The 63102-nt window shown below is 45.6% G+C and overlaps 15 non-coding genes across 15 annotated transcripts; 6 read left to right on the plus strand and 9 right to left on the minus strand.

The window, feature by feature from the left end:
* Positions 1 to 22940: 22940 nt before the first annotated feature.
* Positions 22941 to 23014, plus strand: trnan-guu (transfer RNA asparagine (anticodon GUU)). The gene has a single exon. It is a non-coding gene; the product is annotated as a tRNA-Asn (tRNA).
* A 1916-nt stretch (positions 23015 to 24930) lies between these two features.
* trnan-guu (transfer RNA asparagine (anticodon GUU)) lies at positions 24931 to 25004 on the plus strand. Its single transcript has one exon. It is a non-coding gene; the product is annotated as a tRNA-Asn (tRNA).
* A 1847-nt stretch (positions 25005 to 26851) lies between these two features.
* trnaf-aaa (transfer RNA phenylalanine (anticodon AAA)) lies at positions 26852 to 26934 on the minus strand. The gene has a single exon. It is a non-coding gene; the product is annotated as a tRNA-Phe (tRNA).
* A 1885-nt stretch (positions 26935 to 28819) lies between these two features.
* Positions 28820 to 28901, minus strand: trnaf-aaa (transfer RNA phenylalanine (anticodon AAA)). The gene has a single exon. It is a non-coding gene; the product is annotated as a tRNA-Phe (tRNA).
* Positions 28902 to 30806: 1905 nt separating this feature from the next.
* trnas-aga (transfer RNA serine (anticodon AGA)) lies at positions 30807 to 30889 on the minus strand. Its single transcript has one exon. It is a non-coding gene; the product is annotated as a tRNA-Ser (tRNA).
* A 128-nt stretch (positions 30890 to 31017) lies between these two features.
* On the plus strand, positions 31018 to 31091 carry trnan-guu (transfer RNA asparagine (anticodon GUU)). The gene has a single exon. It is a non-coding gene; the product is annotated as a tRNA-Asn (tRNA).
* A 1703-nt stretch (positions 31092 to 32794) lies between these two features.
* Positions 32795 to 32877, minus strand: trnas-aga (transfer RNA serine (anticodon AGA)). Its single transcript has one exon. It is a non-coding gene; the product is annotated as a tRNA-Ser (tRNA).
* Positions 32878 to 34781: 1904 nt separating this feature from the next.
* Positions 34782 to 34864, minus strand: trnas-aga (transfer RNA serine (anticodon AGA)). Its single transcript has one exon. It is a non-coding gene; the product is annotated as a tRNA-Ser (tRNA).
* A 128-nt stretch (positions 34865 to 34992) lies between these two features.
* Positions 34993 to 35066, plus strand: trnan-guu (transfer RNA asparagine (anticodon GUU)). Its single transcript has one exon. It is a non-coding gene; the product is annotated as a tRNA-Asn (tRNA).
* Positions 35067 to 36769: 1703 nt separating this feature from the next.
* trnas-aga (transfer RNA serine (anticodon AGA)) lies at positions 36770 to 36852 on the minus strand. Its single transcript has one exon. It is a non-coding gene; the product is annotated as a tRNA-Ser (tRNA).
* A 1904-nt stretch (positions 36853 to 38756) lies between these two features.
* trnas-aga (transfer RNA serine (anticodon AGA)) lies at positions 38757 to 38839 on the minus strand. The gene has a single exon. It is a non-coding gene; the product is annotated as a tRNA-Ser (tRNA).
* A 1906-nt stretch (positions 38840 to 40745) lies between these two features.
* trnas-aga (transfer RNA serine (anticodon AGA)) lies at positions 40746 to 40828 on the minus strand. The gene has a single exon. It is a non-coding gene; the product is annotated as a tRNA-Ser (tRNA).
* Positions 40829 to 40956: 128 nt separating this feature from the next.
* Positions 40957 to 41030, plus strand: trnan-guu (transfer RNA asparagine (anticodon GUU)). The gene has a single exon. It is a non-coding gene; the product is annotated as a tRNA-Asn (tRNA).
* A 1703-nt stretch (positions 41031 to 42733) lies between these two features.
* trnas-aga (transfer RNA serine (anticodon AGA)) lies at positions 42734 to 42816 on the minus strand. Its single transcript has one exon. It is a non-coding gene; the product is annotated as a tRNA-Ser (tRNA).
* Positions 42817 to 42944: 128 nt separating this feature from the next.
* Positions 42945 to 43018, plus strand: trnan-guu (transfer RNA asparagine (anticodon GUU)). The gene has a single exon. It is a non-coding gene; the product is annotated as a tRNA-Asn (tRNA).
* Positions 43019 to 63102: the final 20084 nt, after the last annotated feature.

The following is a 63102-nucleotide window of genomic DNA, read 5'->3' on the forward strand; positions in this document are numbered from 1 at the left end:
ACAACACCCAGCTCCAGCTCTCCACCATCTCCCTCCATCCTCCACTACTCCACATGTCTGCTGACAACACCCAGCTCCAGCTCTCCACCATCTCTCTCCACCCTCCACTACTCCACATGTCTACTGACAACGCCCAGCTCCAGCTCTCCACCATCTCTATCCATCCTACACTACTCCACATGTCTGCTGACAACACCAAGCTCCAGCTCTCCACCATCTCTCTCCACCCTCCACTACTCCACATGTCTGCTGACAACACCCAGCTCCAGCTCTCCACCATCTCTCTCCACCCTCCACTACTCCACATGTCTGCTGACAACACTCAGCTCCAGCTCTCCACCATCTCTCTCCACCCTCCACTACTCCACATGTCTGCTGACAACACCCAGCTCCAGCTCTCCACCATCTCTCTCCACCCTCCACTGCTCCACATATCTGCTGAGAACACCCAGCTCCAGCTCTCCACCATCTCTCTCCATCCTACACTACTCCACATGTCTGCTGACAACACCCAGCTCCAGCTCTCCACCATCTCCCTCCATCCTCCATTATGGATGGTGGAGGGCAAAGGGCATGATCAAGAGGGGCAAAATAGCTTACGAAAATAAGCTGGCGGAAAATATAAAAACTAACTCCAAAAGCTTTTATAAATATATCAAAAGGAAAAGACTGGTGAAAACCAAAGTTGGTCCATTGCAGTCAGATACGGGGGAATATATAATGGGAAATAAGGAAATGGCAGATCAACTAAATGCATACTTTGGGTCAGTCTTTACGAAGGAAGACACAAAAAACCTCCCTGGGATATCGGGAAAAATAGGGACATTGGCAAAGGAGGAACTGACGCAAATCAATATCTCTAAGGATATGGTGTTAAGGAAGCTAAAGGGATTGAAGGTGGACAAATCCCCAGGGCCTGATAACATGCATCCTAGGGTACTGAAGGAGGTGGCCCTAGAGATAGCGGATGCACTAAGGATGATTTTTCAGAATTCATTAGACTCGGGAACAGTGCCGATGGATTGGAGGGTAGCTAACGTTACCCCACTATTCAAAAAGGGGGGTAGGGAAAAAGCAGGTAATTACAGACCTGTAAGCCTTACATCAGTTGTGGGCAAAATGCTGGAGTCCATCATTAAGGATGAAATAGCGGAGCACTTAGCAAATGGGGACAGGATAGGACAGAGTCAACATGGATTTACAAAGGGTAAATCGTGCTTGACTAATCTATTGGAATTTTTTGAGGGAGTAACTGGTAGAATAGATGGGGGAGAGCCAGTAGATGTGGTGTACCTGGACTTCCAAAAGGCCTTCGATAAGGTCCCACATAAAAGATTAGCATGGAAAATTGAGGCTCATGGGATAAAGGGGAAAGTTTTGGCGTGGATAGGGAACTGGCTGTCAGATAGAAAACAGAGAGTTGGAATAAACGGCTCATTTTCTGAATGGCAGGCAGTAACAAGTGGGGTACCACAGGGATCTGTCCTGGGCCCCCAGCTGTTCACAATTTACATTAATGACCTGGATCAGGGAGTCGGATGCAGCATTTCCAAATTTGCAGACGACACTAAACTAGGAGGTGGGGTGGGCTCAGAGGAAGAGACCAGGAAGCTCCAGAGCGATTTGGACAGACTGGGCGATTGGGCGGATAAATGGCAGATGCACTATAATGTGGACAAGTGCGAAGTTATCCACCTTGGGTGCAGGAACGGGAGGGCAAATTATTATTTAAATGGCAATAGATTGGGAGAGGGGGAAGTACAGAGAGACCTGGGTGTTCTTGTACACCAGTCACTGAAGGCGAGCATGCAGGTGCAACAGGCGGTCAAGAAGGCAAACGGTATGCTGGCCTTCATAGCAAAAGGGTTAGAATACAGGAACAGGGATACCTTGCTGCAGCTGTACAGGGCACTGGTGAGACCACACCTCGAGTACTGTGTACAGTTTTGGTCGCCTCATCTGAGGAAGGATGTTCTTGCCATGGAGGGGGTGCAGCGGCGATTCACCAGGCTGATACCAGGAATGGCGGGAATGACCTATGAGGAGAGACTATGTAGTTTAGGGATGTACACACTGGAGTTTAGAAGATTGAGAGGGGACCTCATAGAAGTGTATAAAATTCTGACAGGTCTAGACAGACTGGATGCAGAAGGAATGTTTCCCTTGGCGGGTGAGAACAGAACTAGAGGACATAATTTAAGGATAAGGGCTAAACCATTTAGGACAGAGATGAGGGGGAATTTCTTCACTCAGAGAGTGGTGAACCTGTGGAACTCATTGCCACAGAGGGCAGTGTACGCCAACTCATTAAATATATTTAAGAGGGAATTAGATATATTTCTACGGGCAAAAGGGGTTAAGGGTTACGGAGAGAAGGCGGGGACGGGATACTGAATTAAAGGATCAGCCATGATCTCATTAAATGGCGGAGCAGGCACGAAGGGCCGAATGGCCTACTCCTGCTCCTATCTTCTATGTATCTATGTACTCCACATGTCTGCTGACAACACCCAGCTCCAGCTCTCCACCATCTCCCTCCATCCTCCATTACTCCACATGTCTGCTGACAACACCCAGCTCCAGCTCTCCACCATCTCTCGCCACCCTCCACTACTCCACATGTCTGCTGACAACACCCAGCTCCAGCTCTCCACCATCTCTCTCCACCCTCCACTACTCCACATGTCTGCTGACAACACCCAGCTCCAGCTCTCCAGCATCGCTCTCCACCCTCCACTACTCCACATGTCTGCTGACAACACCCAGCTCCAGCTCTCCACCATCTCTCTCCACCCTCCATACTCCACATGTCTGCTGACAACACCCAGCTCCAGCTCTCCACCATCGCTCTCCACCATACACTACTCCACATGCCTGCTGATAACACCCAGCTTCAGCTCTCCACCATCTCTCTCCACCCTCCACTACTCCACATGTCTGCTGACAACACCCTGCTCCAGCTCTCCACCATCTCTCTCCACCCTTCACTACTCCACATGTCTGCTGACAACACCCAGCTCCAGCTCTCCACCATCTCTCTCCACCCTCCACTACTCCACATGACTGCTGACAACACCCCGGTCCAGCTCTCCACCATCTCTCTCCACCGTTCACTACTCCACATGTCTGCTGACAACACCCAGCTCCAGCTCTCCACCATCTCTCCCCACCCTCCACTACTCCACATGTCTGCTGGCAACACCCAGCTCCAGCTCTCCACCATCTCTCTCCACCCTCCACTACTCCACATGTCTGCTGACAACACCCAGCTCCAGCTCTCCACCATCTCTCTCCACCCTCCACTACTCCACATGTCTGCTGACAACACCCAGCTCCAGCTCTCCACCATCTCTCTCCACCCTCCACTACTCCACATGTCTGCTGACAACACCCAGCTCCAGCTCTCCACCATCTCTCTCCACCCTCCACTACTCCGCATGTCTGCTGACAACACCCAGCTCCAGCTCTCCACCATCTCTCTCCACGCTCCACTACTCCACCTGTCTGCTGGCAACACCCAGCTCCAGCTCTCCACCATCTCTCTCCACCCTCCACTACTCCATATGTCTGCTGACAACACCCAGCTCCAGCTCTCCACCATCTCTCTCCACCCTTCACTCCCTCTGCATTATCAGACTCTTTTGCAGGGTCTGCTATTTTCTCCAATTAAACATTGGAAAGACCAAAGCCATTATCTTTTGCTACAACACAATCTCCATACGCAGGTCACCGATTCCATCCGCCTTTCTCGCTGTTTTCTCAGGCTGCATATTACGTTTGTGACCTCTGATCCCTATACGTAACTGACATGACAATCCTGCCTCATACCCTCTCCATCATATCTGGCCGTTCCTCCACCACCCTAATATCGCCGGCCTCTCTCAATACCTTTGCCCATCTGGCCCTCAAACCCTGAATCAGGCATTTACCAGCTGCAGACACAAGGTCCTCTCCTCCAATCAGTCGCCTCTTCATTCCTCTTGCATTGACCATTTGGTGGGACTTCCGCTTCTCGTATCCACGTTTACCTATCTGATTGGAGCCAGAGAATCTCCAGCAATGGCTTCTCTCCCCTCCCCCACCCTCCGAAGCACTATTCCCTGTGAAGAATCCCAAGGATCTATCCTAGCCCTCATTTATTCCTCTTCTACATGCCTCCCGTTGAAGCTTCCAGCGGCAGATATGGCACCAGCTCTTACATATACGTTAATGACACCAGATTCACCTGTCTGTTCCTTTCTGTCTGACTGTGTCTCCGTCTATCTGTCTGTGTCTCCGTCGAGGTTTTTTTCTTTGTTTCCATCTCTCTCTGTCTCTCTACTGCTGCCTGTCTCTCTGTTTTTTTCCCTGTCTGTATCTCTATCTGACTCTCTCTGTCTCTGTCTTTGTCACTCTCTCTCTGTCCTCACTTTCTCTCTCTCTGTCCTTCTGTGTCTGTATCTCTCCTTCTCCATCTACATCTGTCTCTGTCTCCGGATGCCTGTCTCGGTGTGTCTGTCTCTGGATGCATGTTTCCATGTGTCTGTCTCTTTATGTCTGACACTCTATGTCTCTTTGTTGTCTTTGTATGTCAGACTCTGTCTGTCCACCATAGTTTGTCTGTCTCTGTCTATCTATCTCCGTCTGTTTTTTTTCTCTGTCTGATTTTGTCTGTCTGTCTCTGTCTGGTATAGTTTGTCTGTATGACTCTGTCTCATTCAATCTGTTTTTCAATTACGCTCTCTGCCTCTCTCCCTCTGTCTCTATCTCTGTTTGTATGTCACTGTATGTCTGTTCATGTCTACCTGCTCTGTCTCTGTTTTTCTCTGTGTCCGTCTCACCCTGTCTGTCCCTCTGTCTCACCCTGTCTGTCTCTCTCTCTGTCTCACCCTGTCTGTCTCTCTCTATATCTCAACCTGTCTGTCTGTCTCTCTGTCTCACCCTGTCTGTCTCTCTCCCTGTCGCACTCTGTCTCTCTCCCTGTCTCACCCTGTCTCACCCTTTCTCACCCTGTCTCTCTCTGTGTCTTTCTGTCTCTCGCTGTGTCTCTCTGTGTCTCTCTCTGCCTCTTTCTGCCTCTCTCTGTCTCTCTCTGCCTCTCTCTGCCGCTCTATCTCTCTGGCTCTGGATTTCTGGCTCTCTGGCTCTGTCTCTCTGTCTATGTTTCTCTGGCTCTATCTCTCTGTCTCTCTGTCTTTGGCATTGTTTGTCTCCGACTGTCTCTATCCCTATATTCATCTATCTGTGTTTGTATATCGGTCTCTGTCTGTCTGACGTTGGCTGACTGTCTGTTTCTGTCTCTGGCTCCTGCCCCTCTTCTTCCCATCTTCTGCCCATCTGCTGTCGCTCGCTGTCTCTCTCTGACATTCTCTGGCCCTCTCTGGCCCTCTCTGGCCCTCGATGGCCCTCGTGGGCCCTCTCTGGCCCTCTCTAACTCTCTCTGGCTCTCTGACTCTCTCTCTGACTCTCTCTCCCTGTCTCACTCTCTGTCTCTCTCTCTCTGTCTCTCTCTCTCACTTTCTGTTGCTGACTGTGCCTCTGTCTGTCTTCGTCATTGTCTTGTCTGTAGGTCTTTGTCTGACTGTCTCTGACTCTCTGTCTACCTATGTCTGACACAGTCAGTCAGAGGATTTTTCTCCCTGGGTCTCTGTATATCTGATGTCTGTCTGTCTCTCTGTCTGCCTGTCTCTCTCTATGTCTGTCTATTTCCATCTGTATGTCTGTCTGATTATCGCTCTTTCTCTCTCTGCTGTCTCTGTCTCTGTGAGACTGTTTCTATCAGTCTCTTCTGTCTGAGTCTGACTCAATTTGTCTCTGTATGACTGTCTCTGTATGTCCTTGTCTGTCTGTCACACTCTGCATGTTCTGTCATTGTCAGTCTCAGTATTGCGTGTATGCCTCTGTCACTATCTGCCAGTCTGTCTCTATCTCTCTGTATATCTCTGTCTGATCTCCCTCTCAATGTCAACCTCTGACTGTTTCTCGGTCTGTCTCACTCTGTTTTTCTGTGTCTCTGTCTGCCTCTCCCTTTAAATCGCTGTTTGCCTCTCAGTCTGTCTTCCACACTTTGTGTGTCTGTCTTCCATCTGTGTGCCTATGTGTCTCTCTATGTCTGTCTCTCTCTCTCAGGCTGCTTCTTTCACTCTGTTTGTATTTGTCTCTAAGTGTGTCTGTTTCTGTTTCTGTCTGTCAGTCTGTAGGTTTCTAACTGTGTCTGTCTCTGTCTGTCAGCCTGATTTTGAATGACTGTCTGCCTGTCTCTCTGTCTGTTTGTTTATCTCTGTCTCCCTGTATCTGTCTCTCTATATCTGTGTCTCTGTGTCTCTGTTTTTCTCTGTTTCTCTCTGTCTCTCTGTCTCTGTCTGTCTCTGGCTGTCTGTGTCTCTGTGCCTGTCTCTGTCTGTATGTCTCTCTGTCTCTCCATCTCTCTGCCTCTGCATGTCTCTGCCTGCCTGTCTCTCTGTCTGCCTGTCTCTCTGTCTGTCTGCCTGTCTCTCTCTCTCTGCCTGTCTCTCTTTCTGCCTCTCTGCCTGCCTGTCTTACTAGCTCTCTGTCTCCGTCTTTCTTTGTCTCTCTTTCTTTCTCTCTGTCTGTATATCTCTGTCTGCCTGCCTCTGTCTGTCTGTTTGTCTGTCTGTATGTCGCTGTCTCTCTGTCTGCCTGTCTCTCTCTCTGTTTCTGTGTTTCTGTATTTCTGAGCCTCTGTGACTATGTGAATCTGTCTTTGTTTGTCTCTGACTGTCTGTCTGTCGGACTGTTGTCTGTCTCTGTAAGTTTGCCTCTTACACTTTGATTGTATCTGTCTCTAAGTTTGTGTGTCTGTCTCTGTCTACATGTCTGTCTCTCTCTCTCCTTTTCTCTCTCTCCATCTCTCTCTCTCCATCTCTCTCTCTGACCACCTCTCTCTCTCTCCATCTCTCTCTCTCTCTCTGTCTGTCTCTCTCTCTCTCTCAGTCTTCTCTGTCTCTCTCTGTCTCTCTCTGTTTCTCTCTGTCTCTGTCTTTCAGTCTCTCTGTCTGTCTCTGTCTATCTCTGTCTCTCTTCCTGTATCTCTCTATCTATCAGTCTCCTTCTCTCTGTCTCTGCCTTTGTGTATCTTCATGCCTGTCTCTGTCTGTCTCTGAAAGTCTGTCGGTCTCTGTATGTCAGCCTCTGCTTCTCTGGCTGCCACTTTCATTTGCTTGTACCGGTCCCTAGATTTGTCTGTCTCTGTCTGTGTCTCTCTATCTCTCTGTCTCTCTGTTTCTGCCTCTCTGTCTTGCTGTCTCTGTCTCTCTGTCTCTCTTCTGGCTATCGGCTGGCCATTTTCTGACGCTCTCTGGCTGTCACTCTCTTTCACTCTCTGTCACTCTCTGTCACTCTCTGTCTCCCTCTGTCTCCCTCTGTCGCGGTCTCTTTGTCCCTCTGGCTATCTGTCTCTGTCTCCTTCTCTCTGTCACTGTCTTTGTGTCACTGCATGCTTGTCATAGAAGCATAGAAACATAGAGGATAGGAGCAGGAGTGGGCCATTCGGCCCTTCGAGTCTGCTCCGCCATTCAATGAGATCATGGTTAATCATCCAAATTCAGTACCCTGTCCCTGCCTTCTCCCCATATCCCTTGATCCCTTTAGCCTCAAGAAATATATCCAAATCTATCTTGGATATATTTAATGAACTGGCCTCCACCGCCCTCTGTGGCAGAGAATTCCACAGGTTCACGACTCCCTGGGTGAAGAAATTCCTCCTCATTTCTGTCCTAAATGGCTTACCCCTTATCCTTAGACTATGACCCCCGGTGTGGAGATGCCGGAGTTGGAATTGGGTGGACAAATGTAAGAATTCACACAACACCAGGTTATAGTCCAACAGATTTATTTGAAATCACAAGCTTTCGGAGCACTGCTCCTTCGTCAGGTGAAGTGGAGAGATGCATAAAAACACAGCTTACACAACACGGAGAACCTTTACACAACAGGAAACACATTACTCAATATGGGATATCTTTACAAAGCAGACAACATCTCTAAACAACAGGGAAAACCTTTACACAACAGAGAACATCTTTAAACAAAAGGGAACAACTTTATATAACAGGGAACATCTTTACACAACCGGGAATTTCTTTACACAGCAGAAAGCACCTTCATGCAAGTCCCTCTTCATCTCAGTCCCCGTTTCCCTGTCTGCCTACCTCACTCTCTGTTTCTCTCGCAGTCTCGGTTTTCCCTCAGTCTCTGTCTCTCCCTCGTGTTATTCGGTCTGTCTGTCTCTCTCTCTCTCTCTGGTTTCTTCAGTGTCTTTCTCAGTCCCTCCCATTGTGTGGCCAGAAAGACCCTTGCTGGTTTGCTGTGTGTCATTTTGTGACTGTCCCATTGTCGGTGGAGTAATACTGAGTGTCCTTGTGACATTATGCAGCCATGTGAGCCTGCCAACACGGTGTGGCGGGGTCCGGGTCTCTGGGCTGTTTGACGGCTATGCTATATCTTACAACACAGCCTGGATGCTGAAATTTGTCTCGCTAACACACAGCACCGTGAGGCATCGGAACTTAAACACCAGCCGGGATCCTGCACCAGTCGACAGCCGAGCGGCACCGCGGAAGCGTGCTGGGCCCATAACCCAGAGGTCGATGGATCGAAATACATCCTCTGCTATTTGCATTCTTATTTACACCAACAATAAAAACCTCTATTGCTACACACAATCAAATCACACTTTGCTTACACCAACTTCCTGCTTGCAATACACAACAGGGATAAATTATGAATTAAATTTACAATGGGTGTGTTCCAACAAAGATCTATTTATTAGTGTTGCCCTGTGAACAGGTAGCTTCTTCTGATCTAGTGGGTTGCATCAGAAGAGAGTTGACGATCACGAATTTAATTTCCTTTTGTTTCCCCTTTTACTTACAAGACCAAGCCACATTTCAATCACCAGTCACTAGTTTCAGATTCCGCAGAGTAGTGATGTGGTAGCGTGGCCGTGGTCTAATGCCCTGGATTAAACGTCCAGTTTTTTCGGGATGCGAGGGTGCGAATCCCACCGCTGCCCGATATTGCAGCATTCGCAAATTTCGTCACTTGGACAACAGCCGTAAACCGTGCAGGGGTGTCGGTCTTGTTCAGTATTATGTCACCTTTGCCTTCAGTTGTTATTGGCAGACAGATCTGATTGCAGAATTTCCTCTGGTCCATAATTGGCCTGAACACCGTCCCGAACACTACAAACACCGCCACTCAATCAACTGAATTCAGCTCGTTCACTCACTCGTCTCCACACCTGCTGCCTCTCACTTATTCAGATATGCACCACTTTTACAATTTTGTTATTTCCATTTTTTGCAATCTGTCGACCGCGCCCCCCATTGCTGTCAATCTCGCACCCACCATCTCTCCGTCATTTCCCCGTTCGCCCTTCCAATCTTGCCGGTTCAACAGCCCCTCCCATTTGCTCCTGTGCTCCAATCCGATTAATGTAACACGAGTATCTTTTGTTCAATCTAACCTATCCAGACAGTGAAAGTTACATTAAGACATGGTTCAGAGAAGATCCATTCTGTAAAAAAAAGGGTGGGTGGGATCTGGACTCTGACTTCAGGATGTGAGTCAGATGTGTTTTTCATACCATTAGTCTGAGGAAGTTGTGATTCGCTGGGCAAACTTTTCCTATTGTTCTCTCCTCTTATAATTGTGATACATTTCAGGCTCAATGCGTCAGGTTTTATTGATCACACTTTACGCTTTACTTACAGCAACTTCCTTCTTCAGTAAACACAAGAACCTTCCACACAACTTTCAAATAACTTTATTCGCGACAATATTAGCTGCAAATGCTGCAAACTTGGAGCAGCCTTGGCCTTCCCCTTTCTCTCAACGCATTCCTGCAGCGCCGCCTCTCCAGCACCAGATGGTGCTCTTGGCCTTTACACAACAAGGAATACCTTCACACAAGACGGAACACCGTTGCACAACACGGAGAACCTTTACACAACAGGAAACACATTACTCAATATCGGACATCTTTACAAAGCAGACAACATCTCTAAACAACAGGGAAAACCTTTACACAACAGAGAACATCTTTACGCAACAGTGAACAACTTTATATAACGGGGAACATCTTTACACAACAGGGAATTTCTTTACACAGCAGAAAGCACCTTCATGCAAGTCTATCTCCTCATCTCAGTCCCCGTTTCCCTGTCTGTCTACAAACCCTCTCTGTTTCTCTCGAAGTCTCGGATTTCCCTCAGTCTCTGTCTCTCCCTTGTGTTATTCGGTCTGTCTCTCTCTCTCTCTCTCTCTCTTGTTTATTCAGTGTATTTCTCTATCCCTCCCTTTGTGTGGCGAGAAAGACCCTTGCTAGTTTTCTGTGTGTCATTTTGTGTCTGTCCCATTGTCGGTGGAGTAATACTGAGTGTCCTTGTGAAATTACGCAGCCATGTGAGCCTGCCAACACGGGTGCTGCGGGGTCCGGGTCTCTGGGCTGTTTGACGGCCATGCTGTAGCTTTCAACATCGCCTGGATGCTGAAATTTGTCTCGCTAACACACAGCACCGTGGGGCATCGGAAGCTAAGCACCAGCCGGCATTCTGCACCAGCCGATAGCAGAGTGGCGCAGCGGAAGCGTGCTGGGCTCGTAACGCAGAGTATTCGATGGATCAAAACCATCCTCTACGATCAGCATTCTTATTTACACCAACAATAAAAACCTCTTTTGCTACACACAATCAAATCGCACTGATTTTTACACATTTTACTTACAACAACTTCCTGCTTGCAATACACAACAGGGATAAATTATTAATTAAATTTACAAAGGGTGTTTTCCAACAAAGATCTATTTATCAGTGTTGCCCTGTGAACAGGTAGCTTCTTCTGATCTAGTGGGTTGCATCAGAAGAGAGTTTGCCGATCACGAATTTAATTTCCTTTTGTGTCCCCTTTTACTTAGAAGACCAAGCCATATTTCAATCACCAGTCACTAGTTTCAGATTCCACTGAGCATTGCTGTGGTAGCGTGGCCGAGCGGTCTAAGGTGCTGGATTAAAGCTCCAGTTTTTTCGGGGTGCGAGAATTCGAAACCCACCGCTGCCAGATATTGCGGAATTCGTAAATTTCGTCGCTTGCCCAACAGCCGTAAACCGTGACAGGCATGGCGGTTTTGTTCAGTATTATGTGACCTTTTCCTTCAGTTGTTATTGGCAGACAGATCTGATTGCAGAATTTCATCTGGTCCATAATTGCCCTGCTGTCAATGTCGCACCCACCATCTCTCCGTCGTTTCCCAGTTCGCTCTTCCAAACCTGCCGGTTGAACAGCAGCTCCCATTGGCTTCTGTGCTCCAATCAGATTAATATAACACGAAGATGTTTTTTCAATTTTGTACATTAAAAAAAGAACATGGGGGGATCTGGACTCTGTGTTCAGGATGTTAGTCGGATGTGTTTTTCATGCCATTAGTCTGAGGAATTTGTGATGAGGAGGGCAAATATTCCCTACTATTCTCTCCTCTTATAATTATGATAAATTTCAGGCTCAATGCGTATGGTTGCTTTACTTACAGCAACTTACTTCTTGCAATAAACACAAGAACCTGCAACACAACTTTCAAATCAGCTTATTCACACCAACATAAGCTGCAAATGATGCAAACTTGCAGCAGCCTTGGACTGTCCCTTTCTCTCAACGCATTCCTGCAGCGCCGCCTCTCCAGCACCAGATGGTGCTCTTGGCCTTTACACAACAGGGAATACCTTCACACAAGACGGAACACCGTTACACAACACGGAGAACCTTTACACAACAGGAAACACATTACTCAATATCGGACATCTTTACAAAGCAGACAAAATCTCTAAACAACAGGGAAAATCTTTACACAACAGAGAGCATCTTTACACAACAGGGAACAACTTTATATAATAGGGAACATCTTTACACAACCGGGAATTTCTTTACACAGCAGAAAGCACCTTCATGCAAGTCTCTCTCTTCATCTCAGTCTCCGTTTCCCTGTCTGTCTACAAACCCTCTCTGTTTCTCTCGCAGTCTCTGTTTTCCCTCCATCTCTGTCTCTCCCTCGTGTTATTCGGTCTGTCTGTCTCTCTCTCTATCTCTCTCTCTGGTTTCTTCATTGTCTTTCTCTGTCCCTCCCTTTGTGTGGCCAGAAAGACACTTGCTAGTTTGCTGTGTGTCACTCTGTGTCTGTCCCATTGTCGGTGGAGTAATACTGAGTGTCCTTGTGACATTATGCAGCCATGTGAGCCTGCCAACACGGGTGCTGCGGGGTCCCGGTCTCTGGGCTGTTTGAAGGCCATGCTGCAGCTTTGAACACAGCTTGGATGCTGAAATTTGTCTCGCTAACAGACAGCACCGTGCGGCATCTGAAACTAAACACCAGCCGGCAGTTTGCACCGGCCGACAGCAAAGCGGCGCAGCGGAAGCGTGCTGGGTCTATAACTCTAGCGGTCGATGACTCGAAACCATCTTCTACTATTTGCATTCTTACTTATACCAACAATAAAAAGCTCCATTGCTGCCCACAATCACATCGCACTTAATTTTTTACCACTGTTTACAATTGACTTACTCCAACGTCCTGCTTGTAATACACAACAGGGATAAATTATGAATTCAATTTACAATAGGTGTGTTTCACAAACATCTATTTATTAGTGTTGCCATGCGAACACGTAGCTTCTTCTGATCCAGTGGGTTGCATCAGAAGTGAGTTTGCCGTCCCGGAATATAATTTCCTTTTGTTTCCACTTTTTATTTTACAAAACCAAGCCACCTTTCAATCACCAGTTACGTGTTTCAGAAATCGCGGTGTGCTGTGGTAGCGGGGCTGAGCGGTCAACGGCGCTGGATTTATTCTCCAATTTCGCCGCGAGCTTGAAGTTCGAATCCCACCGCTGCCACATGTTGCAGCGCTCGTAAATTGCGTCGTAAACAGTGCAGGCTGGCTGGTTTTGTTCACTATCATATCACTTTTTCCTTCAGTTGTTATTGACAGGCAGATACGGTTTGCAGAATTTCGTCTGGTACATAATTGGCCGGAAACCAGCATTGGAAACTGCAACCATCGTTACCCAACCAACTGAATTCAGACCGTTCACTCACATCTCTCACTAATTGCTGCCTCTCACTTATTCAGATATACAGCACTTTTACATTTGTGTTTCTGCCATTTCTTGCAATCTATCGATCGCGCCCCCCATTGCTGTCACTCTCGCACCCACCATCTCTCCGTCGTTTCCCCGTTCGCCGTTCCAAACTTGCCGGTTCAACAGCATCTCCCATTTGCTCCTGTGCTCCAATCCAATTAATGTAACACGAGTATCTTTTGTTCAACCTAACCTATCCAGACAGCGAAAGTTACATTAATACATTGTTAAGAGAAGATCCATTCTGTAATGCAAAAAAAAACTTGGAGGTGATCTGGACTCTATGTTCAGGATGAGAGTCAGATGTGCTTTTCATACCATTAGTCTGAGGAAATGTGATTCGGAGGGCAAATATTTCCTATTATTCCCTCCTCTTATAATTATGGTAAATTTCAGGCTCATTGCGGCAGGTATTTTTATCGCACTTTCCGCTTCACTTACAGCAACTTCCTTCTTGCAATAAACACAAGAACCTGCAACAAAACTTTCAAAACACTTTTCTCGCACCAACATAAGCTGCAAATGCTGCAAACTTGGTGCAGCCTTGGCCTTCCCCTTTCTCTCAACGCATTCCTGCAGCGCCGCCTCTCCAGCACCAGATGGTGGCCTTGGCCTTCACACAACAAGGAATACCTTCACACAAGACGGAACACCATTGCACAACACGGAGATCCTTTACACAACAGGAAACACATTACTCAATATCGGACATCTTTACAAAGCAGAGAACATCTCTAAACAACAGGGAAGACCTTTACACAACAGAGAACATCTTCACACAATAGGGAACATCTTTACACAACAGGGAACATCTTTACCCTGCAGAAAGCTCCTTCATGCAAGTCTCTCTCTCTCTCTTCATCTCAGTCTCCGTTGTCCTGTCTGTCCACAAACCCTCTCTGTTTCTGTCGCTTGCTCGGTTTTCCCTCCGTCTCTATCTCTCCCTCGCTTTATTAGGCCTGTCTCTCTCTCTCTGGTTTCTTCAGTGTCTTTCTCTGTCCCTCCCTTTGTGTGGCCAGAAAGACCCTTGCTAGTTTTCTGTGTGGCATTCTGTGTCTGTCCCATTGTGGGTGGAGTAATACTGAGTGTCCTTGTGACATTGTTCAGCCATGTGAGCTTCCCAGCACGGGTGTTGCGGGGCCCGGGTCTCTGGGCTGTTTGAGGGCCATGCTGCAGTTTTCAACACAGCCTGGATGCTGAAATTGGTCTCGCTAACACACAGCACCCTGCGCCATCGGAACCGAAACACCAGCCGGGATTCGGCACCAACCGACAGCAGAGCGGCGCAGCGGAAGCGTGCTGGGCCCATAAACCGGAGGTCGATAAATCGAAGCCATCCTCTGCTATTAGCAGTCTTATTTACACCAACAATAAAAACCTCTATTGCTGCACACAATCTAATCGCACTTATTCTTATCACACTTTACTTACACCAACTTCCTGCTTGCAATACACAACACGGATAAATTATGAATTAAATTTATATTGGGAGTGTTCCAACAAAGATCTATTAATTAGTGTTGCCCTGTGAACAGGTAGCTTCTTCTGATCTGGTGGGTTGCATCAGAAGAGAGTTGCCGACCACGAATTTAATTTCCTTTTGTTTCCCCTTTTATTTAAAAGACCAAGCCTCATTTCATTCACCAGTTACTATTTTCAGATTCCTCAACCGATTGATGTGGTAGCGTGGCCGAGCGGTCTAAGGCGCTGGATTTAGGTTCCCGTTTCTTCGGAGGCGCGGTTCAGAATCCCACCGCTGCCAGTTATGGTTGAATTTATAAATTTCGTTTCACAGAAAGCGTTATACTATGCAGGCCAGACAGTTTTGCCAATATCTATATCACTTCTTAAACTTTCGATGTTATCATTTCTGTTCACGCACACGTCTCCACGTGCGCTGTATCTCACTTACTCAGATTCCACCACTTCTTACAATTTTGTTGCTCCTTGCTGCCACCATCTCACCGCCGATTCCCTGTTCGCCCATCTAAACTTCCCGGTTGAACAGCACCTCCCCTCTGCTCCTGCGCTCCATTCCGATTATTATATCACGAATATATTCTCAAGCTGACACAGAGGGAGAAATAGACTGGATTTTAGGCGGTTTTATTTTCCAGAGAGCAGTAATACGTTGCACTCCGGTGTTGTGGGAGCTGACTCTCTGATCGCCTTCAAGAAGGATGGGAAAAAACATGGCAGATGGAAGTTAACGCAGAGAAGTGTGACGTAATATATTTTGTTAGGACGAATGAGGAGAGGCAAAATCAACGAAATGGTAGAATTTCAGACGGGTGCATGAACAGAGAGACCCGGCGGTGTATGTGCACAAATCTTTGATGCTGGCAGGACACGGCTGTTAAAAAGCACATGGGAACCTTGGCTTTATCAATAGAGGAATAGAGAAGAAAACTAAAGAAGTTATGCTAAATCTTCCTAAAACACTGGTTACCCTCAGCGGGACTATTGTGTTCAATTATGGCATACACTTTGGGAAGGATGGCTCGGCCTTGGAGAGGGTGCAGGGCAGATTTCTAGAAAGGTACCAAGTTATGTGGAGAGATTGGAGAACCTGGGATTGTTCTCCTTAAAGCAGAAACGGTAGAGATTTTCAAAAACTTGAAGTGGTGTGATAGGTCAAGTAGGAAAACTATTTCCTCTGACAATTGGAAAGGTAACCAGAGATAATAGATGTAATATATACTGGCGCGCAGGCGCTTGTTAAGTGCTGGAACACATTACCTAAAATGGTAGTGGAGTCAGATTCAAAGCAACCTCAAAAGGCAATTGGAAATGTTTTTGAACTGCAATAATCTGCAGGCTTGTGGGAAAAACGCTGGGGTGTGGGATGAAATTTGACAGTTCTTTCGAAGAGCCGGCACAGGCATGACAGTCTATGACTTTAACTCCTCCATAATGTTAAAGGACTACATGCGCTCCACTCTCAGTCTACTATTTTTCCTATAGGGACGAGGCCAAATATTTCCAGAAGACGTCCTTCTCATTTCCCCTTCCACTGTTCCTGACGATGCCAGAATTCTTCTCTTCACCCACAGTTGCTTCAGGCGCTCCTTCTTCAGCACATACTGAGAAAACACAGGGAGATCAGAAAGAAGAGGCTGCCAGGTCTTCTGTACTGCATTACAATATGGTACTAGTTTTTGGGGATATAGCTCAGTGGTAGAGTGCATGCTTCGCATGTATGAACTTCTGGGTTCACTTCCCAGCATCTCCAAATGTTGTTTTCTGCAAAATGTTGTTTTAGGCGTTCCAGAATCTGAGGCCTCGGTTAAACATTTTTTCCAGTCCTTAAAATCTATCGACCGCGCCACTCATGCTGCCACTCTCGCAACCAGCATCTCACAGCCGCTTCCCCGTTTGCCCTGACAGACTTCCCTGTTGAAAAGCGCATCTCATCTGCTCCTGTGCTCCAATCCGTTTAATATAACAAGAATAACAAGAACCAGGGCAGCACGGTGGCATAGTGGTTAACACCTGTTACCTCACAGCGTCAAGTAATCCAGATTCGAATCCGGCTTCACGTGACTGTCTGTGTAGAGTTTGCACATTCTGCCCGTGTTTGTGTGGGTTTGCTCCGGTTTTCTCCCACAGTCCAAAACATGTGCGGGTTAGGTTGATTGACTATGATAAATTGACCCTTAATTTAGGGGGATTAAATACGTGGGGTTACAGGGACAGGGTGGGATATGTGTCGGTGCGGGCTCAATGGGCCGAAATGGCCTTTATCTGCAATGTGGGGTTTCTGTGATTCTCTGAATATATTATCAACCTGTCCAATATACACAGGGAACGTTACTTTAAGACAACGATAGGAGAAAATACACAGGTGGCGAGCTGGACTGTCTGTTCAGGGTGAGGGTTAGCTTTGTTTTTCATTCCATTAGTCTGAGGAACTTGTGATTGAGAGCAAATATTTCCTATTATCTATTGTATAAAAATGGAGTTCTTGTTTCCGTGAAATGGACAGTGGTGAGCATACTGCTGCTGCCTTCTTGCTTCCAATGGGAACAATCGCTTCAGCGATCAGTCTCATGCTTGGCACCCTGGATAATCTACTTCCCTTTTACCAATATTCCAAGTGCGGCTTTCTTGCCATTAAAATCCACCTGGAAAATCGGCCACAGTGGATAATCCATTCTGAAAACCCTTTTCTACACTTTCCTCAGGTTTACACATACATGGATTAGAATGGAAAGCTTGCAACTATTACAATTGCCAGAGAACTGCAGCTTCCTTGCATCGCTCTGCACCCTGATCACATGACAACAACCAACCAATCACATAGAGCGGCGCGAGAACACCCCCATTGAATGTGTCCAATCAGGGCCTGAGGATTGAACTGCTCTGTCACATGCAGTTCCAGTACGTTGGAGGACTCAGCTGTGAGCGGATGACTTGTTGCTGTCGCTAGCGCCGCGGCCGAGAAGCGAGCAGCCCCTGCAATCTCTTGTTTTCAGCCAAATGCTAGAGGTATGAATTTCTAATGACAAAATCTTTGACGCTAACTGATTTGGTTGCTGTATTTGAATGCGGTTTAGTGCCTCGCACGGGCCTTGTGATTTTCTTTTTGCGTACGGTTTGCAGTGTGTGATCGCTTAACATTTTGCGACTGAAGTTAAATGCAATATCTGATTCAAATTGTTGCTTCATATGGCGTTCGGTCAAATTGAGGAAATTCGACACTGCGAACGGGATTCAAATCGCCTTTTCTCTTGTGTGCTGCTTTTGTCCCTTTGTATGGCCGCATGCCTCAGGGAAAGTGGTTGGAGAATACATCTTTGGCTGCATTGTTTTTCCTGCTGGTTGTCCATCCAGCTAAACATAGTTTTCTGTGGTGAAATGAATTCAGCAGACGCTACGAAGGAAGAACATATAAATTCTTTCATGGCTTGACTGGGCGGATTCTGAGAGGTTGTTTACCCTGGCTGTGGAGCCCGAACTAGAGGTCAAAGTTTCAGAATAAGGGGCCGGCCATTTAAGATTGAGATGAGGAGAAATTGCTTCATTGTAAGGGTTGTGTATCTTTGGAGTTTTCTAACGCAGAGGGCTGTGGTGGTTCAATCGTTGAGTACATTCCTAACTGAGATGGATATGTACATTATGGAAATCAAGGTATATGGGGCTAGGTCGGTAATTTTCAGTTGAGGTAGAGGATCAGCCATGATCTTATTGAATGGCGGAGCATGATCGAGGGCCGCATGGCCAAATCCTGCTCCTATTTCTTATGATCTAATGTACCGATTTAGGCCGGCGGTGTTGAGAACTGTGGCTCGTCTGCCTTAGTTCATTAAATAAGCATCGCAGTAGGAAGCAGCATCAACTGGAAGATGGCTGCGCGGAAGACGTGCATTTTCTTCAATGGGTTGCAAAATAAAACATTTTCGACGGTTAAAATTGCTTTGACGGTTTCAAGAGCGTTAAATAACGTAGTATTCTCCTTTGGCTTAGGCCTCTCGTAATGTCATAACGGGGTGAAGTGCTTGTTATACTTTCTGCTTGAAACTTTGTTTGATTGCAGCTTTGAATCTCGGCAGAGGAACCGAAAGTCAGCAGTTCAAATTAAGTAAAAACCGATCATTTGGGACGACGTCCTCGGTGCCGCAGTCGGCAGAGATTGGAACCTGCGCGGGGAAACCCTCAATATATTATCTAATCCATCGCCTGAACCACTCGGCCACGACTACCCTGGCGGTGGTTTGGACCCACGCAGCTTCTCATTTGCTTCGAAATCGGTGCCTCTGCTGTGAACACTCTGGCACATAATCACATGGGTTCATGTGGAATAATTCCAATTGCAAACATTTTCGTGTCTGTCTCTGTGGCGCAATGGGCCAGCGCCTTCGGCTGTTAACTGAAAGGTTGGTGGTTCGAGCCCACCCAGAAACGTGAGTAACTTTTAATGTTTGCAAACTCATCTATTGTTTAAAAATGGAGTCTTTGATTCCGTGAAATGAACAGTGGTGAGCATACTGCTGCTGCCTTCCTGTTTCCAATGGGAACAATCGCTTCATCGATCAGTCTTCTGCCAGGCAGCATGGATATTCTACATCCCTTATACCAATACTCCAAGTGCAGCGTTCTTGCATTAAAATCCAGCAGGAAAATCGGCCACAGTGGATAATCCATTCTGAAAACCCTTTTCTACACTTTCCTCAGGTTTACACATACATGGATTAGAATGGAAAGCTTGCAACTATTACAATTGCCAGAGAACTGCAGCTTCCTTGCATCGCTCTGCACCCTGATCACATGACAACAACCAACCAATCACATAGAGCGGCGCGAGAACACCCCCATTGAATGTGTCCAATCAGGGCCTGAGGATTGAACTGCTCTGTCACATGCAGTTCCAGTACGTTGGAGGACTCAGCTGTGAGCGGATGACTTGTTGCTGTCGCTAGCGCCGCGGCCGAGAAGCGAGCAGCCCCTGCAATCTCTTGTTTTCAGCCAAATGCTAGAGGTATGAATTTCTAATGACAAAATCTTTGACGCTAACTGATTTGGTTGCTGTATTTGAATGCGGTTTAGTGCCTCGCACGGGCCTTGTGATTTTCTTTTTGCGTACGGTTTGCAGTGTGTGATCGCTTAACATTTTGCGACTGAAGTTAAATGCAATATCTGATTCAAATTGTTGCTTCATATGGCGTTCGGTCAAATTGAGGAAATTCGACACTGCGAACGGGATTCAAATCGCCTTTTCTCTTGTGTGCTGCTTTTGTCCCTTTGTATGGCCGCGTGCCTCAGGGAAAGTGGTTGGAGAATACATCTTTGGCTGCATTGTTTTTCCTGCTGGTTGTCCATCCAGCTAAACATAGTTTTCTGTGGTGAAATGAATTCAGCAGACGCTACGAAGGAAGAACATATAAATTCTTTCATGGCTTGACTGGGCGGATTCTGAGAGGTTGTTTACCCTGGCTGTGGAGCCCGAACTAGAGGTCAAAGTTTCAGAATAAGGGGCCGGCCATTTAAGATTGAGATGAGGAGAAATTGCTTCATTGTAAGGGTTGTGTATCTTTGGAGTTTTCTAACGCAGAGGGCTGTGGTGGTTCAGTCGTTGAGTACATTCCTAACTGAGATGGATATGTACATTACGGAAATCAAGGTATATGGGGCTAGGTCGGTAATTTTCAGTTGAGGTAGAGGATCATCCATGATCTTATTGAATGGCGGAGCATGATCGAGGGCCGCATGGCCAAATCCTGCTCCTATTTCTTATGATCTAATGTACCGATTTAGGCCGGCGGTGTTGAGAACTGTGGCTCGTCTGCCTTAGTTCATTAAATAAGCATCGCAGTAGGAAGCAGCATCAACTGGAAGATGGCTGCGCGGAAGACGTGCATTTTCTTCAATGGGCTGCAAAATAAAACATTTTCGACGGTTAAAATTGCTTTGACGGTTTCAAGAGCGTTAAATAACGTAGTATTCTCCTTTGGCTTTGGCCTCTCGTAATGTCATAACGGGGTGAAGTGCTTGTTATACTTTCTGCTTGAAACTTTGTTTGATTGCAGCTTTGAATCTCGGCAGAGGAACCGAAAGTCAGCAGTTCAAATTAAGTAAAAACCGATCATTTGGGACGACGTCCTCGGTGCCGCAGTCGGTAGAGATTGGAACCTACGCGGGGAAACCCTCAATATATTATCTAATCCATCGCCTTAACCACTCGGCCACGACTACCCTGGCGGTGGTTTGGACCCACGCAGCTTCTCATTTGCTTCGAAATCGGTGCCTCTGCTGTGAACACTCTGGCACATAATCACATGGGTTCATGTGGAATAATTCCAATTGCAAACATTTTCGTGTCTGTCTCTGTGGCGCAATGGGCCAGCGCGTTCGGCTGTTAACTGAAAGGTTGGTGGTTCGAGCCCACCCAGAAACGTGAGTAACTTTTAATGTTTGCAAACTCATCTATTGTTTAAAAATGGAGTCTTTGATTCCGTGAAATGAACAGTGGTGAGCATACTGCTGCTGCCTTCCTGTTTCCAATGGGAACAATCGCTTCATCGATCAGTCTTCTGCCAGGCAGCATGGATATTCTACATCCCTTATACCAATACTCCAAGTGCAGCGTTCTTGCATTAAAATCCAGCAGGAAAATCGGCCACAGTGGATAATCCATTCTGAAAACCCTTTTCTACACTTTCCTCAGGTTTACACATACATGGATTAGAATGGAAAGCTTGCAACTATTACAATTGCCAGAGAACTGCAGCTTCCTTGCATCGCTCTGCACCCTGATCACATGACAACAACCAACCAATCACATAGAGCGGCGCGAGAACACCCCCATTGAATGTGTCCAATCAGGGCCTGAGGATTGAACTGCTCTGTCACATGCAGTTCCAGTACGTTGGAGGACTCAGCTGTGAGCGGATGACTTGTTGCTGTCGCTAGCGCCGCGGCCGAGAAGCGAGCAGCCCCTGCAATCTCTTGTTTTCAGCCAAATGCTAGAGGTATGAATTTCTAATGACAAAATCTTTGACGCTAACTGATTTGGTTGCTGTATTTGAATGCGGTTTAGTGCCTCGCACGGGCCTTGTGATTTTCTTTTTGCGTACGGTTTGCAGTGTGTGATCGCTTAACATTTTGCGACTGAAGTTAAATGCAATATCTGATTCAAATTGTTGCTTCATATGGCGTTCGGTCAAATTGAGGAAATTCGACACTGCGAACGGGATTCAAATCGCCTTTTCTCTTGTGTGCTGCTTTTGTCCCTTTGTATGGCCGCGTGCCTCAGGGAAAGTGGTTGGAGAATACATCTTTGGCTGCATTGTTTTTCCTGCTGGTTGTCCATCCAGCTAAACATAGTTTTCTGTGGTGAAATGAATTCAGCAGACGCTACGAAGGAAGAACATATAAATTCTTTCATGGCTTGACTGGGCGGATTCTGAGAGGTTGTTTACCCTGGCTGTGGAGCCCGAACTAGAGGTCAAAGTTTCAGAATAAGGGGCCGGCCATTTAAGATTGAGATGAGGAGAAATTGCTTCATTGTAAGGGTTGTGTATCTTTGGAGTTTTCTAACGCAGAGGGCTGTGGTGGTTCAGTCGTTGAGTACATTCCTAACTGAGATGGATATGTACATTACGGAAATCAAGGTATATGGGGCTAGGTCGGTAATTTTCAGTTGAGGTAGAGGATCAGCCATGATCTTATTGAATGGCGGAGCATGATCGAGGGCCGCATGGCCAAATCCTGCTCCTATTTCTTATGATCTAATGTACCGATTTAGGCCGGCGGTGTTGAGAACTGTGGCTCGTCTGCCTTAGTTCATTAAATAAGCATCGCAGTAGGAAGCAGCATCAACTGGAAGATGGCTGCGCGGAAGACGTGCATTTTCTTCAATGGGTTGCAAAATAAAACATTTTCGACGGTTAAAATTGCTTTGACGGTTTCAAGAGCGTTAAATAACGTAGTATTCTCCTTTGGCTTAGGCCTCTCGTAATGTCATAACGGGGTGAAGTGCTTGTTATACTTTCTGCTTGAAACTTTGTTTGATTGCAGCTTTGAATCTCGGCAGAGGAACCGAAAGTCAGCAGTTCAAATTAAGTAAAAACCGATCATTTGGGACGACGTCCTCGGTGCCGCAGTCGGCAGAGATTGGAACCTACGCGGGGAAACCCTCAATATATTATCTAATCCATCGCCTTAACCACTCGGCCACGACTACCCTGGCGGTGGTTTGGACCCACGCAGCTTCTCATTTGCTTCGAAATCGGTGCCTCTGCTGTGAACACTCTGGCACATAATCACATGGGTTCATGTGGAATAATTCCAATTGCAAACATTTTCGTGTCTGTCTCTGTGGCGCAATGGGCCAGCGCGTTCGGCTGTTAACTGAAAGGTTGGTGGTTCGAGCCCACCCAGAGACGTGAGTAACTTTTAATGTTTGCAAACTCATCTATTGTTTAAAAATGGAGTCTTTGATTCCGTGAAATGAACAGTGGTGAGCATACTGCTGCTGCCTTCCTGTTTCCAATGGGAACAATCGCTTCATCGATCAGTCTTCTGCCAGGCAGCATGGATATTCTACATCCCTTATACCAATACTCCAAGTGCAGCGTTCTTGCATTAAAATCCAGCAGGAAAATCGGCCACAGTGGATAATCCATTCTGAAAACCCTTTTCTACACTTTCCTCAGGTTTACACATACATGGATTAGAATGGAAAGCTTGCAACTATTACAATTGCCAGAGAACTGCAGCTTCCTTGCATCGCTCTGCACCCTGATCACATGACAACAACCAACCAATCACATAGAGCGGCGCGAGAACACCCCCATTGAATGTGTCCAATCAGGGCCTGAGGATTGAACTGCTCTGTCACATGCAGTTCCAGTACGTTGGAGGACTCAGCTGTGAGCGGATGACTTGTTGCTGTCGCTAGCGCCGCGGCCGAGAAGCGAGCAGCCCCTGCAATCTCTTGTTTTCAGCCAAATGCTAGAGGTATGAATTTCTAATGACAAAATCTTTGACGCTAACTGATTTGGTTGCTGTATTTGAATGCGGTTTAGTGCCTCGCACGGGCCTTGTGATTTTCTTTTTGCGTACGGTTTGCAGTGTGTGATCGCTTAACATTTTGCGACTGAAGTTAAATGCAATATCTGATTCAAATTGTTGCTTCATATGGCGTTCGGTCAAATTGAGGAAATTCGACACTGCGAACGGGATTCAAATCGCCTTTTCTCTTGTGTGCTGCTTTTGTCCCTTTGTATGGCCGCGTGCCTCAGGGAAAGTGGTTGGAGAATACATCTTTGGCTGCATTGTTTTTCCTGCTGGTTGTCCATCCAGCTAAACATAGTTTTCTGTGGTGAAATGAATTCAGCAGACGCTACGAAGGAAGAACATATAAATTCTTTCATGGCTTGACTGGGCGGATTCTGAGAGGTTGTTTACCCTGGCTGTGGAGCCCGAACTAGAGGTCAAAGTTTCAGAATAAGGGGCCGGCCATTTAAGATTGAGATGAGGAGAAATTGCTTCATTGTAAGGGTTGTGTATCTTTGGAGTTTTCTAACGCAGAGGGCTGTGGTGGTTCAGTCGTTGAGTACATTCCTAACTGAGATGGATATGTACATTACGGAAATCAAGGTATATGGGGCTAGGTCGGTAATTTTCAGTTGAGGTAGAGGATCAGCCATGATCTTATTGAATGGCGGAGCATGATCGAGGGCCGCATGGCCAAATCCTGCTCCTATTTCTTATGATCTAATGTACCGATTTAGGCCGGCGGTGTTGAGAACTGTGGCTCGTCTGCCTTAGTTCATTAAATAAGCATCGCAGTAGGAAGCAGCATCAACTGGAAGATGGCTGCGCGGAAGAAGTGCATTTTCTTCAATGGGTTGCAAAATAAAACATTTTCGACGGTTAAAATTGCTTTGACGGTTTCAAGAGCGTTAAATAACGTAGTATTCTCCTTTGGCTTAGGCCTCTCGTAATGTCATAACGGGGTGAAGTGCTTGTTATACTTTCTGCTTGAAACTTTGTTTGATTGCAGCTTTGAATCTCGGCAGAGGAACCGAAAGTCAGCAGTTCAAATTAAGTAAAAACCGATCATTTGGGACGACGTCCTCGGTGCCGCAGTCGGCAGAGATTGGAACCTGCGCGGGGAAACCCTCAATATATTATCTAATCCATCGCCTTAACCACTCGGCCACGACTACCCTGGCGGTGGTTTGGACCCACGCAGCTTCTCATTTGCTTCGAAATCGGTGCCTCTGCTGTGAACACTCTGGCACATAATCACATGGGTTCATGTGGAATAATTCCAATTGCAAACATTTTCGTGTCTGTCTCTGTGGCGCAATGGGCCAGCGCGTTCGGCTGTTAACTGAAAGGTTGGTGGTTCGAGCCCACCCAGAGACGTGAGTAACTTTTAATGTTTGCAAACACATCTATTGTTTAAAAATGGAGTCTTTGATTCCGTGAAATGAACAGTGGTGAGCATACTGCTGCTGCCTTCCTGTTTCCAATGGGAACAATCGCTTCATCGATCAGTCTTCTGCCAGGCAGCATGGATATTCTACATCCCTTATACCAATACTCCAAGTGCAGCGTTCTTGCATTAAAATCCAGCAGGAAAATCGGCCACAGTGGATAATCCATTCTGAAAACTCTTTTCTACACTTTCCTCAGGTTTACACATATATGGATTAGAATGGAAAGCTTGCAACTATTACAATTGCCAGAGAACTGCAGCTTCCTTGCATCGCTCTGCACCCTGATCACATGACAACAACCAACCAATCACATAGAGCGGCGCGAGAACACCCCCATTGAATGTGTCCAATCAGGGCCTGAGGATTGAACTGCTCTGTCACATGCAGTTCCAGTAGGTTGGAGGACTCAGCTGTGAGCGGATGACTTGTTGCTGTCGCTAGCGCCGCGGCCGAGAAGCGAGCAGCCCTTCAATCTCTTGTTTTCAGCAAGGAAGCTGCAGTTCTCTGGCAATTGTAATAGTTGCAAGCTTTCCATTCTAATCCATGTATGTGCAAACCTGAGGAAAGTGCAGAAAATGGTTTTCAGAATGGATTATCAACTGTGGCCGATTTTCCTGCTGGATTTTAATGCAAGAACTCTAGAGGTATGAATTTCTAATGACAAATTCTTTGACGCTAACTGATTTGGTTGCTGTATTTGAATGCGGTTTAGTGCCTCGCACGGGCCTTGTGATTTTCTTTTTGCGTACGGTTTGCAGTGTGTGATCGCTTAACAATTTGCGACTGAAATTAAATGCAATATCTGATTCAAATTGTTGCTTCATATGGCGTTCGGTCAAATTGAGGAAATTCGACACTGCGAACGGGATTCAAATCGCCTTTTCTCTTGTGTGCTGCTTTTGTCCCTTTGTATGGCCGCGTGCCTCAGGGAATGTGGTTGGAGAATAAATCTTTGGCTGCATTGTTTTTCCTGCTGGTTGTCCATCCAGCTAAACATAGTTTTCTGTGGTGAAATGAATTCAGCAGACGCTACGAAGGAAGAACATATAAATTCTTTCATGGCTTGACTGGGCGGATTCTGAGAGGTTGTTTACCCTGGATGTGGAGCCCGAACTAGGGGTCAAACTTTCAGAATAAGGGGCCGGCCATTTAAGATTGAGATGAGGAGAAATTGCTTCATTGTAAGGGTTGTGTATCTTTGGAGTTTTCTAACACAGAGGGATGTGGTGGTTCAGTCGTTGAGTACATTCCTAACTGAGATGGATATGTACATTACGGAAATCAAGGTATATGGGGCTAGGTCGGTAATTTTCAGTTGAGGTAGAGGATCAGCCATGATCTTATTGAATGGCGGAGCATGATCGAGGGCCGCATGGCCAAATCCTGCTCCTATTTCTTATGATCTAATGTACCGATTTAGGCCGGCGGTGATGAGAACTGTGGCTCGTCTGCCGTTGTTCATTAAATAAGCATCGCAGTAGGAAGCAGCATCAACTGGAAGATGGCTGCGCGGAAGACATGCATTTTCTTCAATGGGTTGCAAAATAAAATATTTTCGACGGTTAAAATGGCTTTGACGGTATCAAGACCGTTAAATAACGTAGTATTCTCCTTTGGCTTAGGCCTCTCGTAATGTCATAACGGGGTGAAGTGCTTGTTATGCTTTCTGCTTGAAACTTTGTTTGATTGTAGCTTTGAATCTCGGCAGAGGAACCGAAAGGCAGCAGTTCAAATTAAGTAAAAACCGATCATTTGGGACGACGTCTTCGGTGCCGTAGTCGGCAAGATTCGAACCTGCGCGGGGAAACACCCAATGGATTTTTAGTCCATCGCCTTAACCACTCGGCCACGACTACCCTGACGATGGTTTGGACCCACGCAGCTTCTCATTTGCTTCGAAATCGGTGCCTCTGCTGTGAACACTCTGGCACATAATCACATGGGTTCATGTGGAATAATTCCAATTGCAAACATTTTCGTGTCTGTCTCTGTGGCGCAATGGGCCAGCGCATTCGGCTGTTAACTGAAAGGTTGGTGGTTCGAGCCCACACAGAGACGTGAGTAACTTTTAATTTTTGCAAACTCATCTATTGTTTAAAAATGGAGTCTTTGATTCCGTGAAATGAACAGTGGTGAGCATACTGCTGCTGCCTTCCTGTTTCCAATGGGAACAATCGCTTCATCGATCAGTCTTCTGCCAGGCAGCATGGATATTCTACATCCCTTATACCAATACTCCAAGTGCAACGTTCTTGCATTAAAATCCAGCAGGAAAATCGGCCACAGTGGATAATCCATTCTGAAAACACTTTTCTACACTTTCCTCAGGTTTACACATACATGGATTAGAATGGAAAGCTTGCAACTATAACAATTGCCAGAGAACTGCAGCTTCCTTGCATCGCTCTGCACCCTGATCACATGACAACAACCAACCAATCACATAGAGCGGCGCGAGAACACCCCCATTGAATGTGTCCAACTGCTCTGTCACATGCAGTTCCAGTACGTTGGAGGACTCAGCTGTGAGCGGATGACTTGTTGCTGTCGCTCGCACCGCGGCCGAGAAGCGAGCAGCCCCTGCAATCTCTTCTTTTCAGCCAAATTCTAGAGGTTTGAATTTCTAATGACAAAATCTTTGATGCTAACTGATTTGGTTGCTGTGTTTGAATGCGGTTTAGTGCCTCGCACGGGCCTTGTGATTTTCTTTTTGCGTACGGTTTGCAGTGTGTGATCGCTTAACATTTTGCGACTGAAATTAAATGCAATATCTGATTCAAGTTGTTGCTTCATATGGCGTTCGGTCAAATTGAGGAAATTCGACACTACGAACGGGATTCAAGTCGCCTTTTCTCTTGTGTGCTGCTTTTGTCCCTTTGTATGGCCGCGTGCCTTAGGGAATGTGGTTGGAGAATAAATCTTTGGCTGCATTGTTTTTCCTGCTGGTTGTCCATCCAGCTAATCATAGTTTTCTGTGGTGAAATGAATTCAGCAGACGCTACGAAGGAAGAACATATAAATTCTTTCATGGCATGACTGAGCGGATTCGGAGAGGTTGTTTACCCTGGCTGTGGAGCCCGAACTAGGGGTCAAAGTTTCAGAATAAGGGGCCGGCCATTTAAGATTGAGATGAGGAGAAATTGCTTCATTGTAAGGGTTGTGTATCTTTGGAGTTTTCTAACGCAGAGGGCTGTGATGGTTCAGTCGTTGAGTACATTCCTAACTGAGATGGATATGTACATTACGGAAATCAAGATATATGGGGCTAGGTCGGTAATTTTCAGTTGAGGTAGAGGATCAGCCATGATCTTATTGAATGGCGGAGCATCATCGAGGGCCGCATGGCCAAATCCTGCTCCTATTTCTTATGATCTAATGTACCGATTTAGGCCGGCGGTGTTGAGAACTGTGGCTCGTCTGGCTTAGTTCTTTAAATAAGCATCGCAGTAGGAAGCAGCATCAACTGGAAGATGTCTGCGCGGAAGACGTGCATTTTCTTCAATGGGTTGCAAAATAAAATATTTCGACGGTTAAAATTGCTTTGACGGTTTCAAGAACGTTAAATAACGTAGTATTCTCCTTTGGCGAAAGCCACTCGTAACGTCATAATGGGGTGAAGTGCTTGTTATGCTTTCTGCTTGAAACTTTGTTTGATTGTCGCTTTGAATCTCGGCAGAGGAACCGAAAGGCAGCAGTTCAAATTAAGTAAAAACCAATCTTTTGGGACGACGTCTTCGGTGCCGTAGTCGGCAAGATTCGAACCTGCGCGGGGAAACCCCAATGGATTTTTAGTCCATCGCCTTAACCACTCGGCCACGACTACCCTGACGATGGTTTGGACCCACGCAGCTTCTCATTTGCTTCGAAATCGGTGCCTCTGCTGTGAACACTCTGGCACATAATCACATGGGTTCATGTGGAATAATTCCAATTGCAAACATTTTCGTGTCTGTCTCTGTGGCGCAATGGGCCAGCGCGTTCGGCTGTTAACTGAAAGGTTGGTGGTTCGAGCCCACCCAGAAACGTGAGTAACTTTTAATTTTTGCAAACTCATCTATTGTTTAAAAATGGAGTCTTTGATTCCGTGAAATGAACAGTGGTGAGCATACTGCTGCTGCCTTCCTGTTTCCAATGGGAACAATCGCTTCATCGATCAGTCTTCTGCCAGGCAGCATGGATATTCTACATCCCTTATACCAATACTCCAAGTGCAGCGTTCTTGCATTAAAATCCAGCAGGAAAATCGGCCACAGTGGATAATCCATTCTGAAAACACTTTTCTACACTTTCCTCAGGTTTACACATACATGGATTAGAATGGAAAGCTTGCAACTATTACAATTGCCAGAGAACTGCAGCTTCCTTGCATCGCTCTGCACCCTGATCACATGACAACAACCAACCAATCACATAGAGCGGCGCGAGAACACCCCCATTGAATGTGTCCAATCAGGGCCTGAGGATTGAACTGCTCTGTCACATGCAGTTCCAGTACGTTGGAGGACTCAGCTGTGAGCGGATGACTTGTTGCTGTCGCTAGCGCCGCGGCCGAGAAGCGAGCAGCCCCTGCAATCTCTTGTTTTCAGCCAAATGCTAGAGGTATGAATTTCCAATGCCAAAATCTTTGACGCTAACTGATTTGGTTGCTGTATTTGAATGCGGTTTAGTGCCTCGCACGGGCCTTGTGATTTTCTTTTTGCGTACGGTTTGCAGTGTGTGATCGCTTAACATTTTGCGACTGAAATTAAATGCAATATCTGATTCAAATTGTTGCTTCATATGGCGTTCGGTCAAATTGAGGAAATTCGACACTACGAACGGGATTCAAATCGCCTTTTCTCTTGTGTGCTGCTTTTGTCCCTTTGTATGGCCGCGTGCCTCAGGGAATGTGGTTGGAGAATAAATCTTTGGCTGCATTGTTTTTCCTGCTGGTTGTCCATCCAGCTAAACATAGTTTTCTGTGGTGAAATGAATTCAGCAGACGCTACGAAGGAAGAACATATAAATTCTTTCATGGCTTGACTGGGCGGATTCTGAGAGGTTGTTTACCCTGGCTGTGGAGCCCGAACTAGGGGTCAAAGTTTCAGAATAAGGGGCCGGCCATTTAAGATTGAGATGAGGAGAAATTGCTTCATTGTAAGGGTTGTGTATCTTTGGAGTTTTCTAACGCAGAGGGCTGTGGTGGTTCAGTCGTTGAGTACATTATTAACTGAGATGGATATGTACATTACGGAAATCAAGGTATATGGGGCTAGGTCGGTAATTTTCAGTTGAGGTAGAGGATCAGCCATGATCTTATTGAATGGCGGAGCATGATCGAGGGCCGCATGGCCAAATCCTGCTCCTATTTCTTATGATCTATTGTACCGATTTAGGCCGGCGGTGTTGAGAACTGTGGCTCGTCTGGCTTAGTTCATTAAATAAGCATCGCAGTAGGAAGCAGCATCAACTGGAAGATGGCTGCGCAGAAGACGTGCATTTTCTTCAATGGGTTGCAAAATAAAATATTTTCGACGGTTAAAATTGCTTTGACGGTTCCAAGAGCGTTAAATAACGTAGTATTCTCCTTTGGCTTAGGCCTCTCGTAATGTCATAATGGGGTGAAGTGCTTGTTATACTTTCTGCTTGAAACTTTGTTTGATTGCAGCTTTGAATCTCGGCAGAGGAACCGAAAGGCAGCAGTTCAAATTAAGTAAAAATCGATCATTTGGGACGACGTCCTCGGTGCCGTAGTCGGCAGGATTCGAACCTGCGCGGGGAAACACCCAATGGATTTCTAGTCCATCGCCTTAACCACTCGGCCACGACTACCCTGACAGTGGTTTGGACCCACGCAGCTTCTCATTTGCATCGAAATCGGTGCCTCTGCTGTGAACACTCTGGCACATAATCACATGGGTTCATGTGGAATAATTCCAATTGCAAACATTTTCGTGTCTGTCTCTGTGGCGCAATGGGCCAGCGCGTTCGGCTGTTAACTGAAAGGTTGGTGGTTCGAGCCCACCCAGAGACGTGAGTAACTTTTAATTTTTGCAAACTCATCTATTGTTTAAAAATGGAGTCTTTGATTCCGTGAAATGAACAGTGGTGAGCATACTGCTGCTGCCTTCCTGTTTCCAATGGGAACAATCGCTTCATCGATCAGTCTTCTGCCAGGCAGCATGGATATTCTACATCCCTTATACCAATACTCCAAGTGCAGCGTTCTTGCATTAAAATCCAGCAGGAAAATCGGCCACAGTGGATAATCCATTCTGAAAACCCTTTTCTACACTTTCCTCAGGTTTACACATACATGGATTAGAATGGAAAGCTTGCAACTATTACAATTGCCAGAGAACTGCAGCTTCCTTGCATCGCTCTGCACCCTGATCACATGACAACAACCAACCAATCACATAGAGCGGCGCGAGAACACCCCCATTGAATGTGTCCAATCAGGGCCTGAGGATTGAACTGCTCTGTCACATGCAGTTCCAGTACGTTGGAGGACTCAGCTGTGAGCGGATGACTTGTTGCTGTCGCTAGCGCCGCGGCCGAGAAGCGAGCAGCCCCTGCAATCTCTTGTTTTCAGCCAAATGCTAGAGGTATGAATTTCTAATGCCAAAATCTTTGACGCTAACTGATTTGGTTGCTGTATTTGAATGCGGTTTAGTGCCTCGCACGGGCCTTGTGATTTTCTTTTTGCGTACGGTTTGCAGTGTGTGATCGCTTAACATTTTGCGACTGAAATTAAATGCAATATCTGATTCAAATTGTTGCTTCATATGGCGTTCGGTCAAATTGAGGAAATTCAACACTACGAACGGGATTCAAATCGCCTTTTCTCTTGTGTGCTGCTTTTGTCCCTTTGTATGGCCGCGTGCCTCAGGGAATGTGGTTGGAGAATAAATCTTTGGCTGCATTGTTTTTCCTGCTGGTTGTCCATCCAGCTAAACATAGTTTTCTGTGGTGAAATGAATTCAGCAGACGCTACGAAGGAACAACATATAAATTCTTTCATGGCTTGACTGGGCGGATTCTGAGAGGTTGTTTACCCTGGCTGTGGAGCCCGAACTAGGGGTCAAAGTTTCAGAATAAGGGGCCGGCCATTTAAGATTGAGATGAGGAGAAATTGCTTCATTGTAAGGGTTGTGTATCTTTGGAGTTTTCTAACGCAGAGGGCTGTGGTGGTTCAGTCGTTGAGTACATTATTAACTGAGATGGATATGTACATTACGGAAATCAAGGTATATGGGGCGAGGTCGGTAATTTTCAGTTGAGGTAGAGGATCAGCCATGATCTTATTGAATGGCGGAGCATGATCGAGGGCCGCATGGCCAAATCCTGCTCCTATTTCTTATGATCTAATGTACCGATTTAGGCCGGCGGTGTTGAGAACTGTGGCTCGTCTGCCTTAGTTCATTAAATAAGCATCGCAGTAGGAAGCAGCATCAACTGGAAGATGGCTGCGCGGAAGACGTGCATTTTCTTCAATGGGTTGCAAAATAAAATATTTTCGACGGTTAAAATTGCTTTGACGGTTCCAAGAGCGTTAAATAACGTAGTATTCTCCTTTGGCTTAGGCCTCTCGTAATGTCATAATGGGGTGAAGTGCTTGTTATACTTTCTGCTTGAAACTTTGTTTGATTGTAGCTTTGAATCTCGGCAGAGGAACCGAAAGGCAGCAGTTCAAATTAAGTAAAAATCGATCATTTGGGACGACGTCCTCGGTGCCGTAGTCGGCAGGATTCGAACCTGCGCGGGGAAACACCCAATGGATTTCTAATCCATCGCCTTAACCACTCGGCCACGACTACCCTGACAGTGGTTTGGACCCACGCAGCTTCTCATTTGCATCGAAATCGGTGCCTCTGCTGTGAACACTCTGGCACATAATCACATGGGTTCATGTGGAATAATTCCAATTGCAAACATTTTCGTGTCTGTTTTTGTGGCGCAATGGGCCAGCGAGTTCGGCTGTTAACTGAAAGGTTGGTGGTTCGAGCCCACCCAGAGACGTGAGTAACTTTTAATTTTTGCAAACTCATCTATTGTTTAAAAATGGAGTCTTTTATTCCGTGAAATGAACAGTGGTGAGCATACTGCTGCTGCCTTCCTGTTTCCAATGGGAACAATCGCTTCATCGATCAGTCTTCTGCCAGGCAGCATGGATATTCTACATCCCTTATACCAATACTCCAAGTGCAGCGTTCTTGCATTAAAATCCAGCAGGAAAATCGGCCACAGTGGATAATCCATTCTGAAAACCCTTTCTGCACTTTCCTCAGATTTACACATACATGGTTTAGAATGGAAAGCTTGCAACTATTAACATTGCCAGAGAACTGCAGCTTCCTTGCATCGCTCTGCACCCTGATCACATGACAACAACCAACCAATCACATAGAGCGGCGCGAGAACACCCCCATTGAATGTGTCCAATCAGGGCCTGAGGATTGAACTGCTCTGTCACATGCAGTTCCAGTACGTTGGAGGACTCAGCTGTGAGCGGATGACTTGTTGCTGTCGCTCGCGCCGCGGCCGAGAAGCGAGCAGCCCCTGCAATCTCTTGTTTTCAGCCAAATGCTAGAGGTATGAATTTCTAATGCCAAAATCTTTGACGCTAACTGATTTGGTTGCTGTATTTGAATGCGGTTTAGTGCCTCGCACGGGCCTTGTGATTTTCTTTTTGCGTACGGTTTGCAGTGTGTGATCGCTTAACATTTTGCGACTGAAATTAAATGCAATATCTGATTCAAATTGTTGCTTCATATGGCGTTCGGTCAAATTGAGGAAATTCGACACTACGAACGGGATTCAAATCGCCTTTTCTCTTGTGTGCTGTTTTTGTCCCTTTGTATGGCCGCGTGCCTCAGGGAATGTGGTTGGAGAATAAATCTTTGGCTGCATTGTTTTTCCTGCTGGTTGTCCATCCAGCTAAAGATAGTTTTCTGTGGTGAAATGAATTCAGCAGACGCTACGAAGGAAGAACATATAAATTCTTTCATGGCTTGACTGGGCGGATTCTGAGAGGTTTTTTACCCTGGCTGTGGAGCCCGAACTAGGGGTCAAAGTTTCAGAATAAGGGGCCGGCCATTTAAGATTGAGATGAGGAGAAATTGCTTCATTGTAAGGGTTGTGTATCTTTGGAGTTTTCTAACGCAGAGGGCTGTGGTGGTTCAGTCGTTGAGTACATTATTAACTGAGATGGATATGTACATTACGGAAATCAAGGTATATGGGGCTAGGTCGGTAATTTTCAGTTGAGGTAGAGGATCAGCCATGATCTTATTGAATGGCGGAGCATGATCGAGGGCCGCATGGCCAAATCCTGCTCCTATTTCTTATGATCTATTGTACCGATTTAGGCCGGCGGTGTTGAGAACTGTGGCTCGTCTGGCTTAGTTCATTAAATAAGCATCGCAGTAGGAAGCAGCATCAACTGGAAGATGGCTGCGCAGAAGACGTGCATTTTCTTCAATGGGTTGCAAAATAAAATATTTTCGACGGTTAAAATTGCTTTGACGGTTCCAAGAGCGTTAAATAACGTAGTATTCTCCTTTGGCTTAGGCCTCTCGTAATGTCATAATGGGGTGAAGTGCTTGTTATACTTTCTGCTTGAAACTTTGTTTGATTGCAGCTTTGAATCTCGGCAGAGGAACCGAAAGGCAGCAGTTCAAATTAAGTAAAAATCGATCATTTGGGACGACGTCCTCGGTGCCGTAGTCGGCAGGATTCGAACCTGCGCGGGGAAACACCCAATGGATTTCTAGTCCATCGCCTTAACCACTCGGCCACGACTACCCTGACAGTGGTTTGGACCCACGCAGCTTCTCATTTGCATCGAAATCGGTGCCTCTGCTGTGAACACTCTGGCACATAATCACATGGGTTCATGTGGAATAATTCCAATTGCAAACATTTTCGTGTCTGTCTCTGTGGCGCAATGGGCCAGCGCGTTCGGCTGTTAACTGAAAGGTTGGTGGTTCGAGCCCACCCAGAGACGTGAGTAACTTTTAATTTTTGCAAACTCATCTATTGTTTAAAAATGGAGTCTTTGATTCCGTGAAATGAACAGTGGTGAGCATACTGCTGCTGCCTTCCTGTTTCCAATGGGAACAATCGCTTCATCGATCAGTCTTCTGCCAGGCAGCATGGATATTCTACATCCCTTATACCAATACTCCAAGTGCAGCGTTCTTGCATTAAAATCCAGCAGGAAAATCGGCCACAGTGGATAATCCATTCTGAAAACCCTTTTCTACACTTTCCTCAGGTTTACACATACATGGATTAGAATGGAAAGCTTGCAACTATTACAATTGCCAGAGAACTGCAGCTTCCTTGCATCGCTCTGCACCCTGATCACATGACAACAACCAACCAATCACATAGAGCGGCGCGAGAACACCCCCATTGAATGTGTCCAATCAGGGCCTGAGGATTGAACTGCTCTGTCACATGCAGTTCCAGTACGTTGGAGGACTCAGCTGTGAGCGGATGACTTGTTGCTGTCGCTAGCGCCGCGGCCGAGAAGCGAGCAGCCCCTGCAATCTCTTGTTTTCAGCCAAATGCTAGAGGTATGAATTTCTAATGCCAAAATCTTTGACGCTAACTGATTTGGTTGCTGTATTTGAATGCGGTTTAGTGCCTCGCACGGGCCTTGTGATTTTCTTTTTGCGTACGGTTTGCAGTGTGTGATCGCTTAACATTTTGCGACTGAAATTAAATGCAATATCTGATTCAAATTGTTGCTTCATATGGCGTTCGGTCAAATTGAGGAAATTCGACACTACGAACGGGATTCAAATCGCCTTTTCTCTTGTGTGCTGCTTTTGTCCCTTTGTATGGCCGCGTGCCTCAGGGAATGTGGTTGGAGAATAAATCTTTGGCTGCATTGTTTTTCCTGCTGGTTGTCCATCCAGCTAAACATAGTTTTCTGTGGTGAAATGAATTCAGCAGACGCTACGAAGGAACAACATATAAATTCTTTCATGGCTTGACTGGGCGGATTCTGAGAGGTTGTTTACCCTGGCTGTGGAGCCCGAACTAGGGGTCAAAGTTTCAGAATAAGGGGCCGGCCATTTAAGATTGAGATGAGGAGAAATTGCTTCATTGTAAGGGTTGTGTATCTTTGGAGTTTTCTAACGCAGAGGGCTGTGGTGGTTCAGTCGTTGAGTACATTATTAACTGAGATGGATATGTACATTACGGAAATCAAGGTATATGGGGCGAGGTCGGTAATTTTCAGTTGAGGTAGAGGATCAGCCATGATCTTATTGAATGGCGGAGCATGATCGAGGGCCGCATGGCCAAATCCTGCTCCTATTTCTTATGATCTAATGTACCGATTTAGGCCGGCGGTGTTGAGAACTGTGGCTCGTCTGCCTTAGTTCATTAAATAAGCATCGCAGTAGGAAGCAGCATCAACTGGAAGATGGCTGCGCGGAAGACGTGCATTTTCTTCAATGGGTTGCAAAATAAAATATTTTCGACGGTTAAAATTGCTTTGACGGTTCCAAGAGCGTTAAATAACGTAGTATTCTCCTTTGGCTTAGGCCTCTCGTAATGTCATAATGGGGTGAAGTGCTTGTTATACTTTCTGCTTGAAACTTTGTTTGATTGTAGCTTTGAATCTCGGCAGAGGAACCGAAAGGCAGCAGTTCAAATTAAGTAAAAATCGATCATTTGGGACGACGTCCTCGGTGCCGTAGTCGGCAGGATTCGAACCTGCGCGGGGAAACACCCAATGGATTTCTAATCCATCGCCTTAACCACTCGGCCACGACTACCCTGACAGTGGTTTGGACCCACGCAGCTTCTCATTTGCATCGAAATCGGTGCCTCTGCTGTGAACACTCTGGCACATAATCACATGGGTTCATGTGGAATAATTCCAATTGCAAACATTTTCGTGTCTGTTTTTGTGGCGCAATGGGCCAGCGAGTTCGGCTGTTAACTGAAAGGTTGGTGGTTCGAGCCCACCCAGAGACGTGAGTAACTTTTAATTTTTGCAAACTCATCTATTGTTTAAAAATGGAGTCTTTTATTCCGTGAAATGAACAGTGGTGAGCATACTGCTGCTGCCTTCCTGTTTCCAATGGGAACAATCGCTTCATCGATCAGTCTTCTGCCAGGCAGCATGGATATTCTACATCCCTTATACCAATACTCCAAGTGCAGCGTTCTTGCATTAAAATCCAGCAGGAAAATCGGCCACAGTGGATAATCCATTCTGAAAACCCTTTCTGCACTTTCCTCAGATTTACACATACATGGTTTAGAATGGAAAGCTTGCAACTATTAACATTGCCAGAGAACTGCAGCTTCCTTGCATCGCTCTGCACCCTGATCACATGACAACAACCAACCAATCACATAGAGCGGCGCGAGAACACCCCCATTGAATGTGTCCAATCAGGGCCTGAGGATTGAACTGCTCTGTCACATGCAGTTCCAGTACGTTGGAGGACTCAGCTGTGAGCGGATGACTTGTTGCTGTCGCTCGCGCCGCGGCCGAGAAGCGAGCAGCCCCTGCAATCTCTTGTTTTCAGCCAAATGCTAGAGGTATGAATTTCTAATGCCAAAATCTTTGACGCTAACTGATTTGGTTGCTGTATTTGAATGCGGTTTAGTGCCTCGCACGGGCCTTGTGATTTTCTTTTTGCGTACGGTTTGCAGTGTGTGATCGCTTAACATTTTGCGACTGAAATTAAATGCAATATCTGATTCAAATTGTTGCTTCATATGGCGTTCGGTCAAATTGAGGAAATTCGACACTACGAACGGGATTCAAATCGCCTTTTCTCTTGTGTGCTGTTTTTGTCCCTTTGTATGGCCGCGTGCCTCAGGGAATGTGGTTGGAGAATAAATCTTTGGCTGCATTGTTTTTCCTGCTGGTTGCCCATCCAGCTAAAGATAGTTTTCTGTGGTGAAATGAATTCAGCAGACGCTACGAAGGAAGAACATATAAATTCTTTCATGGCTTGACTGGGCGGATTCTGAGAGGTTTTTTACCCTGGCTGTGGAGCCCGAACTAGGGGTCAAAGTTTCAGAATAAGGGGCCGGCCATTTAAGATTGAGATGAGGAGAAATTGCTTCATTGTAAGGGTTGTGTATCTTTGGAGTTTTCTAACGCAGAGGGCTGTGGTGGTTCAGTCGTTGAGTACATTATTAACTGAGATGGATATGTACATTACGGAAATCAAGGTATATGGGGCTAGGTCGGTAATTTTCAGTTGAGGTAGAGGATCAGCCATGATCTTATTGAATGGCGGAGCATGATCGAGGGCCGCATGGCCAAATCCTGCTCCTATTTCTTATGATCTAATGTACCGATTTAGGCCGGCGGTGTTGAGAACTGTGGCTCGTCTGCCTTAGTTCATTAAATAAGCATCGCAGTAGGAAGCAGCATCAACTGGAAGATGGCTGCGCGGAAGACGTGCATTTTCTTCAATGGGTTGCAAAATAAAATATTTTCGACGGTTAAAATTGCTTTGACGGTTCCAAGAGCGTTAAATAACGTAGTATTCTCCTTTGGCTTAGGCCTCTCGTAATGTCATAATGGGGTGAAGTGCTTGTTATACTTTCTGCTTGAAACTTTGTTTGATTGCAGCTTTGAATCTCGGCAGAGAAACCGAAAGGCAGCAGGTCAAATTAAGTAAAAATCGATCATTTGGGACGACGTCCTCGCTGCCGTAGTCGGCAGGATTCGAACCTGCGCGGAGAAACACCCAATGGATTTCTAGTCCATCGCCTTAACCACTCGGCCACGACTACCCTGACAGTGGTTTGGATCCACGCAGCTTCTCATTTGCATCGAAATCGGTGCCTCTGCTGTGAACACTCTGGCACATAATCACATGGGTTCATGTGGAATAATTCCAATTGCAAACATTTTCGTGTCTGTCTCTGTGGCGCAATGGGCCAGCGCGTTCGGCTGCTTAACTGACAGGTTGGTGGTTCGAGCCCACCCAGAAACGTGAGTAACTTTTAATTTTTGCAAACTCATCTATTGTTTAAAAATGGAGTCTTTGATTCCGTGAAATGAACAGTGGTGAGCATACTGCTGCTGCCTTCCTGTTTCCAATGGGAACAATCGCTTCATCGATCAGTCTTCTGCCAGGCAGCATGGATATTCTACATCCCTTATACCAATACTCCAAGTGCAGCGTTCTTGCATTAAAATCCAGCAGGAAAATCGGCCACAGTGGATAATCCATTCTGAAAACCCTTTTCTACACTTTCCTCAGGTTTACACATACATGGATTAGAATGGAAAGCTTGCAACTATTACAATTGCCAGAGAACTGCAGCTTCCTTGCATCGCTCTGCACCCTGATCACATGACAACAACCAACCAATCACATAGAGCGGCGCGAGAACACCCCCATTGAATGTGTCCAATCAGGGCCTGAGGATTGAACTGCTCTGTCACATGCAGTTCCAGTACGTTGGAGGACTCAGCTGTGAGCGGATGACTTGTTGCTGTCGCTCGCGCCGCGGCCGAGAAGCGAGCAGCCCCTGCAATCTCTTGTTTTCAGCCAAATGCTAGAGGTATGAATTTCTAATGCCAAAATCTTTGACGCTAACTGATTTGGTTGCTGTATTTGAATGCGGTGTAGTGCCTCGCACGGGCCTTGTGATTTTCTTTTTGCGTACGGTTTGCAGTGTGTGATCGCTTAACATTTTGCGACTGAAATTAAATGCAATATCTGATTCAAATTGTTGCTTCATATGGCGTTCGGTCAAATTGAGGAAATTCGACACTACGAACGGGATTCAAATCGCCTTTTCTCTTGTGTGCTGCTTTTGTCCCTTTGTATGGCCGCGTGCCTCAGGGAATGTGGTTGGAGAATAAATCTTTGGCTGCATTGTTTTTCCTGCTGGTTGTCCATCCAGCTCAACATAGTTTTCTGTGGTGAAATGAATTCAGCAGACGCTACGAAGGAAGAACATATAAATTCTTTCATGGCTTGACTGGGCGGATTCTGAGAGGTTGTTTACCCTGGCTGTGGAGCCCGAACTAGGGGTCAAAGTTTCAGAATAAGGGGCCGGCCATTTAAGATTGAGATGAGGAGAAATTGCTTCATTGTAAGGGTTGTGTATCTTTGGAGTTTTCTAACGCAGAGGGCTGTGGTGGTTCAGTCGTTGAGTACATTATTAACTGAGATGGATATGTACATTACGGAAATCAAGGTATATGGGGCTAGGTCGGTAATTTTCAGTTGAGGTAGAGGATCAGCCATGATCTTATTGAATGGCGGAGCATGATCGAGGGCCGCATGGCCAAATCCTGCTCCTATTTCTTCTGATCTAATGTACCGATTTAGGCCGGCGGTGTTGAGAACTGTGGCTCGTCTGCCTTAGTTCATTAAATAAGCATCGCAGTAGGAAGCAGCATCAACTGGAAGATGGCTGCGCGGAAGACGTGCATTTTCTTCAATGGGTTGCAAAATAAAATATTTTCGACGGTTAAAATTGCTTTGACGGTTCCAAGAGCGTTAAATAACGTAGTATTCTCCTTTGGCTTAGGCCTCTCGTAATGTCATAATGGGGTGAAGTGCTTGTTATACTTTCTGCTTGAAACTTTGTTTGATTGCAGCTTTGAATCTCGGCAGAGGAACCGAAAGGCAGCAGGTCAAATTAAGTAAAAATCGATCATTTGGGACGACGTCCTCGCTGCCGTAGTCGGCAGGAATAGAACCTGCGCGGGGAAACACCCAATGGATTTCTAGTCCATCGCCTTAACCACTCGGCCACGACTACCCTGACAGTGGTTTGGACCCACGCAGCTTCTCATTTGCATCGAAATCGGTGCCTCTGCTGTGAACACTCTGGCACATAATCACATGGGTTCATGTGGAATAATTCCAATTGCAAACATTTTCGTGTCTGTCTCTGTGGCGCAATGGGCCAGCACGTTCGGCTGTTAACTGAAAGGTTGGTGGTTCGAGCCCACCCAGAGACGTGAGTAACTTTTAATTTTTGCAAACTCATCTATTGTTTAAAAATGGAGTCTTTGATTCCGTGAAATGAACAGTGGTGAGCATACTGCTGCTGCCTTCCTGTTTCCAATGGGAACAATCGCGTCATCGATCAGTCTTCTGCCAGGCAGCATGGATATTCTACATCCCTTATACCAATACTCCAAGTGCAGCGTTCTTGCATTAAAATCCAGCAGGAAAATCGGCCACAGTGGATAATCCATTCTGAAAACCCTTTTCTACACTTTCCTCAGGTTTACACATACATGGATTAGAATGGAAAGCTTGCAACTATTACAATTGCCAGAGAACTGCAGCTTCCTTGCATCGCCCTGCACCCTGATCACATGACAACAACCAACCAATCACATAGAGCGGCGCGAGAACACCCCCATTGAATGTGTCCAATCAGGGCCTGAGGATTGAACTGCTCTGTCACATGCAGTTCCAGTAAGTTGGAGGACTCAGCTGTGAGCGCATGACTTGTTGCTGTCGCTAGCGCCGCGGCCGACAAGCGAGCAGCCCCTGCAATCTCTTGTTTTCAGCCAAATGCTGGAGGTATGAATTTCTAATGACAAAATCTTTGACGCTAACTGATTTGGTTGCTGTATTTGAATGCGGTTTAGTGCCTCGCACGGGCCTTGTGATTTTCTTTTTGCGTACGGTTTGCAGTGTGTGATCGCTTAACATTTTGCGACTGAAATTAAATGCAATATCTGATTCAAATTGTTGCTTCATATGGCGTTCGGTCAAATTGAGGAAATTCGACACTACGAACGGGATTCAAATCTCCTTTTCTCTTGTGTGCTGCTTTTGTCCCTTTGTATGGCCGCGTGCCTCAGGGAATGTGGTTGGAGAATAAATCTTTGGCTGCATTGTTTTTCCTGCTGGTTGTCCATCCAGCTCAACATAGTTTTCTGTGGTGAAATGAATTCAGCAGACGCTACGAAGGAAGAACATATAAATTCTTTCATGGCTTGACTGGGCGGATTCTGAGAGGTTGTTTACCCTGGCTGTGGAGCCCGAACTAGGGGTCAAAGTTTCAGAATAAGGGGCCGGCCATTTAAGATTGAGATGAGGAGAAATTGCTTCATTGTAAGGGTTGTGTATCTTTGGAGTTTTCTAACGCAGAGGGCTGTGGTGGTTCAGTCGTTGAGTACATTATTAACTGAGATGGATATGTACATTACGGAAATCAAGGTATATGGGGCTAGGTCGGTAATTTTCAGTTGAGGTAGAGGATCAGCCATGATCTTATTGAATGGCGGAGCATGATCGAGGGCCGCATGGCCAAATCCTGCTCCTATTTCTTCTGATCTAATGTACCGATTTAGGCCGGCGGTGTTGAGAACTGTGGCTCGTCTGCCTTAGTTCATTAAATAAGCATCGCAGTAGGAAGCAGCATCAACTGGAAGATGGCTGCGCGGAAGACGTGCATTTTCTTCAATGGGTTGCAAAATAAAATATTTTCGACGGTTAAAATTGCTTTGACGGTTCCAAGAGCGTTAAATAACGTAGTATTCTCCTTTGGCTTAGGCCTCTCGTAATGTCATAATGGGGTGAAGTGCTTGTTATACTTTCTGCTTGAAACTTTGTTTGATTGCAGCTTTGAATCTCGGCAGAGGAACCGAAAGGCAGCAGGTCAAATTAAGTAAAAATCGATCATTTGGGACGACGTCCTCGCTGCCGTAGTCGGCAGGAATAGAACCTGCGCGGGGAAACACCCAATGGATTTCTAGTCCATCGCCTTAACCACTCGGCCACGACTACCCTGACAGTGGTTTGGACCCACGCAGCTTCTCATTTGCATCGAAATCGGTGCCTCTGCTGTGAACACTCTGGCACATAATCACATGGGTTCATGTGGAATAATTCCAATTGCAAACATTTTCGTGTCTGTCTCTGTGGCGCAATGGGCCAGCGCGTTCGGCTGTTAACTGAAAGGTTGGTGGTTCGAGCCCACCCAGAGACGTGAGTAACTTTTAATTTTTGCAAACTCATCTATTGTTTAAAAATGGAGTCTTTGATTCCGTGAAATGAACAGTGGTGAGCATACTGCTGCTGCCTTCCTGTTTCCAATGGGAACAATCGCGTCATCGATCAGTCTTCTGCCAGGCAGCATGGATATTCTACATCCCTTATACCAATACTCCAAGTGCAGCGTTCTTGCATTAAAATCCAGCAGGAAAATCGGCCACAGTGGATAATCCATTCTGAAAACCCTTTTCTACACTTTCCTCAGGTTTACACATACATGGATTAGAATGGAAAGCTTGCAACTATTACAATTGCCAGAGAACTGCAGCTTCCTTGCATCGCCCTGCACCCTGATCACATGACAACAACCAACCAATCACATAGAGCGGCGCGAGAACACCCCCATTGAATGTGTCCAATCAGGGCCTGAGGATTGAACTGCTCTGTCACATGCAGTTCCAGTAAGTTGGAGGACTCAGCTGTGAGCGCATGACTTGTTGCTGTCGCTAGCGCCGCGGCCGACAAGCGAGCAGCCCCTGCAATCTCTTGTTTTCAGCCAAATGCTGGAGGTATGAATTTCTAATGACAAAATCTTTGACGCTAACTGATTTGGTTGCTGTATTTGAATGCGGTTTAGTGCCTCGCACGGGCCTTGTGATTTTCTTTTTGCGTACGGTTTGCAGTGTGTGATCGCTTAACATTTTGCGACTGAAATTAAATGCAATATCTGATTCAAATTGTTGCTTCATATGGCGTTCGGTCAAATTGAGGAAATTCGACACTACGAACGGGATTCAAATCTCCTTTTCTCTTGTGTGCTGCTTTTGTCCCTTTGTATGGCCGCGTGCCTCAGGGAATGTGGTTGGAGAATAAATCTTTGGCTGCATTGTTTTTCCTGCTGGTTGTCCATCCAGCTCAACATAGTTTTCTGTGGTGAAATGAATTCAGCAGACGCTACGAAGGAAGAACATATAAATTCTTTCATGGCTTGACTGGGCGGATTCTGAGAGGTTGTTTACCCTGGCTGTGGAGCCCGACCTAGGGGTCAAAGTTTCAGAATAAGGGGCCGGCCATTTAAGATTGAGATGAGGAGAAATTGCTTCATTGTAAGGGTTGTGTATCTTTGCAGTTTTCTAACGCAGAGGGCTGTGGTGGTTCAGTCGTTGAGTACATTCCTCCCTGAGATGGATATGTACATTACGGAAATCAAGGTATATGGGGCTAGGTCGGTAATTTTCAGTTGAGGTAGAGGATCAGCCATGATCTTATTGAATGGGCGAGAATGATCGAGGGCCGCATGGCCAAATCCTGCTCCTATTTCTTATGATCTAATGTACCGATTTAGGCCAGCGGTGTTGAGAACAGTGGCTCGTCTGGCTTAGTTCATTAAATAAGCATCGCAGTAGGAAGCAGCATCAACTGGAAGATGGCTGCGCGGAAGACGTGCATTTTCCTCAACGGGTTGCAAAATAAAATATTTTCGACGGTTAAAATTGCTTTGACGGTTTCAAGAGCGTTAAATCACGTAGTTTTCTCCTGTGGCCTCGGCCTCTCGTAATGTCGTGATTTAATAATGGGATGAAGTGTTTGTTATACTTTCTGCTTGAATTGTTGTTTGATTGCAGCTGAATCTCGGCAAAGCAACCGAAAGGCAGCAGTTCAAATTAATAAAGACGGATCATTTGGGACGACGTCCTCGTTACCGTCGTCGGCCGGATTCAAACCTGCGGGTAAAAACTACAATAGATTTTTAGTCCATCACCTTAACCACTCAGCCACGACTACCTGGATGGTAGGTTGAACCCACGCAGCTTCTCATTTGCTGCGAAATCGGTGCCTCTGCTGTGAACGCCCTGGCACATAATCACATGGGTTCATGTGGAATAATTGCAATTGCAACCATTTTCGTGTTTGTCTTCGTGGCGCAATGGGCCAGCACGTTCGGTTGTTAATTGAACTGTTGAGTGGTTCGAGCCCATCCAGGAACGTGAGTAGCTTTTAATTTTTGCAAACTTATCTATTGTTTAAAAATGGAGTCTTTGATTCTGTGAAATGAACAGTGGTGAGCATACTGCTGCAGCCTTCCTGCTTCCAATGGGAACAATCGCTTCATCGATCAGTCTTCTGCCAGGCAGCCTGGATTTTCTGCTTCCCTTATATACCAATATACCAAGTGCAGCGTTCTTGCATTAAAATCTAGCAGGAAAATCGGCCACAGTGGATAATCCATTCTGAATACCCTTTTCTACACTTTCCTCAGTTTTACACATACATGGATTAGAATGGAAAGCTTGAAACTATAACAATTGCCAGAGAACTTCAGCTTCCTTGCATCGCTCTGCACCCTGATCACGTGACAACAACCAACCAATCACATAGAGCGGCGCGAGAACACCCCCATTGAATGTGTCCAATCAGGGCCTGAGGATTGAACTGTTCCGTCACAAACAGTTCCAGTACGTTGGAGGACTCAGCTGTGAGCGGATGACTTGTTCCTGTCGCTGGCGCCACGGCCGAGAAGCGAGCAGCCCCTGCAATCTCTTGTTTTCAGCCAAATGCTAGAGCTATGAATTTCTAATGACAAAATCTTTGACGCTAACTGATTTGTTTGCTGTATTTGAATGCGGTTTAGTGCCTCGCACGGGCCTTGTGATTTTCTTTTTGTGTACGGTTTGCAGTGTGTGATTTCTTAACATTTTGAGACTGAAATTAAATGCAATCTCTGATTCAAATTGTTGTTTCATATGGCTTTCGGTCAAATTGAGGAAATTCGACACTACGAATGGGATTCAAATCGCCTTTTCTCTCTTGTGCTGCTTTTGTCCTTTTGTACGGCCCCGTGCTTGTCACAAAATCTTGGACGCGAGCTGGTTTGGTTACTGTGTTTGAACATTAATAAATAGATACAAAAGGAAAATACTGTGGATGATGGAAATCTGAAATAAAAAAAGAAAATGCTGGAAATACTCAGCAGTTCAGGCAGAATCTGTGGAGAGAGAAACAGTGTTAACGTTTCAGGTTGAAGACCCTTCGTCAAAACTGCAATAAGCTGGAGACCGATGTTTCTTGGAACACACCGATTGTAAATTTAATTAATAATTTATCCCAAAATCAACAGCACGAATAAAACAGATCATTAACACATTGTTGCTTGTGGGACATTTTATGCGCAACTAGGCTGCAGCCTTTCCAACATTTCAACAATAACTTCGCTTCAAAATGCTTCATTGGTTGTAAAGCGCTCTGGGACATCTTGAGGAGCTGAAAGGCACTAAGGCAATGCAAGTCTGATCAGAGCGTGCGAGCATGAGGGGAAACATTGCAAGTTGACAACAAATAATATCATGACAACCGTCGGTAGAAAGTCAGTGAGAGGAAAGATATCGTGTTTGAGGGAAGAAATAAAAAATGGTAGAAAGAAAGATAATCATTTCCATAGGGACATATTGCAGAATGTTGCCAATTGTTATAATAAAATTCAGAGCATAGCCGGCACATTTGATCTTCCTTCTACTGCTCTCACAACTGAACTATTCCTGCCGCATTGAGATTGAAATTTACCATTAGTATAAGAGGAGAGAATATTAGGGGATATTTGCCCTCCTAATCAAAAGTTCCTCAGACTAATGGAATTTAAACAACATCTGACCCTCATCCTGATCATGGAGACCAGCTCACCACCTGTTTATAGAGAATGAATATTCCCTTAACCTTGTCTTAATGTAAAGTTCACTGTCTTGCTAGGTCAGGTTGAGAATATATTCTTGTAATATTGAACCGATTGGAGCGCAGGAGCAGATGGGATCCGCTGTTCAACCGGGAAGTTTGGTAGGGCGAACGGGGAAGCGGCTGAGAGATGGTGGGTTTGAGAGTGGCAGCAAGCATGGCGCGGTCAATAGATTGTAAATAATGGAAGAAATGTTTAACCGAGGCCTGAGACGCTGGAACTCATAAAATAACGTTTTGCTGAAAATGACGGTGTTAAAAACAATATTTGGAAATGCGGGGTATTGAACCCAAGAATTCATACATGCATGCACTCTATCACTGAGTTACAGCCTCAGCAGATGTTTTGCTGTGATGTAGGACAGAAGGACCGGCAGTATTATTTTTCTAATCTCCCTTTGTGTTCCAAGTCTGTGCTGAAGTAGGTGAAGAGAAGAATTCTGGCCTCATCACTCCAGGAACAGAGAAAGGGGAAATGAGAAGGATGACTTGCGGCATTAATGTGCATCTTCCCTCAAGGAAAAAGTAGACTGAGAGGAGACCTCATATAGGCCTTTAACATTATGGAGGGGTTAAAGTATTACATCACAACAGGGGCCATTCGGCCTGTCGTGCCTGTGCCAGCTCTTTGAAAGAGCTGTCCAATTTCATCCAATAACCCAGCGTTCTTCCCACCACCCTGCGAGTTATCTTCAAGTAAATGTCCAATTGCCTTTTGAAGTATCTGTCGAATCTGACTCCACTGCCATTTTAGGTAAAGTGGTCCTGCTCTTAACAACCGCCTGTGCGCCAATATATATTACACCCTTTACCTCTGGTTACCATTCCACTTGTCAGAGTATCCCCACATGCTCTATCATACCCCCTCATGTTATTGAATATCTCTATTAAGCCTCCACTTAAACGTCTCTGCTCCAGGAGAACAATCCGAGGTTCTCCAATCTCTCCACATAACTGAAATCCCTTAACCCTGGTACCATCCTAGTAAATCTTCTCTGCGCTCCCTTCAAGGCCTTGCAATTCTGGCCAAAGTGTATGTCCATAATTGAAAACAATACTCCAGCTGAGACTAACTAGTGTTTTAAGAAGGTTTAGCATAACTTCTTTACTTTTCTTCTCTGTTGCTCTATTGAAAAAGCCAAGCATCCCATATGCTTTTTCACAGTCCTCTAATCGTATCCTGCCACCAGCAAAGATTTGTGCACATGCACATCCAGGTCTCTCTGTTCATGCACCCGTTTAAAATTGTACTATTTCTTTCATATTTCCTCTCCATATTCGTCCTTCCAAAATATATCACGTCACACTTCTTTGCATTAACTTCCATCTGCCATGTGTTTTCCCATCCTTCTTGAAGGCGATCAGAGATTCAGCACCCACAACACCGACTGGCAAAGCATTCCTGAGGCTCAACGCTCTCTGGGAACAGTAACACCGCCTAAAATCCAGTCTATTCCTCCCTCTGTGTCACGCTGAGAATATATTCTTGTTATATTGATTGGATTCGAGTGCAGGCGCAAGTGGGAGGTGCTGTTCCACCGGTAAGTTTGGAAGGGTGAACGGGGGAGTGGCGGTGAGATGGTGGGCGTGAGAGTGGCAGCAAGGAGGGTGTGGTCGATGGGTTTTAAGAAATGTAAGCAACAAAATTGTACAAGTGGTGGAATCTCTGAGGACGTGAGACACAGCGTGTGTGGAGATGTGTGAGTGAATTGAAATGTCAGCATTGAAAGTTAAAGAGTGGCATAAACACTGTCAAAGCTGGCCAGCCTGCACAGTTTAATGCTTTTAGCGACGAAATTTACAAAAGCCACAATATCTGGCAGCGGTAGGATTAACCACATAACATAAATCCAATAACCCTGGTACCATTCTAGTAGATCTCCTCTGCACCCACGCCAGGGCCTTGCCATCATTCCCAAGGTGTACACCCATAATTGAACAGTCATACATTTCGTCGCTTCACCAACAGCAGTAAACCGTGCAGGGTGAGCGGTTCTGCAAATTATCATGTCACTTCTTCACCATTTGCTCGTGGATGTCCATGCTATCCTTTCCATTCAGTTGTTACTGACAGGCTGAAAAGATTTGCAGAATTCCCTCTGGTCCATAATTGGCCTGAATCCAGCACCGGACACTACAAACACCGTCATCCAACCAACTAAATTCAGACCGTTCACTCACTCGTCTCCACAGCCGCTGTGGCTCACATATTCAGATATCCAACACTTATACATTATCGTTTCTTCCATTTCTTACAACCACGACGTGCGTGGATTCTTTAGCGCAGTCAAGACCACTTATGGCCCAAGCACACAAGGTCCTATCCCACTGCGGGCCAAGAATAGAGAGGGACTCATCAAAGGAAGGGATGCAGTCAGTGCCCGCTGGAAGGAACACTTCGAAGATCTCCTTAACCGAGACACTTTTTGACGTGAGTGTGCTCAACTCCGCCCTGCAGCATGCTACCTGCCAACATTTCCGCTCAACCCCAGACCGGCATGTGATTGAAAAGGCCATCTGACAACTGAAGAACAGCAAGGCCTCAGGAGCAGATGGAATCCCTGCCGAGGCACTAACGCATGGCAGAGAAGCACTACTGGCTCGAATTCATGAACTAAATTCTCTTATCTGGAAGTGGCCCAAAGCGCTGTACAGCCAATGCAGTTCTTTAAAGTGTAGTTCCCGTTGTGATGTTGGAAATGCCGCAGTCATTATGTGCACAGCAAGCTCCCATAAGCAGCAATGTGATAATGACCAGATATCTCTCTTTTCCTTCATAATGTTACTTTAGGGATAAATAATGAATTAAATTTGCAATTGGTGTGTTCAAACATTCATCTATTTATTGACTCACACATCTCCTCGCGCGCTCTATCTCACTAACTCTGATTCCACCACTTTTACAATTTTGTTGCTCCTTGCTGCCACCATCTCACCGCGGCCTCCCTGTTTGCCCTTCCAAACTTACCGGTTGAACAGCACCTCCCATCTGCTCCTGTGCTCCATTCCGAGTAATGCGTTGCACTCCAGTTTTGTGGGTGCTGACTCTCTGATCGCCTTCAAGAAGGATGGGAAAACACATGGCAGATGGAAGTTAATGCAGAGATGTGTGACCTGATATATTTTGTTAGGGTGAATGAGGAGAGGCAATATGAAGGAAATAGTAGAATTTCAAAGGGTGCATGAACAGAAAGACCTGGAGGTGTATGTGCACAAACCTTTGAAGATGGCAGGACACGGCTGTTAAAAAGCACACAGGATGCTTGGCTTTATCAATAGAGAAATAGAGAAGAAAAGTAAAGAAGTTATGCTAAATCTTCCTAAAACACTGGTTAGCCTCAGCGGGAGTATTATGCTCAATTATGGGCATACACATTGGGAAGGATGGCAAGACCTTGGCGATAGTGCAGAGGAGATTTATTAGAATGGTACCAGGGTTAAGATATTTAGTTTGTGGAGAGTTTGGCGAACCTGGGATTGTTCTCCTTAAAGCAGAGACGGTAAAGGGGAGGCTGAATAGATATATTCAAAAACTTGAGGTGGTTTGATAGGTCAAGTAGGAAAACTATTTCCTGACAATTAGAATGGTAACCAGAGGTCAAAGATGTAATATATATTGGCGCACAGACGGTTGTTATGTGCAGGAATGCATTACCTCAAAAGGTATTCAGATTCGAAGCAACTTCAAAAGGCAATTGGACATGTTTTTGAAGAGAACAAGTCTGCAGGCTTGTGGGGAAAACGTTGGGGTGTGGGACGAAATGGGACAGCTCTTTCAAAGAGCCGGCACAGGCACGACAGGCCAAAGGGCCCCTGTTGTAATGTAACATTCTATGACTTTAACTCCTCCAAAATGTTAAAGGCCTACGTCAGCTCTCCTCTCAGTCTACTTTTTTCCTAGAACGAAGAGGCCAAATAGTTCCCGAAGATTTCCTTCTCATTTCTCCTTCCTCTGTTCCTGGAGTGACGAGGCCAAAACATTCTTCTCTTCACCCACAGTTGCATCAGGTGCTCCTTCTTCAGCACAGACTTAGAAAGCAAAGGGTGATTAGAAAGAAAAGGCTGCCAGGTCTTCTGTACTACATTACAGCAAAGCATCAGTTGTGGATGTAGCTCAGTGGTAGATGACATGCATCGTCCCTCTGATCGTCTGTCCTTCCTAGGGTCCTACCATTCTTTCTGTGTTACATTGCCTTCTTAGTCCTCCAAAAATGCATCACCTCGCAATTTTCAGGCTTAAATTCAATTTGCCACTGTTCTGCCCGCCTAAACATCCCGTTTATATCGTTCTGTAGCCAGCGGCTTCCTTCCTCGCTATGTACCACTCCAACAAGTTTCGTCTCATCTGTAAACTTAACGATCATACCTCCTACCTTCATATCTAAATCATTAATGTACACTACAACAGCAAAGCAACTTACACAGATCCCTGCGGTACACCAATGGACACAGACTTCCAGTCGCAAAAGCAATTTTCGGCCATCATACTCTGCCTGCTGCCACTAAGCCAATTTTGGATCCAATGTGCCAAATTGCCCTGGATCATAGGGGCTCTTACCTTCTTGACCAGCCTCCCATGTGGGACTTTGTCAAAAGCCTTACTGAAGTCCATGTAGACTATATCAACGACACTACGCTCATCCACACATCTAGTCACCCCCTCGAAGAATTATATCAAATTGGTTAGATATGATCTCCCCCTGCCAAAGCCATGCTGACTACCCTTGATTAATCGTTGCCTCTTCAAGTGGAGACTAATTCTGTCCCCCAGAATGTTTTCCAATATTTTCCCTACCACTGGTGTTAGACTCACTGGCCTCTAATTCCCTGGTTTAACCCTACTACCCTTCTTGAATTATGGTACAATGTTAGCTGTCCCGCAGTCCTCTGGCACCTGCCTTGTGGCCAGAGAGTTTCTGAAAATTGGTTTCCGAACCCATGCAATCTGCTCCCTAGCCTGAAACAGCAAATTGGGATACTACTCGTCTGGGACTGGGGATTAACCATATTTAAGCCGGATAAAACTGCGAGTACCTCCTCCTTCTCAATACTAATTTGTTCAAGTGTATCAAAATACCTCTGCCTGATTTCTATGCCTATATCGTCCTTCTCCATATTTAACACAGATGCCAAATATTCATTTAAATCCTCACCTGCATCTTCAGATAATCCATTCTGAAAACCCTTTCCTACACTCTCATTAGTTTTACAGTTACATGGATAAGAACGGAAACATAGAAACATAGAAGATAGGAGCAGCAGAAGGCCATTCGGCCACTCGAGCCTGCTTTGCCATTCAATGCGATCATGGCTGATCATTCAAATTCAGTACTCGATCCCTGCTTTCTCCGCATACCCCTTGATCACTTTAGCCTTAAGAAATATATCCAACTCCTTCTTGAATATATTTAATGTATTGGCCTCTACTGCTTTCTGTGGTAGAGAATTCCATAGGTTCACCACTCTCTGGGTGAAGAAATTCCTCCTCATTTCTGTCCTAAATGGCTTACCCCTTATCCTTAGACTGTGACACCTGGTTCTGGACTCCCCGGCCAGCTTGAAGCAATAACAATTGCCAGACAATTTTAGCTTCCTGGCATCACCCGCACCCTGATCACGTGGCAACAACCAACCAATCACATGCAGCGGCGCCAGAATGCCCCCATTGAATGTGTCCAATCAGGGCCTGAGGATTGAGCTGCTCCGTCACAAGCAGCTCCAGTACGTTGGAGGACTCGGCTGTGAGAGGATAACTTGTTCCTGTCGCTGGCGCCGCGGCCGAGAAGCGAGCAGCCCCTGCAATCTCTTGTTTTCAGCCAAATGCAAGAAATATGAATTTCTAATCACAAAATCTTTGTCGCGAGATGATTTGGTTGCTGTATTTGAATGCGGTTTACTGACTCGCATGGGCCGTGTGCTTTTGTTTTTCCGTGCAGTTTTCAGTGAGTGATCGCTTAAAGTTTTGAGACTGAAATGAAGTGCAATGTCTGATTCAAGTTGCTGCTTCATATGGTGTTCGGCCAAATTGAGGCAATTCGACACTACGAAAGGGATTGAAATCGCCTCTTCTCTCGTGTGCTGCTTTTTTCGCTTTATACGGCCACCTGCGTGCCAGAAAAAGTGGTTGGAGAATAAATCTGCAGCTGCATTCTATTTCCTGCTGCGTGTCCATCCAGTTAAACATTGTTTTCTGTGGTGAAATGAAATCAGCAGATTGTACGAAGGAAGAACATATAAATTCTTTCAGGGCTTGACTGGGCGGATAATGAGAGCCTTTTTGCCCTGGCTCTGGAGCCCAGAGCTAGCATTCAATGTTTCAGAATAAGGGGCCGGCCAATTTGGATAGAGATAATGAGAAATTTCTTCATTCTAAGGGTTGTGTATATTTGGAATTCTCTACTGCAATGGGCAGTGGCTGTTTAATCATTGAGCACATTCCTAACTGAGATGGATTTGGACATTACGGGTATCAAGGTATATGGGGCTAGGTCTGGAAGCTTCAGTTGAGGTAGAGGATCAGCCGTGATCTTAATGAATGGTGGAGCAGGCTCGAGGGCCGAATGGCCAAATTCTGCTCCTATTTCTTATGTTCTCTGTGGTGTATTTGCCTTTAAGAGCCCCTGTGTACTGTAATGCTGGTAGTGGCCACTCGGGCTATATAAGCCTGTATAGTGTCTTGTATCTGTTAGTTCACCTCCAGAGTTTGTCCAGTAAACACCTGTAAACCAACTCCTGCATTCCGTGTCTCCATTAACACACAGATACAACAGTGGCGACGAATTGGAAACGGACTTACCTGCAATTCGGCAGCACCTCAAGGAGATCGATTCCTCAGACGAAGGAAGAAGAATAAAAGAAAAAAAAAGAAAAAACTGTGGTATCACCAGCTAGCCGGGCTGGTGGCAGGTACTGCAATAATCCTTCATGCGCGGCGGGCTGGGGCTCGATCGGCTGGCTCTACAGCGGGGCCAAGCAGTCAAAGCGCAGGCAAACAGAGACGAAGGGTGGAGCACTCAGGAGAAGGCCAGCTCTGCAAAGCAGGTCGGCGTTCGGACCATGCAGAGGGAGGGGAAAGTCCCAGAGAGTCCGACGGGAACAAGTCTCCGACTATAAAAAATATTTGTATAAATAAAAACCGCGGAGAACAGCGTTGTCAGCAGCAACAGCGGCGGGAAAGCGTGGGAGGCGCCATTTTTTTTTTCTCAGCAAGGAAGAAAGGGAAGCGCGGGAGGCGCCATTTTTTTTCACGATGCCTAAGACTGGCAATATTATTATTTTCGACAGTGATGTAGAGGATTGGACCACATATGTGGAAAGAGTGGAGATATATTGCACAGCAAATGAAATAGAGGATGATAAAAACGCATCGATACTCCTAAATCTAATGGGCGCAAAGGAATATGGGCTGTTACAAAACATAATCACTCCAGCCAAACCGATGGACAAGAATTTTAAGGAAATTGTTGATACCCTATAGAAACACTTAAACCCAACACCGCTGCTGATAGCGGAATGGTTCAAATTCTTCAGGAGGAATCAGCACAAGAATGAAAGTAATACTGATTACCTCACCGAATTAAGGAAGCTATCAAAGCACTGCCAATTCGGAGCAGGACTGGCAGATTCTCTTCGAGACAAATTCGTCTGCGGTCTCCTAAGTGAAGGAACACAGAAAAGGCTACTTTCTGAGAAAGATTTAACACTGGACAAGGCTTTCAGTATGGCTGTATCATACGAAGCAGCAGCGAGATGAGCTGCAGAGATACAGCAAAAGCCACAGGATTTCGGCACCCATGAAATGACACAGGGTTTCGAGAGATGTTATCGGTGCGGCAGATCCACCCATGACCAGAGGGACTGCTGGTTCAAGGACAGAGCATGCAGGCAATGCGGAAAGATGGGACACATTGCACGTGTATGCCGATCTGGAAACAAAAAATCCACTGACAAAATAAAAATCAATAAAGAAAAGTACAAAAAGGTACAAATGATAACGGACAGTAGCTCCGAAGACCAGAAGAGCGATAGCGACTCCGAAAACAAGAGACTAAGCTGTCTCAAATTAAATAATGCAATTACCAAAGAAGATTACCAGACCATTTGGGTTACCCTCACGATAGCAGGGTCCCCAGTTAAAATGGAGCTAGAGACAGGATCAGCTCTGACCGTCATAAGTCGACAGGATTACGAGCGACTGTTTCCGCATATACCCTTGAAAGACACATCCATTATCTTAAAAACATATATGGGGCAGAAAGTATACCCCAGAGGGAAACTAAGGGTGCCTGTTGTATACAACGGCAAGGAAATACAGAAGTTGTATTTATACGTTCTGCAAAATGGTGGTCCACCGCTGTTGGGACGTGAATGGATCAGAAAGATACGTTTAGACTGGCACTCCATTCAGGCACTGAAGGTGACCAGTAAGAAAAAAAATGATGATGACATCATACCTGAACGATTGAAAGACAACTTGGCCAACGCCAAAGAAGTGTTCCAACAGGAACTAGGAACCTTGAAAGGCGTCACCGCCTCAATAAAGGTGGAAGATGCGGCAATTCCCAAGTTTTTTAAAGCAAGGCCGGTGCCATATGCAATTTGCCCAGCAGTCGAGGCAGAGCTGGAGAATTTGGAAAGGACAGGCGTGTTATCCAAGATAGATTGGAGCGAGTGGGCAACACCCATCGTCCCGGTCATGAAGAAAACTTTGAATAATGATAAATCTGAAGAACAAAGAAAAATTCGCGTCTGTGGGGACTTCAAGGTGACTGTAAACCCGTTCCTTCACACGGTACAGTAACCTCTACCGAGGATAGAAGATATTTTCACCTCACCATCCGGAGGGAAACGTTTCACAAAAATTGACTTGGCACAGGCATATCTACAGATGGAGGTTGAGGAGGCCTCTGAAAAGTATCTCACAATAAACACACACAAAGGCCTGTACCACTACAATCGACTGGTTTTCGGAGTAGCATCAGCTTCAGCTACTTGGCAAAGAGCTATGGAACAAGTCCTGCAAGGGAATCCTGGGACTCAATGCTACCTAGACGACATCCTTGTAACAGGAGAAAACGACAACGAGAACCTTGCCAATTTGGAGCAGGTGCTCACTAGGCTGAGAGAACGGGGCCTACGAGCAAACCGCCCGAAGTGCGAATTTTTCCAGAAACAAATATCATATTGTGGCCACATAATTAACGAAGAAGGGTTGCATAAGTCACCTGAAAAAATTGAAGCGGTCATAAAAGCCCCAGCACCTGAAAATGTCTCACAATTAAGGTCGTTCCTGGGATTGATAAATTACGATCATAAATTATTACCGAACTTGTCAACTGTTCTGCACCCTCTTAACGAACTGCTACAAACGGGAGTATTTTGGGAATAGAACGAGGACTGTAAACGTGCCTTCCATAAATGTAAGGATTGATCACGTCCAAGGAAGTTTTGGCTCATTAAAACCCATCACTGCTAATCAGACTGGCGTGCGATGCATCCCCTTACTGCGTAGGAGTGGTATTATCGCATAGCTTCCCTGATGGCTCAGAGCGGCCGATAGCTTTTGCATCACGCTCATTGAACTCAGCTGAGCGTAACTATGCCCAGCTCGACAGGGAAGCACTCAGCCTGGTATGGGGAGTGAAGAAATTCAACCATTACCTACACGGACAAAAAGTTACCTTGTTGACTGACCATCAACCCCTCGTCTCCATATTCAACCCTAAAAAGGGCGTTCCCATTTTGACGGCACAAAGGCAACAGAGGTGGTCCCTTTTCCAAGGGGCACACCGATATGACATAGAATACAAAGGATCAAAACAGCATTGAAATGCAGACGGTTTATCGCGTCTACCGTTGCCAATGGTAGAAGAAGCACCTACAGTGGACCCAGTGGAAATGTTCCACTCTACCATAGTAGATTGTCTACCAGTAACAAATTCTGCCATTGAAAAGGAAACGAGAAATGACCCGACTCTCTCACGAGTCTACGATTTAACTGTAAAGGGATGGCCAGCACATGGCGAACCACTGTTGCCAGCATTCTCACAAACAAGGGAACAGCTGTCAGTGTGCCGAGGAACCTTGATGTGTGAATCCAGAGTGGTGATTCCACCCAAACTCCAGGATAAAGTGCTAAAGGAGCTTCACGAGGGGCATCTGTGTGGAGTGAAAATGAAGAACCTAGCCAGAGCGTTTGTGTGGTGGCCAGGTTTCGATGGAGACAATGACCAAGGGCTGTCTAGGATGCCAGAAGGTCCAAAACGCCCCACCACAAGCCCCTCTACATCCATGGGAGTGGTCCTCAACTCCATGGCAAAGGGTACACATCGACTTTGCTGGTCCATTTATGGACTCAATGTTCTTAATCGCGGTTGATGCACACTCCAAGTGGCTGGAGGTAATAAAGATGTCCTCCCCCACCACGGAAAAATCCATCACAGTATTAAGGACCATTTTTGCCAGGAATGGGCTGCCTGAACAGATCTGTTCTGATAATGGACCACAATTTGTGTCCGAAGAATTCAGAAAGTTCTTAAAAAACAATGGGGTTAAGCACTATACATCCGCCCCATACCATCCCACCACCAATGGATTGGCTGAAAGGTTTGTCCAGACCTTCAAGAAGGCCATAAAGGCTATGGGTAATGAAGGCATTAATCTACAGCATAAGGTAGATAACTCCTTGTTTGCCTACAGGAATGCAACACATATGGTTACAAACCAAACTCCCGCCATGATGTTTTTCAATAGTAGACTAAGATGCAGGCTGGATTTGATCAAGCCAAACATCAGAAGGGACGTAGAGAACCGGCAATTTCAAGGCATGAATGAAAGGCCAACTAGAACCTTCCAGATAGGTCAACACGTTTTGGACCGGGACTACCGTACCGAGAAATGGCAGCCTGGAAATATTTGCACACGACTAGGATCACTGATGTATACCATGGACATTGGAGAAAGCATAATAAGGCGCCATGCTGACCAGATCATGGAGTCATCCGAAAAGGGACAACCTACACCACAACTCAATACACCTAATGATGAAGCAGAGATAGCCATAGTATCTACCTCCGATCCGGTGATACTGGAACCAGATGAACCCGAAACTGGCATTCAAGCCGAATCGACCTTGCCAAAGGAACCTACTACACCACCGAAAACTACTAGACCACCGAGGCGTTATCCGGACTGAGTCAGGAAGCCTCCAGAGAGACTGACTTATAATTGATTAACTGCAGCAAATGTTTAGATTATTGTTCTTGTACACATGTTAATAACAATTACTTAAAATGTTATGTACTGGTTGTCTGAAATGGGAGGAATTGTGGTGTATGTGCCTTTAAGTGACCCTGTGTACTGTAATGCCGGTAGTGGCCACTCGGGCTATATAAGCCTGTATAGTGTCTTGTATCTGTTAGTTCACCTCCAGACTTTCTCCAGTAAACACCTGTTAAACCAACTCCTGCATTCCTTGTCTCCATTAACACACGGATACAACATTCTCATGTACCGATCTTGGCCGGCAGGGTTGAGAACTGTGGCTCGTCTGGCTTAGTTCATTAAATAAGCATCGCAGCAGGAAGCAGCATCAACTGGAAGATGGCTGCACAGACGACGTGCATTTTCTTCAATGGGTTGCAAAATAAATATTTCCAATGGTTAAATTTGCTTTCACGGTTTCAAGAGCATTAAATAATGTAGTATTTCTCCAGTGGCCTAGGCCTCTCGTGATGCTGTGATGTAATAATGGGGTGAAGAGCTTGTTTTATTTTCTGCTTGAATCGCCAAGGGTGTCTGGTACTCATACTTCCACAATCCTAAACACAGTTTTCATAATCATTCTTCTCACGCCCTTCCACTTGTTTGTTGGTGGTTAGCAACAGTCTTTCTTTCCCTCCTTCCTTCGTTATTTGTTCGATTATGGCTTGTGCTAAGTTTCGGTTCTTTTGCACTGGCAATATCCAAAAATTAATAACAAAAGGATCATTAATACGGTGCCTTGCACAACTACTAATACGTATGATATGATCCTTATCCAGGGGTGTATATCAACATTTAGCCCTCAGTTCCAGATCTTATTGTACCAAGGAGTCTCTGCTAACGTTTTACTAATGTATTTTTGTTGTTTCTTTACGTCTTCTTCTATTTAATGATAATACTTTAAAATTTCCTTCGTTTCCTGCTCTAATTTCTTCCAAGCTTTTTCTTACTCTAACTTAGGAATTGCCTTGGGCTCTGATATGACATAAGTTTCAACCTCTTTATTAAGTCCCATATTATCAAGCGACCAGGTTTTCCCTTGCTGTGGTCTTGGTGGGTGTATATATTGGTGCCCTATCTGTGTAGATATCTTTGGATAGAAACAAAAGTTTGGTTGGGGAATGCGACATGTCAGATCTTGATATTCATATTTCTGTTCAGTTGTGGTGACACAAAATGGCCCATTGTTCCTCGTTGCTGCCGTTGTCCGGTGTATCCCTCGTGGGTGTAGCTCAAGGGTGCAATTGGTGGTTTTCGTAAATCCGCACTCGGCTGTGTCTCCTTCGGTGGGGGTGTGTGTACGCACCCATGTCCTTCCATTATGGAGGCACCCGTCCATTAACACCCCCTTAAGGTTCCATTCTTCTGGTTATTACCTTCATCCCTTTTCCAAATTGCCTTGGTAGGGACATCATGATATTTAACCAAACTCTCCCTTTGAATCTCTCCTATGTTAATCACGTCGCATAGGGGCTGTCCCTCTCTGGGAGTTGTGGGATGGCTAGTACAAAGCCAATCACCTTAGTCCATTGGGTCAGACAATTGCCTACCCTGTATACTTGTCCCATTTTACGCCCTTTGCATAGGCTTTTATTTGTGTCAATCCAAGTTTCCAGATCCTCATTAGTAATCCAGTCAGGGATTTGTCCATTATTTATTTGCTTCATGTTATGCTGAGCATTCGACCATAGCCATGAGCCATACTTTGCACATATCAATTCCTTATGGGTTTTGCGTGATGTATTGCTGATCTGATCAATAAATCTATTAATTGTTTTTTCATAGTAGGCTACTATCCCTTCCACCCGAACAATTTTGTTGTCGTTTGTTTTCCTTCCAGTGCCTTTGCTGGCTATTTCCGGTGGCTTGTTTTAGTAACTTGTCCATTTTTGCTTCGGGTTCCTCTACTCCTTCGTTTACTCCTTCTAATTCAAAACTATTAACTGTTGCTAACCTGGCCGCATACCCTGCTCCAGCCATTTCAAATATTCCCCGTTTCTTACGTCTTTGTAAGATAGATTTTCCCTGTGGACCCCCTGAATGTTTTACCCACAGGGAGTTCCATAATTCTTTTGTATGCTTGTTACACATCACGGGCATCTCAAAAGTACACATATTAATGGCAAGCTAAATAACTCTATGTGTTACACTAAAATACACCTCATCTTGTGTTTTTCTTATGATGGAACCCCCTCATGCTACTTTTTCCATTGACGGGCAAGGTAGTGGGGTTGTGGATGATGGCGGGATGTTTTTCACACAGAAAGTGCCATTTAAACATGTGCCCCATTGTCCGGTGCTCATCTTAACCAAACACTCCGGTGGTAGCCTGTATCCTCCGTCTCCATATCTGGTCCTCCTACCACTCTGATTTTATGTACAGATTTCGTTACTTCATACTGTAAATCCTGCTGGACAGCGCCTCTCTCCGTCTTTATTCCCAACAGACTCAGTGCTTATAATTAGCCATAAAATCCCGATGAGCGCGCAAATGATGTTCCACTTCATCTTTCTGCGAGTTTATCGTTCCTGTAATGATAGACAAAGGGGCCAGTCATCATAAGCTGGTTAGAATTATTCTATTCTTAATTGCTTTGTCAGTTCGGGATGATGTACATCTTGTTCATTTATTGGTCTGTGGCTCTGTTTCCAGATATACTTGAAGATGCAAACCACGGTGTATAATATTAATATCACGCACAGCCCTATCATTGATATATGAAGTTAATCCCCTTCCATTCTTTATACATTCTAGCATATTCCTCACTCTCCTCAAAAGGCACCATCTCTGGCTTAATCATTGTCCTTGTTATATACCTGTAACTGAGTCCAGTGCTTCCAGTAGGTCACTTGCAGTCAGAATCAGGGGAATTTATAATGGGGAACAAAGAAATGTTAGACAAATTAAAAACATATTTTGGTTCTGTCTTCACAAAGAAGGACAAAAATAACATCCCAGAGATGTCGGGAACATAGGGTCTGATGAAAGGGAGGAACTGAAAGAAATCAGTATTTGTAGGGAAATGGCGTAAGGGAAATTGACGGGATTGAATGCCGATAAATCCCCAGGGCCTGATAATCTACTTCCTAGGGTACTTACGGAAGTGGCCCTAGAAATAGTCAATGCATTGCTGATCATCTTCCAACATTCGATAGATTCTGGAACAGAACACATGGATTGGAGGGTAGCTAATTTTACAATTATTCAATTATTCAAAAAAGTGGTAGGGAGAAAACGGGGAATTACAGACTGGTAAGCCTGACATCGGTAGTGGGGAAAATGCTAGAGTCCATTATAAAAGATGTAATAGAAGAGCACTTGGAAAACAGTGACAGGATCGGACAAAGTCAACATGGATTTACAAAAGGAAAATCGAGCTTGACTAATCTATTGGAATTTTTTGAGGATGCAACTGGTAAAACAGATAAGCGAGAACCAGTGGATGTTGTGTATTTGGACATTCAGAAGGCTTTGGATAAGGTCCCGCATAAGAGATTAGCGTGTAAAGATAAGGCACATGGGATTGGGGGCAAGGTATTGACTTGGATAGAGAACTGGTTGGCAGACAGAAAGCAAAGAGTTGGAATAAACGGGTCTTTTTCTGAGTGGCAGGCAGTGATTGGTGGGGTACTGCAGGGATCTGTCCTTGGACCCCAGCTATTCACAATATATATTAATGATCTATACAAGGGCACTAGATGTAATATCTCGAAGTTTGCAGATGACACAAAGCTGGTTGGGCGTGTGTGCTGTGAGGAGGATGCAGAGAAGCTCCAGGATGATTTGGACAGGGTCGGTGATTGGGCAGAATCATGGCAGATGCAATATAACGTGGATAAATGTGAGGTTATCCACTTTGGGTTGCAAAAACAGGAAGGCAGATTATTATCTGAATGGCAATAGATTGGGAGAAGGGGAAGTGCAACGAGACCTAGGTGTCCTTGTGCACTAATCGCTGAAGGTAAGCATGCAGGTGCAGCAGGTGGTTAAGGAGGCAAATGGTATGTTGGCCTGTGTAGCGAGAGGTTTTGAGAACAGTAACAAGGATGTCTTGCTGCAGTTGTACAGGGCCTTGGTGAGACCACATCTTGAGTATTGTGTGCAGTTTTGGTCGCCTTATCTGAGGAAGGATGTTCTTGCCATGGAAGGAGTTCAGCGAAGATTCACCAGGCTGGTACCTCGGATGGCAGGAATGACGTATGAGGAGAGATTTGGTCGATTGGGCTTATACTCGCTGGAGTTTAGAAGAATGAGAGGCGATCTCATTGAAAGTTATAAAATTCGAACAGGACTAGACAAACTAAATGCTGGAAGGATGTTCCCGATGGTCGGGGAGTTCAGAACCAGGGGTCACAGTCTAACGATAAGGAGTAAGCCATTTATGACAGAAATGAGGAGGAATTTCTTCACCCAGAGAGTGATGAACCTGTGGCATTCTCTACCACAGAAGGCAGTAGAGGCCAATTCATTAAATATATTCAAGAAGGAGTTAGATATATTTCTTAAGGCTAAAGGGATCAAGGGTTATGGGGAGAAAGCAGGGATTTGGATGATCAGCCATGATCGCATTGAATGGTGGAGCAGGCTCGAGGGGCCGAATGGCTTACTCCTGCTTCTATCTTCTATGTTTCTATGTTTCTAAGTTTCCACCTTCCTTTACCTTTTCCAGACTCGTATATACAAGCGCATGTGTCACTTTTCATCAATACTTCGTAGGGTCCTGACCATCTAGGTGCTAACCCTGGTTTGTCAGGGGTTAGTTTTGCCATTACCTTGCTACCTATTACTGGAACCTCCTTCTGGTCGTCCCGTGTATGCTGTTCTAGATCTCATATAATCTGTTGGTCTCTGGCCTCATTTCTGAGAGCGTGTAATTGCGTACACAATTTTTTATTAAATCTCCTAATTCTATCCTTCAGGGGCCCTGCATCCTCACACCCGGTAGTGTCTCCTTCCGGCAGTGTCATTGTTCGTCCGGTCATTAGTTCAAAAGATGTCAGCCCCGTAGTTCTATTCGGGGTTGCCCTAAGCCTCACCAGTATACTCGGGAGTAACTCCGCCCATCCCTTTCCTGTGTCTTCTATTGCTTT

Source organism: Somniosus microcephalus, unplaced genomic scaffold (genome assembly GCF_052327205.1).
Source record: "Somniosus microcephalus isolate GS21.2 unplaced genomic scaffold, FLI_Smic_1.0 unresolved_chr9, whole genome shotgun sequence".
NCBI classification, from domain to species: domain Eukaryota; kingdom Metazoa; phylum Chordata; class Chondrichthyes; order Squaliformes; family Somniosidae; genus Somniosus; species Somniosus microcephalus.